The 72,089-nt window shown below is 44.0% G+C and overlaps 2 protein-coding genes across 3 annotated transcripts in view; one reads left to right on the top strand and one right to left on the bottom strand.

The window, feature by feature from the left end:
* Nucleotides 1–27,715: 27,715 nt before the first annotated feature.
* On the top strand, nucleotides 27,716–57,770 carry vwc2l (von Willebrand factor C domain containing 2 like; the record flags this gene model as incomplete). Its single annotated transcript, XM_080018713.1, has 3 exons — nucleotides 27,716–28,114; nucleotides 51,884–52,013; nucleotides 57,619–57,770. The coding sequence occupies 3 exons, from the start codon at nucleotides 27,716–27,718 to the stop codon at nucleotides 57,768–57,770; spliced, it is 681 nt and encodes a 226-aa protein (XP_079874839.1).
* Nucleotides 57,771–63,526: 5,756 nt separating this feature from the next.
* The window catches only part of bard1 (BRCA1 associated RING domain 1), a 36,986-nt gene continuing 28,423 nt past the window's right edge, over nucleotides 63,527–72,089 (bottom strand). For both annotated transcript variants that reach the window (XM_080019123.1, XM_080019124.1), the window contains exons 10-11: nucleotides 65,560–65,657; nucleotides 63,527–64,173 (exon numbers count right to left, since the gene is read on the bottom strand). In XM_080019123.1, coding sequence (XP_079875249.1) covers nucleotides 63,838–64,173; nucleotides 65,560–65,657 — 434 coding nt within the window. In that variant the 3' untranslated portion in view covers nucleotides 63,527–63,837. The remainder of the gene's footprint in view (nucleotides 64,174–65,559; nucleotides 65,658–72,089) is intronic.

Here is a 72,089-nt window from a genome sequence, read left to right as displayed (position 1 = left end):
TTGCAGCTACTTAACAACAAAGAGGAGACCCGCGTCGGCTCCTCCAAATGTCTCCCAGGATAATTTTTCGAGAAATGGGGACACTGCGTATAAGTAGGCATTGTGCTGCAAATGAAGAAAGCACCGATGTCAGTATCCTTAAGTCAGTATTTTGACAACGACACAGCGAGGGAATAAACTGGGAATTATCTTCAATTTAGTTGCGACCAACCAACCATGTGCTATTTGGGCTGATAGCATTAAAGGAGGTCAGTATTTTGTCTCCTTTCGCTCAAAAAGTTCTGTTTCGGAATACTCATTTAGCTGCCTTGAGATTAACCCCCAATATTGATAAGGCTCAGAAAATCGGAATTTAGGCTTTGGCGCGGTGACAGTTGCAGAAGTATAGATTATTTATTCAACTGCACATAATCCGTGACACCGAGATATAAAGTCTGCATTCTATCTGAGTGGTTCTTTCATTTCAGTGCAATTTAATTCAAATTAAAACTCTTATTTTAGTAGTTTTCCCACTCAAGGGTGAAAGGTTCACGTACCCCAGTTCCTTTCACACAGAACACATTTTTATTGTGTTTCAAAAAAATGCATACAAGAGACATACAAGTTTGCAGGCGACAATTTCCGGCTAAGGTAAACGAGAAATAGTATCAAATCTAACCTAACCTATTTCAGAACATTTTCCCGTACATGTTATTTTTAGCCACTTTTTATAAATATTTTTTTCAATTATTTGATTCATTTATTTTTACAAAAATAATTATATTTTTTTAATGTGTTAACATTTTGCGTTCCACATTGCTAGATTTCAGGTTTGATTATTTTGTCCAATATATTTTCATATTATATTACATTTAATTCTAAATGTTGAGAGCAATCCTGATATTTGACTTTAATTTTGATCTTCTTAAACTGTACCTATATCTGCGAGGCACATCTAGCACTTCGGAATCAAGCACATTGAAAAGCAGCCGTCCCTATCGTGTTTGTGGAAGTTTGGGCGTTCTCCGTGTGGGGACGAACAGCTGCGCTGACACCGAGCAGCCTGCCACATAATCCACAGCGTCACCACGAGGAAATGCGGTAAATGTTTATATGTTCAAACATGTAAACATGTGCAAAACAGGACCATGTGAGTTTTGTCTACGTGCAGAAAAGTCCCCAAAAGTCTAGAGTCTGTGTTTTCTGTGTTTGTATGCATGTATGCCTGTGTAGCTGTGTTTGGAAAGTGCTTTTATATAGTATATGAGGAATCAGGATATGAATATTAATGGCATCACAGATGTCCGACTGGCCGCGCCTCGCACACACATTTCGCTTTTAGTCGGATTTGCATTTCATTTGCACATCCATTTAAAAATGGCCGTTCCTGTCCCCTGATGAAACACCTGGCGTCACCCCGTGGAGGTTGCCTCCGAACAAACTCCCCCGTCCTTGCACATGCTGCAGTGATGTCAGCACCTGACTCTCCTATAACCCCCCACTCCAAACAGGACCACTTAGCCAAAAGACCTGCGAGAAGGTGTTTATATTTATTTCTCTGTAAGACAACAGTCTATGATGGAGGAGAGGAAAGTGTTGGAGAGCAGTGGGAAGGGGTCTGGGGTTGGGGTCTCATGGGGGTGAGGGAGAAGTTGCTGGAAGGGTTGGCATGTGGGAGGGATCCCATCTGTGGAGCCTATCTCCGCACGGCTGGGTAATTATCAAGCCAGCAAGTATCAAGCAGATGTTCACATCCATCTTATGGCATTAGCCTAATACGCCACATTAGCAAGAGGCATGTTAATGTCGTGGAAACAGAGACGAGCACTCACAACACCTGATGGACCGACAACAGCACGTGTTCAGACAAAATGGTTGGTGAAGTCAGTTCTCAAGGGTTTCCGCTGTTCAATCGAGTGATGCGGGTCTCGAAAAAGATTCGTTCCTCGCGAGCAAATCTTTTAAATTACTTGGGAGGCACTCAGGCAAAAGAGTCCGTAATTTGTTCGTGACTCGGTAACTGCAGCCAGGCTACACAGGCTGAACTGAGACTCCACTCCCGAATGAAAAGATTCGAGAACCGAGTCGCGAGTGACGAATACACCTCAAGCCTTGCAGAAAACCTTCTACTTGGAACAGAAAATAAATACCGAGAATAACAGGAATATGAAAAATGTGGAGGCATTTGGCTTTTGACTGATTTTCACCTTGAACTCTAGGAATAAATGATTCTTGTGAGAATACCACTCACAACTGATCTGAAGATTCTCTTTTGACTTTTTGACTGGTAATCTGGCATACATTTTTTCCCAGTGGGCCGACGCACCTTGGGAGCCGATAAAATAAAATAAACAAATAAATAATTCCAATGGCCCATAAAGCAGGGACAGCGGCCCATTGGTCATTTTTTATTGACCCTGGGCTGGCCCGATCACATCTCTTACGAGGCCCCAGCCCTCCCCCTCTGTCCTCTGTTTCTGGTGTCAGGGCTCAGAGCTTCGTAGCTCTGCAGCGCAATTAGAGAGCTTTTTAACGGGGAGACTTTGTCAGTCAACTTCCCGTTATTAGTTCAAACATATAAAAATGTTATCAACACACAAAACATTCGTTAAGGTTAATTTTATCCGCAGTACAGAGAGCCTTGTTATTTGACTCCCACTTCAGGAAAATAAAGGACGTCTCCTAAACATGTTAACAGAGCTGGGTGAGCGCCAACCCGACCTCTGTCAGATCAGATGGATGCTCTCTTTCTCTTCCCATCTCGGAGATTATGATATTGACGTTGAATTTCCTTGCCGAAGCGTGTGTCTCGCCAGACACGGCCCCGGAGAGATGATCCGCAACCCGGCTAATCTGATTTTGTCAATTTCAAAATGTATTTCTGACGTTTAGAAAATAAAACATGAAATACAGGTAAAGCGAGGGAACGGTGGCCATTCCAAAGACTGAAATGTTGGTGGTCATACAAAACAGGAATTCGCAAAAAGCTGTTCCTAAATCACTGGGGGGTTGATTTAATTAATGATTCACATTCGTCAGAAACAATCCTTCTTCATAATACTTCCATCAGGAACTTTTCATTTTAAAAGTCTTCTCAGGCACATTAAGACAGGTAATCTCATTGAGACAGGGGGCCTCATTCTCAAGAGAGACCTGGTGAAGACAACAGCAGCAATACAGTACAAAGTTACAGACAGGACATTCAATCCAGAGACAAAATAGAACAATATTCATAAAAGTGATAAGTGGAAAAGTCCAATTTTAAGTATTATGTACAAGGGCAAACCCCCAAGACGCTCTCTCCATATTTCTTAAAAGTGGTTTAAAATCCACCAGGGGGAATCATGCTGGACAGCTTCAGTTCCTGCTGTAGCGTGTTCCAGGTTGAGGGGACAGAGTAGAGGAAGGCCTTTTTACCAAATTCTGTATATACTGAGGGGATGGAGACAGAGATGAAGCCTTGGGAGCAAAGGCTATGGCAGCACTATTTACATGACATGTAAGTGGATAAATAGGTGGGCGGCAGTCCAAGGATGGATTTATAAACAAATTTATACCAGTGCAAAGTTCTGCGCATGGATAATGATGACCAGTTGACTAAAGAATCCCATGGTGTATAAGGGGTTTACAATCAGTTATGAATCTCAGAGATCCATGATAGACAGCATCCAACAGATGAACAGAGGGAACTGAGTCGTGCATATACAAAACATCCCCATAGTCCAGGAGTGGCAAGAAGGTGGCAGCAACAAGCCTTTTCCGAGAATTAAAGGAAAAACGAGATTTGTTCCTCTCAAAGAAGCCCGATTTTAATTTAAATTTCCTTAAAAGGTGATCAATATAAATTTAAAAGAAAGACTTTTATCAATTGTGATGCCTAAATATTTGTAGGTGGTGAGTCTCAATAGGTACAGACATTATGCAGGGAAAAACAGCTGACATTATATTAGAAGATAACATGGCCTCAGTTTTATCTGCATTGTACAATATAATTGATTCTACAATAGAATTACATACTTTATTCTATATATTATTGTGCTTTGCAGCTGCCATTGCCTTGAAATCAAGCCACATATCTGGTTTGGGCACGTGAAATTTCCAACACAGACACGATTTGTAATTTTCATTATAATACGAACAGACATAGATGTTGCTAATCTTAATAAACGGTAATAATGAGAAACAACATCAGTCATTGACTGTTTAGAAATGTAAGCTAAAAAAAAAAAAACAGGTAGATAGGGAGAAGACGACACCTGCCGAATTAAGGCAAAAGTCAGCTTTTTATATTCTATATAACTAAACTATATCGGGGAAAACCAGGGAAATACTGGCGTCTCTCTTTCAAGCATGTACAGTCGAGCCTCATTTATTCAAAGCTGACGGGTGTAACAGTGGTTTAATGCACTGAAATATTGGTCAATTGACCAAATCTTGAATGAAAAAACATGAAGACCGTTCTTGAATCAGTCCAAGTGGTTTATTTAATTGATTTTAGGAGTCATTTGAGGTGCTTTCACCAGAAACAGCACAATTATCTAGTAACCAATCGTTAACTTTGACGAAGTGAGTTTAAGATAAAGATAATTGTGCTATATATTACAATATGTCTCCCAATGAAAACAACTGGATTGTAGACAGGCCCGGCGCCAGGATGAAGTGACTGAGGGAGCAGTTAAAAATGGCGAGGGGACAAATCTTTTTATATAGTTGTGGAAGTCTCTACCCACAGTTAAGGTTTCAGGGAGGGAGACGGAGTCTTTCTGGACGTGGTGCGCCAACTTGGCTTGAGTTTTTTTTTTTATCTCTCTCTCTCTCTCTCTCTCTCTCGCTCTCTCTCTCTCTGTCTGTCTGTCTATCTCTCTCTCTCTCTCTCTCTCTCTCTCTCTCTCTCTCTGAGGAGTCTTAATGGAGGTTAATAATAGCCCTCTCGGGCGCAGGAGGAATGGCGTTCCTGTTGGGCTGCTCACGAGCCTGTGCGCCGCACTCCTCTGTAAGACAGACAGAACGTTAAGAAAACTCCTTGCCTTGAGTCGGACCAATCGAGGCAGCTTGGTGGCCGCGGGAAAAGGGAACTGTGCTGTCGTCCACAGCCGGTGCTTGACCACGCCCCTTTGTCCGCCACAATTGTAAAACAGTAGGTTATCATCAGTGGTGTAGTCTAGTTTAGAAAGAAGAAACAGTCTTTATTCATCACACAACACAATAACACATGCTTGCACACACACGGTGGCCGGTGAAATGGATTCTCTGCTTTTGACCCATCCTGGCTTGTCCTTCCTCCGGGGGCACAGCCAGGAGCAGTGGGCAGCATATGTAGACGCGCCTGGGGACCAGGTGATAAATGTCCATTGCTGGTCAGACAATGATGGGTGCATGTTTTTGGTGGGGGTCCTTACTGACGTGAGGTGGAGGAAACCCCATGTGAGCACGGGGAGAACATGCAAACTCCACACAGAAAGGCTCCTATTTGGGAAATAACCCGCCGGACGGTGCCAACAGCGCCCCAGGCGGGAATCGAACCCAGGACCTTCTTGCTGTGAGGCAGCAGTGCAATGCACCATGCCACCGTGCCACTATTGTAGAGGGTGGGGGGTCGGTGCTACTGCGGGCCGGTCAGTCTTAAATACATTTTAAATTTTAAATAATTGTCGGACAGTTGTTATTTTGATTTAAAGTGTTTAATGAAAATGTCTAATTGTCAGGAAATCCTTGGAGTGCTATTTTTTTTTTTCATATCAATTGTCAAGTGGATATAATACAAAAATATAAGCCCAGATAATACCCAAATTTAAGCAGGTGCCACTATGTGGTTTTCGTGGGAAAAAGAGAAGACAATAATTCCTTTCCCACCATTATGTTTTATAATCACAGCAGGAGAATAATGGAGCAACTATAGTAATGAGGCTGCTACCTTGGCCAGGTCTCCCTTGTAAAACAGATTTTTGATCTCAATCGGACTTCCTGGTTAAATAAAGGCAAAATAAAATAAAATAAAAATTAATCTCGGCAAATGTGTTTGTTGTTTTTGCTGTTTTTCTATACATTTACATTTACATTTAGTCATTTAGCAGACATATAGGCAGAAAATAGAACTGAGGGGGCAAAGCCCCTGTGCTTGATTGTAGACCACCCATTCCATAAAAAGGTTAGGAAGAAAGCTAAGCAATACTATGTACTGTACTTTATTTTCTTTTAGCTGCCATCGCGGAAGTAGTTAAAGGTCTTGGCAGCAAATCAAGACGAAGTATAAAAGCTTTTAAAGTGATGAAGTGATGAGATTTTTGCATAGGCCATTGTTTGTTGTTTTAGTCTATGGATGACACGTATTATGTAAAGTGAAATTTATATATTTATATATATATATATACATATTTAAAGTGAGAATGCCGCCCTCTCTTCTGTGGTGCACCCTCTGTTCTATGGTCCGCATGCTCGGCGTCCAGGGCTGACCAGGGGCCTGATGGGGGTGTAGAGCTGCCCGGCATGGTGGAGGCTTATGGCAGGCCGCTCTGCACCCGTGTGTGGTCGCTGTAGGTTGGGTGCTACCAGGTACGGGAGGTGGGCGTGCTGAGGCACGGTCGGGTCCGGGTTGGGGTCCGCGTGGTTGCTCCTTGGCCTGCTGCGCCCCTGCATCGATCTGATTGCGCTTGCCTATCTCTCCCAGTGCCAACACTCATACTTAGTACATACCCCGCCCAATAGGCCTAGGGCTTGTAGGATGGGTTGGGTGCGAGCTATGTGGGTTGGAGATGTGTGGCCTGTCATGCTCCTGCCCCAGTGCGCTGCGCGTCCGTCCCGAAATTTTAATCCCACTCATATTAGCTTAGAACGCCCACTGTTGTGGGACGGCTATCGGCCTTTGACCCGCCATCTCCTCGTGCTCCCTGGGACTGGGTTATGCTCCTCGGGGCAAGGCGTGGGGGGTGGCGTCCTCTACCTTTCCTCCCACGTTTACTGCCATAACTATGACAGGAAGAGGCCACGTGACCAATTTTAGTTCCATTTTTCCTGGATTAACTCTGTTTTTCAATACATGTTTTGTCTAAATATTGTTTGTTTCTATGTTTATTTGTTTCACCCATGGTGAATCTCCCCCTCTTGGAGTAGTGATTAGTTGTTTATAGACCCAAACATGATAAATAGTTCTCCAAAGAGGGGGTTAGTGGTGGCTCTCCATAACCAAAAACTATGCTCTTGTCATCCTACAGGTCATCCATAGGACCGAGTTATTGCAGCAGTTCTTGATGATTTAAGAATGAATAAGATTGAGAACTTGAACTCTACTTGCAGACAAACTCTGTCCTAGATGCAATGGCATACAAAGATTATGTGTTGTATGTCCAGCATGCTGACAGCACAGGTTAAAAAATTAAAATAAAAAAAAGTGAGAATGAAAAAATTGCCTGAAGTGGAGTTAAAGGAGCTGTTTAATGTTAAGCACTTTTAAATGTCTTTTAGTTGTGTAACAGAACATATTTGTAACCCAGAGCCATGACCGGTACAAATCACCCCTCCCCAAGGTTCAGCTCGCATGTGAACGGTGGATAAATTGCAAAATTTAACCATCATAGTGAAATACAGTTTTACAGCCGCCGTAACTTTATAAAGCACAGTAATAATTCCCGAAATCTCAATGCAGAGTTGCAGTGAAAAGAAGATCGACAACACAGATGTGTGCTATGTTTTACTCTTAGGGTATGTCGTGCTACATATGTTGCTGCTACTTTACGACATGTCGTGAATGATATAGAGGCGTGGATACTGTACCTCATTGGCCCCTGCTGTATGTCACCACTATGCGTCTGCGCATCCGCCATATTGGAGCGGTCAAGATCCACTTGCAAACAAATACGATGTGTTTTGAGAGACACAGACACCTCTACAATATCGACTGTAACTCGCTTAATTCAGAACCAATTTTTCAGGAAATTTTGTTTGTTATTAACGTGAGAAATTTAACTTGATACTTGTTACTTATTGGAATTAAATTCAGTGACTGGGGGCAGATCTAATCATATATTGTCATTAACTACCATGTTTAAAGGAAGATGGTATTGTGTGTGTGGAAATCAGAGACCAATACTTTAGGTTAATAAAGTGTTTAATCTTGTACAACAGGAGCAGTTTCAGTGTAACAACACAACAGAGTGCCACAGAGGAAGTGCTCAGTTCTCACTGGAGATCTGAGTTTTTTATTTAGTTTTCAAGGAGTGGCGAAGCTGACGAGTCGTTGAGATGTCGGTCAGCAGATGTCACGACGCCTCCGCATGGGTCCTGCTGATGAAACAGTTTTGCTGATGGGGCAATTTCGTTGAGACTGATCATCTGCTGAAGTTCCCTTATCTGATGGTCGAGACATGTTGCCTTCCTCCTCTTCACATTATGGCACAGAAAGTGAATAGTTCATGTCTTTTTTAAGACATGAACTCTATTTAGCCTTTATAAGAAAAGCAAAGTACACATACCTTGTATAAAAACTTATGTGAAAAGTACAGCAAAACATAGACATATACAATTCTTATAACATTCCCCCCTGTTTATGCTTATTCCAAGCAGAACATTTTATATTTTATATGGAGTGTGACAGCAAAAACCCTGCCGGGCAGTACAATTATACGGTTTCCTAAACTCACTATCCATTCAGACAGGGAAACTCTCTCACGGTCCCTCTGCCTAGGTAACCACCCACCAGTACTCCATATCCTAATGGGGTATACAAAAAACATTCATCAGTGTAAAATTTAAACAACTCTTTTAGAACATTAATAATAAAATTGTTAATCTCTGTGTAATAAGAGAGAAAAAGGTACAAAATAAAAAATCAAAAGGTGTCCAACACAGACTGGTCGTCCCATCGGATCCTACAGTTGGACCTTTCCCTGCCTAGGTAAGACTTTCCCTAGCGCGATAAACAAAATATAAAACATCAACCTTCTTCCCATACATGTACTGTATGTTCATAGTTGAGATAAACAATCTTTATTGGCTGCATACATAATGCCATCAGAGACTTATAACTTCCTTTGGATATTTTCTATAAACTCTTCATAATGCCTAAAACTTGTTATCTAATGAAACTTCTGTGTCATTGTAAGTAGTTCTGTTGGTGTGGTTTGTGTCAACTTTCGTTTTTCGCCATCAGACTCTGGTGTCGTCAAATAGTCCAGTGATGTTGAGATCGACTTCTGAAGCTTCAATCTTGAGCATATCCTAAACATCATTAAAATCCTCCTGATCGGGTTTGATCAGAAATTCATAATTTTCATTTGTACTGTCATTGTTGTCATCATTAGGAACTTGTGTGTACAGCATAGTTTTAGTCATGGCGTTCTCTATGAGTCTTTGAGACAACCCTCTAATGCATGGAATACAACAACAACCACACATAGCTATAATTGTAATCATTACTGTTAATGATATTAGGATTGATTGTAACATCCCACTCCATTTACCAAACACGCTCTCCAGCCATTTGGTGAATGGATTATCTATTCCTGTTTTCTATCATCTCCTTGGACAATGCTGTGAGTCCAACCAATGCTTTGGTCACGCTGCCGTCAGGAGCGGTGTTGTTTGTGATGAAAGTAAAACATACGTCACCAAACATCTTACAAACGCCAGCCCCCTTAACCAGCAACATATCCAATGCCATTCGATTTTGCCTCGATTTTGATTTTGTCATCAAACTAGTTTTATCCAATTGCTCTGCCAGGCCCCATATCCCATCAAAAGTTTAGTTAATGAATCTTTGTTGGTTGTAGTCTATGTAATTTACCAAATCAACATTTTTATTATTGGTTGGCCACCAGAAAAGCACAGATTCCAGTCCTGCCACTATCTGATCACGACCTTTGAACTCTGCAGGGACCCCTCGTGGTACTTCGATAGCTTCAATATGTACTCGATTATCAAACGTTCCTCCAGGGGAACTTCTCCTATGTCGTTTAAGATTGGTGATGGCTTGGTTTCCCACCCAAGTATCGACCATCCCTTCATCACCCGCAGATACTTTTAAGGTTGTGTTGCGGGAGGTCAGTGTTCCCATGTCCGGTCCTGATCCGCCTCTCTGCAGACAGGTAAAGTTACCATCATACGGCATGAACCATGGGGGTCTAACCTTAGGGGACATGGGGGAAACAGGTGAGCCACTGTAATACAATTTTCAGGGATGGCGGTAGAGGCATATAATTGGAATACACACTTAAAACCTTGTGGATCATTATAAGGATTTAAGGGGAATGGTACCGTCCCTAAGTTAGTTCTGGCTCTGGCAAAGGCCACGCAGTCCATCTTAAGGTTCCATTGAGGGGGTAGTGGACGTAGGTATACCTTGAAATTGTCAGGAATGGGGTACCTTGCAAACAGACTTCGTGCTCAGCACATGTCTCAACTGTTGGTTCCCATAGTGAATTACTGAACATAGGTCAAATTGGACACTAGCTGTTTGTCCTTCCGTAAAGTTCAAACAATCACAGGGTTTGAAATCCTTAGATACGGGCTTACAGCTCTTTTTTGGTCGGTGTACGTTTTAATCAGATTGGGGGTGTGCAGTTCTCTTTACTCGATAGCGCTCGGTCCTATCGACAGGGTCCTCTTGTGCTGCGGTGGTTCTGGCATCAGTCGGTTGTCCACTAGGCTCCTGTATCTCATACCATAATATGGGTACCGCTATTAGTAGTGATATTGACGTCAATATACAGATGGTTCCCCTAAACTCACATCCCATCCTTTTAAAAGGGTGCCACAGTTTTTCAGCCATGGTGTCTACTTATCGGAATCCATTGGCGTGATGCAGGTCTTTTTGCAGTGTCCAGGTTTTTCTCTCAGCGATGCGGATTGCAGTGGGGGGGGACAGCAGGACCTGGTATGTCCCTTCCCACCGGTGTGTAGACCAACTCTTCTTCTTCAGGACCTTGATAAACACCCAATCGCCTGGTTTCACCGGGTTCTCACCTTGCGTCACTGGTTCTGTCGGGGGAGACAGCCTTAATATCTTTGTTTTTCAACATTTCAATCATATAATCAACAATTGTTTCTGTCAATTTTGTATCATCTCCTTTAATTTCTATGAGAGGTATTCTATAGGGTCTTCCATATAACATTTCAAATGGTGATATGCCTAGGGTACTTGGTTAAATGTGTAGGCTAAGTGCTACTGCTGGTAAACACACAATCCATGTTTTCCCTGTTTCATCCATAGCTTTTTTTTAATTTAGCTTGATTGTTCCATTAGTCCTGTCTACCAGACCTGCCAATTGTGGATGGTAGCTACAATGATATTTTAATTGTATGCCAAATATTTCTGATAATTTTGATATGACTTGATTTCTAAAATGTGGACCATTGTCACAATATGTAGTTTCTGGAAACCTGAATCTGGGTGCTATTATGGTAGCCAGAGCCTTGGCCACCATGATAGCATCAAAAGTTACTGTTGGTATTATTTCTACTCATTTAGAAAACATGTATATTATCACTAAACAGTATATCCTACCTTCTGCTTTATTTAGTTCTATAAAATCGATGCATATTGTTTGAAACGGATAAGTAGCCAGTGGGAATGCACCTCTCTTTGGTCGTATTCTGCCCTGTGCATTTTGTTTGGAGTAAATTAGACATGATGCACAAAATTTTTAAGAGTAATTATGAAATCCGTATGTTGTTTAACGGAGCAGGCTACCACCTTAGATCAATCACTTACTCTTGAAGAACTCAGGAAAGCGCTCTTCTTTAGGCCCAACAATAAATTACCTGGATCAGATGGCTACCCAGTGGAATTTTATAAATACTTCTGGCCACTTATCTCCCGATTATTCATCAGAATGGTTGCAGAGGTCAAGTCAACCTCCACCATGCCTCCGCACATGAATACTGCTCTCATTTCGGTTTTGCACAAACCCAAAAAGGACCCAACCCTCACCTCCAGTTACAGACCCATAAGCCTTATTTATTGCGACCTTAAGATTATAAGTAAAACACTAACCACTAAACACTAAAAGTTATTCCATTTATAATTCACCCAGATCAAACAGGCTTTGTCAAAGGAAGACACTCACTCCAGCAATATGCGTCATTTTTTCAGTCCGATGAGCATATCTAAAAGGAACAACTTTAATACTATTATTGCCTCTTTGGATGCCGAAATAGCATTTGATAGAGTTAATTGGACATATCTCTTTTCAATCCTCAACAAATTTGGCTTTGGAGAGTCCCTCATTCAATGGATGTACCAGAATCCTCTACAACTCTCCATCTGCTTCTGTCATCACCAATGGTTACACTTCACAGCGTTTCACTCTACAACGCAGCACAAGACAAGGATGTCCGCTCTCCCCTTTACTATTTGCCATCATTATTGAACAATAATATTTTAGCCATTCAAACAGGAAACTCTGTTCACTCAATCAGTTTGAATGCAGACAATATCCTGTTGTACGTACGGAACCCAATAACCATCCCTACAGGAGGTGTTCAATCTTATATCTCAATTCTCAGCTATCTAGACTATTTAATAAATTGGACTAAAACCACAGTCTTACCACTCATTGGGGGGGACTGTAATGCTGCAACCCAGAAACTTCACTTAACCATCACAACGGGCAATATTAGATACCTTGGTATTGATATATCCCCCAATCTATCAGATTTGTTTACCCTTAACTTCACTCCATTGCTCAAATCCATTGAAGAAGACCTAATTCAATGGAACAACCTACCCCATCTCACTAATTGGTAGGATAGCAGCAGTGAAAATAAATATACTTCCAAAAATAAACAATATATTTTCAATGACCCCAGTGCAACAAACAGTTCATTGGTTTAATACTCTCGACTCAATAGTCAACAAATTTTATTGGAAATACAAGAAACCGAGAATTAAACTACTAGCAACACTACAGAAAAACAAAAACTGTGGAGGCCTAGCATCCCCAAACTTTGGATAATACTATCTAGCAAGCAATCTTAGTGTGGCACGGTGGCGGTGCATTGCACTGCTGCCTCACAGCAGGAAGGTCCTGGGTTCGATTCCCGCCTGGGGTGCTGTTGGCACCGTGCTCCGGCGGGTTATCTCCCAAATAGGAGCCTTTCTGTGTGGAGTTTGCATGTTCTCCCTGTGCTCACATGGGGTTTCCTCCACCTCACGTCAGTAAGGACCCCCCTCAAAAACATGCACACATCATCGTCTGACCAGCGATGGACACTTATCACCTGGTCCCCGGGCGCGTCCACCTATGCTGCCCACTGCTCCTGACTGTGGCCCCGGAGGAAGGACAAGCTAGGATGGGTTAAATGCAGAGGAACCATTTCACCGGCTGCCATCCAAAGCATGTGCATATATGTGTGTGCAAGCAGTTGTAGTGTGGTGTGTTGTGTGACAAATAAAGACTGTTTCTTTCTTCTTCTTTTCTTTCTTAAATTTATAATTAAATGGTTACAACCAGAGCAACAATTGGCCCATGGATGGCGAGACATTGAACAATCTGAGTGTCAGGAGTTATCATTATCTGATCTCCCATTCTTAACTGAATCTAAAAGGAAACATAGTTGCTTTAAAAACCCATTTATAGCAACAACTCAGCCTGGTGGAAATTCCTCAAACTCAGTGGTCACACTCCAAACAAATTCACGCCAATCTGGCACAACCCAGATTTCTTGGTTAAAAACAGACCAATAATCTTAGATCTTGGAAAAGACAAGGAATTACTCATCTGGAACACATTTTTGAAAACAATTTGCTTATATCCTTCCCAAACTTAACCCAAAGGTATAATATTGGTGGCCACGGCTTCCTTCAATTCCTTCAATTACAGCAGTCTCTAAAAGTTAAAATCAAATTGAGGGAAAAACATCCTACAACCACCCTTTTCCAGAATATACAAACTTTTATTTAAAACAGACGAAACCTTATCTTTACCTACAATGAAATGGGAAAGAGACCTTGCTGTTCCCACCGATATCAACCTGTGGAAGCCTATTTGCAACAACACCTTTTCAATGCCCCGCAACTCCAAAATGCAACTCATCCAATATAAGATTTTGCACAGAACCCTAGCACAGAACACAAAATGTTCAAAATGGGTTTTGTGGATGAAGACATGCTCTCACCGTTCCCTTGATATCAAAAATGACTACTTTCATGCCATCTGGCTCTGCCCACCTTTCCTAGCATTCTGGACCAACATCACCAAGAAGCTATCAACCCTTCTGGGTCACACCCATCCATTCTCCCCGTCTATATAACTTCTTGGTGACTCAGTCAACCCACCACTGAGACACCACCAACCCATTTTGATCGCCTTAACAATGGCCAAGAAAACAATATTACTCAATTGGAAAAAGAGAGATAATCTCACCACATCCCAATGGTTGCAGTTATTAATAGATTACATCTCAATGGGAAAACTATTGGCAATATCCCAAAACAATGTTGATTCATTTAATGACATATGAGCTACTTTTATCACTGACATAACTCCATCATTTAATACTTGAGTCTTCCTAAGTCGGTGCAATGTCGTTGTGCTTTGGGGCATGTGGGGGTCCTCCTGGTCTGCCGGGGCTCTGCAGTTAGGTGGATGCCTGGGAGGCTCTGGGGACATCCGTGGTGCGTGGGCCGGTGTTCTTGGGGAGTTGGGTAGTCTGGGTGGTGGCGCCCGCTCCTTTACCTAAGTTGAGCTGGCCCGTCTCCGGTGGTGGGGGTGGGAGACGTGCTCCCAGGGAGTACCTGCAGCTGGCGTCCGTGTGTAGGTTCCGGGCGTGGTAGCTGGTTCTGGGACTGGGATTGGGAGCAGGGGGTGTGGGTCGCTGGTTCGGGTCTCGGGTGCTGTGGTTGGCTGGTCGGCGCTGCGCTGGGGTTGCCCGCCCTGTGGGCGGGGTGGCTGGGCCTGCGTGTCCTTCTGCGTCCCGTGGGGGGGTGGCCCATCTTGCCGGGGCTGGTTAGGCGTTCCGTCTGGTCCTGTCAACCTGAGTCCTGAACCTGGCTGGATGTGCTAGGCACGGGGCTCACCATGTGGCCTCCTTCATGGGAGGTGGTCTCCTGTCATCACACCGGGCTGCCGAGGTACCTGACCTCTGACGCTCTCGGTGCGCGGGGTGCTCATCGCTGGGCGGTCGGGCTGTGGGTGGGGGTGTCATCTGCCGCCCTTGGTTCTGTAGTCCGCATGCTCGGCGGCTGGGGGCTGACCAAGAGCCTGATGGGGGGCGGAGCTGCCCGACAAGGTGGAGGCGCATGGCGGACGCTCTGCGCCCTTGGCATGTGTGTGTGTGTATGCATGTGTTGTAGTGTGGTGTTGCATGACAATTAAAGATTCTTCTTCTTCTTCTTCTTCTTAATCGCTGTAGGTTGGCTGCCACCAGGAACAGGAGGTGGGCGCACTGGGGGGCGGTTGCATCGGGGGGGGGGGGGGGTCTGGGTGGTTGCTCCCAGGCCTGCTGCGCCCATGGATTGATCCGGTCGCGACTCGCCTATCTCTCCCAGTGCCAAAACTCATACTCAGCACATACACCACACAATAGACCGAGGTCTTGAGGGATGAGCGGGGTGCATGCTATGTGGGTGAGGATGCCTGTCACGCTCCTGCCCAAGCGTGCTTCTCGTCCGTCCCAAAATTGTAATCCCACTCACATTAGCTTAGAACTCATACACTGTCACACCAATCCTACTCCGAACAACACTCCATCGGACCAGGGTCTGCGGGACAGGAGGGGTGCGAGTGATTCGGGTTCGACTTGCCTTAAGGTATTGAGCACTGGGGTTTTTTTCCGGGGTGGCCGGTCGCTGGTGGGTCGGTGTGGGGGTGTGGTTGGCCGGGGGGCCGTCGGGTAGGCCCCCCCTCCCGGCCTTGCTGGAGTCCTGACGGCTTGCGCCTGGTGGCTTGGGATGTGCTTCGACCTGGCGGGGCTGCGGAAAGCACTGCCGGGTGCCTTCCGGGGCCCCTGGGGGGACTGCTTGCCATTGTGGGTGTGGGATTGGGTGTGGGGGGCGCCCCAGGTGCTGGGGGTGGCGGAGGGCCTGTATACCTGGAAGCCTGCCGGCATCGCTGGGGGGGGTATGACATCGAGGTGCCCCGCGCAGGGCACACGCTGCTACGTGTATGGGCACTTGGCTCTCACGCCCGGCGGTCGTTTGATAGGCTGCGGTGTGGCGGGCCTCCCCCTCATGCGGGGCGTGGGTGGGCTTGGGGGTCCTGCCGGCTCGCCCATGGGGCGGGCGGCTCGGGCGGGGTATCGGTCTGTCGCCGTGGAGCAGTGATCCAGGCCCGCTGTCCATGTCTTGCGCCCATGGCCTGGGTTCTGTGTCGGCGGCTGCGTCTTGTGCTTCTCAGGCTGGGCGTGGGGGTTGGGGGTACCCGCAGGGCAGGGTACCCGGGGATTTCCTGTAGCTAAGGGGTGTCCACGGGGCTGTGGAGTCGGGGGGGCTTTGGGGGCCCTTCCTCTACACCAGTACCAATGGGGATAAGTCATGGAGACTCACTGGTGGACACACACACACACACACACACACACACACACACACACACACACACACACACACACACACACCTGCTTCAAGTGCACCCCAGCACCCTCCTGGTTGCATTCCTCTCGTTTCCTCCCTCATTTGCTGCAATAATTATGACAGGAAGAGGCCACAAGACCAGTTGTAGTTCCGGTTTTCCTGGACCTAATTCACTGTTTTTCAATACATGTTGTCATCCAGTGTTTCTGTTTTTGTGTAAATGTTGTTTGTTTCTATGTTTTTTTGTCTCACCGTGGTGATTCTCCCCCTCTTGAAGTAGTGATCAATTGTTTATAGACCCAAACATGATGAATAGTTCTCCAAAGAGGGGGATTGGTGGTGGCTCTCCATAACCAAAAACTGTGCTCTTGTCATTCTACAGGTCGTCCACAGGACAGAGTTATTGCAGCGGTTCTTGATGATTTAAGAATGAATAAAGAATTGCATTGCAGGTTGAGAACTTGAACTCTACTTGCAGACTAACTCTGTCCTGAATGCAATGGCATCCAAATACTCTGTGTTGTATGCCCAGCATGCTGACAGCACAGGTTAAAAAATAAAAATAAAAAATAAATTTAAAAAAAGAAATCCATATGTTGTGAACTGACATTGAACCATATTGGCCATTCTTATAACAATGTAGTATTGAATATTTGATATATTTTAAGATTTTATTTTAATATTGGGCATCTTAAATGTTGTTTTCATTTCAGACCATGGGCTAGAAGTTCCTTGCTTTAAGTGTTGTACAGAATGGAATGCAAAATCATAATTGCCTCCCTTTTTTTTTCTGATCCAAAAAATTATCTGATCCGTGATTTAAAGCCATGATACGATCCTAACTGTGATTTTTGTTATTTGTTGCACCCCTAATATTTTTGATCCGTAGGACCGATCATGACCTTTTCTGGTAGCATTTATGTGTGCAGCAAGTTATCAACAGGTTATCAGGTGATCAACAGGTTATCAACAACCAACTGACATTAAGTACCCCTTCCACTAAAGACTGGTATAGATTCTTATTTCAAGGTGACACTGAGATTAAGGTTTTATCCTGCAATGTCGTCCTTTAAGCATCATGACACCATGACCTCAAGCATATGTTGTGGCTGGAATGCGTATCCCGGGAATTTATTCCCCAGTGTGGGTTCAAATCAACCACTGTTTTATGGGCATCGGGAAAAGAGAGAGCTAAGTCATAAGACTATGCTCTCAATTTACCGGTCAATATAAGATAGAACAGAATACCCAAGGGGAAATTCAAGTGTAGTAGCCAGCCTTTTCTTATGTATGTTCTTTATAGCAACTTCACACACGTCAACACAAAGCTGTTCAGGGACCTCTTAACTTTATAGTGTACCTCAACCTTCGCACTGATGGCAGAGTCTCAAAGTAATGATTTAAGGTGACGTCTTGAAAGATCCAGCAAGCATTCTCATGCCCTCACTTACATCTGAGAGTTTTGGTTAATGACTGAAAGAATGAGATTGCGGGACCAAATGGCCAAGATGAGTTTTCTACATGGGGAGACTGGACTCACTTCTCTGTGATAGGGTGAGGAGCTCAGTGATTCAGAAAGACCTCAGAGTAAGAGCCCCTGCTCCTCCACATTGAGGAGCGGCAACTGGGTTGGTGTACCGGGTGCGTCTGACTTGGAGGAGACCCTGGGGCAGCTCTGTGATGATGCGCTCCTGGTTGGGCCTGGAGACGCCGGGATGTCTCCCATGAGGAGCTGGACGAGATGCTGGAGAAAAGGGCAGCTCTTCTTTTCCCTGGTGACCCTGTGACCTTGAGCTGCAAAAATGGCTTAGAAGGTGGTGGATGGTTTCATACTGTTGGTTTGGATCAATAAATTGCCACTTTCTTCTCAAAATCAGCATGTACTGTATGCATGCACTGAATTCCAAACCTCTACGAGTATTCACTTGCAGGCAGGGATGCAGTTATACTCGAGTATGAGCATCTTGAGTATCATCACTCTTAGGTACTTCCCCAGACCTAGTACCAATACGAATACAAAAATCTTCAGTTTCTGCTAGACCTGTGTCACTGCATTCCAAAATATAATGTAACAATGGGAACTCTATACATCTGTCATGTTAAATTAGTATCAGGTTGAAGTATCGGAGGATTTTTACAAATATAAGTACGAGCATATGCACACAGCATTGGACTGACCTGATATCGGATCGAGTTTATCTCTACTTGGAGCAAAATAGACACAAGCAGCAGAAGCAGAAAAGTTAGAACACCATCAGGCCAATGACTCTCATCTGTTGATGAGTGTCATGTTGTTTGCTAATGCTTACTCCACAAAATATTGGCAGCCAGAGGACCCACAGGGTGCTGTAATGAGAATACGAGTGGCAAATCACTTGCTGTGCTACAGTCCCAAGCCTAGTCCACTAACTGTGGTTAATGCCATATTGAACCATAGGCGAAACAAAACAAGCTAACGAACAAAATATATAACAATAACCACCATCTTGTTATTGGCCGCAGATACAGTAGTTAGCAATTCCACCCGGGAGATTTGTATGTTGGCCCACTACTTTCTGCTGTGTCCTAAAAGAGTTTTGACCCTTAACCCTGGCTTTGAGGGGATAATACTTAAATGAGATGCAACACATAGTGATCACAGCTTTCAGGTTTCATTTATTACATTTGATTCATTACAAAAGACCAGAGGAAAGTTGTATCGGGTTGGTTATTAGCGACTGATATATGGATGGATTGCAGACCTCAGCGATCAATCAAGTTTTGTCAATGCCGATTACTTTCAAACCAGAGAATTCAATCGCCAACACATGATCCAAAACACACAGCGGAATTACATTCATAAAAGAATGGTGTTAGCTCTCACAACAAACACAAACCTTGTTTTGAGAAAATTCCCCCGTTTTGCCTCAAATCCTGTCCACCCCACCCCACCCCAACCCAAAGCCCACCGCATTTGACCCTGTATAAATACGAAGGCTTCTCTTTGCCTGTTATGACTGCTGCTCCACTGCCAATTCTCCTTTTGGCTCGCGGGCTTTAATGAGGTCTGCAGGTTCCCCCTCAGTATGCAAAGTGCGATTTCCTTCAATCTGCTCGGTGCCCCTTATACCAAATCAAATCCTCTGTTCAGGCACGGGGCTCCCTGGATTATCACACTGCAATGGCTGTCCCATTACAGACCGCATGTCGAGGGAGGTGGAGATGAGGGGGTTGGATGGGGCGAAGGGTGAGTCGATAGGGTCAATCATCGCCTCGACAGCAGCCCCTGATCGTTGTTATCCAAGGACTTTACAGTAATGACCAATGGTTTGAAGTGGGGTTTAGAAACCCTGTTAGCCCACTCAATCGGCTCATGGGTATCAGCCGAACAGCAGGCTTTCTGCTCAGATCAAAGATCTCTGAGATCTCTAAGTCTAGTGAGTACATTTGCGAAATAATGGGTCTATGTTGTTGTCTTTTGAATTAGTGTGTTAAAGCGTATTTTTCAATTTACGTGACATTGTTGCAGAGAATAAATAACAGCCAATAGCCAATGAAACGTTTTCCCTGAAGTACAGGCAACGTCATATGATTGAATCGCTCATGTTGGTCTGCTGCATAATGTCGATGTAATTCGTGAATTCCTCATGGTCCGAATCAGTGTTCGAAAAAAATAGTCCAAGCCATTTACGAAAATACACTTTGTCTATCCGAGTGTGAGTCAGTAAATTATACGGTTTCTCAAAAAATAAAATAAAATAAATGTTTTGAGGTCCCCGAGGTTGTCTTGGTAACAAAGTCCGGGCCTGACAGAGTCCCTTCTCTGGTTCGCCACCTCAGGGAATGAGGATAATGCGAGATGATTAACCGGGAAAACATTACACTAATAAGTGGCAGCCTTCGCCGCTCTTTCTACTTTTGACGGCAATCACAATCATCAGGCGACGGATGGAAGTTAACATACCATTTCCTGATTAGTGCTCTGCAATGTGATGAGGTCCCCTTCATAAAGCCTTACAGCCTTGCGTAACGCCGCCATATCATTCAAGGCATTCAAGTCGACGCTTTGGAAGGGAAGTTCTCGCCACGGCATCCTTGTGTGAGTGAAGCCATCAAAGAGGAAAATCCGTAAATGTTAATAAATACAAAAAAAATATCCATAGACCATGGGGATTTCATGGGACACGTCAATAAAGTGCTGTAAAATCACATTACCCATGACACACTGTTCTTTGTTGTTGTTGTTTTTTCGCCAGAGGGCTTCTAAATCATATTCTCTATAACCTTGGCTACGTATTACTTATTACAAATTCTGGCGTGGATATAACATTTGATTCATATGCCAAATTATCCCTTCAGGTCTTCTCTCTTCTCCACTTCAACTTCATTTGCATGATTATAGCGCCGGAGTCATTAAGGGGCAGCGAACCACAGCGGCACAGCCTCGGCGCTCTCTTGCATGGTGAAGCATTGTCGTGCCTTCGGAGGACGCCGGTGAGAGAGAGCTAGAAAGAGAGAGATAGAGAAACAGAGAAGGGGAGTTAGAGGCTCTGCCGGGGCCCCCGCAGACGAGAGAGTAGAGCTCTCAGCCTAACTCAGTGGAAAATGCCAGTACCCACGGGGGAACAGTTGTAACACGGCTGAGACCGGGTTGGATATCACAGGGAAGGGGAGAGGGGGGGTCCGCTGTCCGCCAGCGAATCGAGACCGGAGCACTGATTTTTCCATCTCAATTTCCGTGCTGACTCATCCCCCCTTTCCCCCACACCACTACCACTACTGCCACACACCCCCAACCACCTACCACCTGCCACCATCACCACCGCCAACAACAACTACAACTGGTAGGCTTTAAAGGGGTTGTCATTCGGCGGGGGGGTGGTTCTATTTGTCTGAGTCAGTGCTGCATGTAATTCGGGGACGTGGGCTTATAGGACCCTTGGGGAAGGGGGAGAGTGGTGGTGGGAGTGAATGGGGTGAGGCGTGGGGTGTGCGTGGTGTAAGAGACTCACTTTCCTGAACTTTCAATTGATTTAGTCACTCAAGCACACCACGCAGTGCACACGGTTCACAGTAAAAAAATAAAAATAAAATCAGCTATGAAAATGCATCAATGTGAATGTGGGCCGCCGTCAAAAGCTTTTTATTGGAACTGTATTTACAGAAAGAGAAAGAGAAAGAGAAAGAGAAAAAGTTAAAGAGAGAGAAAGAGAAAATACAAGCTCTGGAGGCTCAGAGATGTTAGATTCCCTTTCACGCAGTATCAATACTGTGTGCGAGTATATACTGTGCGTAGACTAACCGCTGGACATTTCGCAGCCCAAATTATTTTTGTCACAGTATATAATTGCATTTCCAACATTAATTTAAAGACAACTAGAGTATGCGTCACAACTGAGAGAACAGAATGAAATAACTTATCAATCAATCACACTTGTAATCAAGGCATACCACTGGGTGGTATGCCTTGATTACAAGTGTGATTGCCAGTTCGTCTTTTGAGCAGTTTGTTGTCATTTACAGCGAAGCGGTTTGGAGTGGTTTTTTTTCTAAAGGGTGATGACCTCAAGGGCCTCTACATGCTGCATTAAATGTGTAATTCCCTGTGAAACCCTGGCTGAAAGCCGTGAGAATATTGAGCGTAAAATTTGAGCAGCAACACATTTTCCAAGGAGCGTTTTCCAAGGAAGGAACGAAAGTTCATGGCCAGCTCTCTCACACACGTCTTGATTCACCCCCGTCCCCTCTCTCTGCCCCCCCATCTCTCTTTCCTCGCTGTCCGTCTATATCTCTCACAGGCTTTTACAGGCTTCCTCTCTCTTTCCTTTCATAGAATCTTCCGTAATAAGGCGACGTGAATAGCTGTGACCGAATATAAAGGCAAGAGACCTGCTAGAGGTCTATAAACGTATCCCTAATGGCCAAACTGTTATAGACTTTTGTATAGTCTCCATCCCTGTAAATGCATCACTGGAAGTAAAGTAAGGGGGGTGGTTGGAGTGGAGTGGAGTGTTTGTGTGTGAGTGGGAGGGGAGCGCGGTGGAGGGATGGACAGCTGCCTCTCCATTAGCTAATTGAATTGAAAATCACTCCGGACTTTCATTCCTTCCATTCTGAGCGGCGACACAATAAAGATGCAAACACGGGTGGCCGAGGAGGCCGATTTAGAGTTCCAAAGGCGGCCGAGGACCACTAAAAAGATGAGCCCACCCAACGCTCCTGTAGGACACCAGATAATCTATCTATAAGAGATGGCTGGCCTGCCCCCTCACCCTACCCCCCAGTACATTTCTCGGTACCGGTGTTTGTTGTATATCATCTAGCTGATGGTTTTCGTGAGCCGGAGTGAAGGCCTAATGGACCATGGCGTGCTGCAGTAGCTCAGACAACTCACACACGGGGAACACACACACACACACACATCCACACACACACACACACACACACACACACAAACCATACACACACCTACACACACTGAGATCCAACATGGGCTCAAGTGCAATGTCAGATTTAATAATTGATAGATCCTTGTTCTATACTTGTTATGACCGGGTGCCTACCGCACAGTACCACACCAAAAATAAAAACCACTGTGAGGGAAACGGAAACAGCATGAACGGCTTCACAAAGCATCAAGGCACCTATGCTTTACAACCAGGTCAACAGCCTGGACAGAGCTTCGGAGACATCGGAGGAGGTTGTGATGCATAGTTAAGCAGGGACCATATATAGCGCACGGGCCGCGGCAAATACATGTCTGCCTCTGCTGTACTGCTGTCTCTGGTGCCGAGATCTTATTCAGAAGCCGTAGAGAAGTGTTGGGCCTTGTTAACATCTCCCTGGTCCGGGCACTGAGCGCATTAGTCCCGGCGGAAGAGTCTAGAACTGACAGTACCAAAAGAAAACAGGAGAAGAGACACAGATGTCAGATCAAAGTTTAATCCCAATGCCCCCCGCCTCCACCTCCGTCCTCCACCCACTCAGTGCTCTATCAAGGAGAAAAGTAAAAAATGGTGTCTTAATTTGCCCCCCTGTATTGCTGCTGAATGTTTCAGCTGACACAATAATTAGGCATAATTCCCATGTTGTCACAGGTTTGACTAACTCCCGCCTACAGTGGATATTGTTGTGAGTGCTGCAATGCCAGCGGCTGACATTTAGATTCTTGTCATCCTTTCGAGGTACCAAACCCAGTAACCCCGCCATTCGCTCTGAGAGGAGTGTGCTTAGATCTGCCAGTCCGTTAGGCCTTTGAGGTGTGAGTGGTCAGGAGCCAATTGTAGAATCTCAGCTGACTGGCGACCATGTGACTATGTAGTTAATGTGAGAAAAAATCGTTTTAAATGAAGGAAGCCAGATGTCATCAAGCCAAAGCTTATGGTCACACATGTTGATGAAATAATATAGTAGGTGTTGGCACGCAGCATGGTTTACTGTCAGTGGTGTAACTATTGACGGTGCAACCGGTGCAGCTGCGCCAGCGCCCAGTGGCTGCTAGGGGCCCATCCCATAGGCGCGCCAGCGATGAGGCAGCCTCGATCTGCGATAGATTGAATAAAGCGTCAAAATGACTAGTGTCTTAATACCGACGCAAAATAAGTATTAGCACTAGGTCAAGAACGAGGCTCTGCACTCAAGAACAGATGTACGCATGAAAACACATTAAAGTATGCATAAAAGAGGATGTGGTAATTCACACATACACACAAATACATGCCCAAGTATGCACATGCCAACATGCTGAACAGCGATCTTAAGACTTCTTCTTATTGCTGTAACACAACATGTACTTGCTTCGTAGCGTTTTCTCTTCTGTAAAGGTTTACTTCCTCACCTTCATCTGTGCCGCATGACTGTTCAAACTATTGATCTTTATCTGTAAGACTCCTAAGTTGTTTGGACAACCGTAAAGATCTTTTTAAAGCTATTGGGTTTTCATTCGGGCATTACATAGCACAATAAATATGCCAAATTTGCAGTCTAACATAAATTAAACATATTATTTTTATTGGGCTCTTAAAATTGAATAACAATTAGATGATATGGAAAAGTATGGGGCAGGTGTATGATTGGCCGGACCTAATTCCGCTATGTTGTGTAATTGTATGCTTCCAATACATGAGATACATTAGTTTGTCATTATTCCACCCTGTCATAAGGAGAGTATTCAAAAGGAGGAGAGCATCTAGATCATTTTAAATAATTAGACCCTAAAGTTCCCTTTGTTAAAATTGTGAACCCCCATCCCAGATTTGGTCACTTAACATAACCCTCTGTTAATATTTTGAAACCCCATCCCAGATTTTGCCACTTAACATGATTACAATTGCTTTTGGTACCACTCAATTGTTAATCATTTAGCTCAGGGCAGTGTCAAGGAGTCACCTTTACGGCAAATCATTTGTAAGATGAAGCCGTTCGTTTTCTACTCAGCTGCAGGATTATGTTTTGTAGGAGGCAAAAAAACAGACACTGGCACATACTCTTGTACCTCCCCCCACATCTGCCTCCCTCCCCCACACACAACTTTGTAATGTCAGAATCAGAATCAGAATCAGAAATACTTTAATAATCCCAGGGGGAAATTACTTAATAATCCCAGGGGGAAATTACTTATATATCTTCTATATGTTCGAAGCTACTGCTGAAGTTAGAAGTCTCTTCAGTTGGCACACACAAATACAGTGGAAACCACTTATAATGAACATGGTTACAGTGATCATCCGCTTATATAGAAAAAATAAATAAAAAATGAAAGCAGTGTGTTTTAATTTCAGATGTATTTCTTTTCCTCCATTTCATAATTGAAGGAAACAAAAAAAATCCCCATGCATCCCGCGTCAGGCTCCACAGAGCCATTGATACCATTAGATTGTAATCTGCATGAGATATAAAGAAAAAAAATTAAAAATATTGGTTGTAGTAATCATCCACTTATAGTGATCAATTTCACCTGGACATACGTGATCACAATAAGAGTTTTCCACTGTAGTACATATTATATAGCAGCCTACACTCAAATAAATAATTGGATTGGAGACACATTTTAGATACTATATATATTTTTTATTTGTTTTATATATATATATATATATATAGGGCCAAGCAAATTGATTTGAGTTGATCCGATTGATTGACTTTCTCCCAGTGACTATAGATTTGATCCAGTCTCTTAGGTGTGTCCTTCCACTGATGAGACGAGCGGGATCAGGGTGGGTTTGAGAGCTCCACACAGGAATACAAAAGGAGCCATTGGGTTGATCCAATGGATCCTTTTGGATTGGATCAAGATTAAAAAAAAAAAATGTAATTGCAAAATCTCTATTAGATTTTTTTTTAGAAGAGATGGAAAAAAAATATATACACTGTATATAGCTGTTGTTGATCCAATGACTCCAGTGTGATTTTTCTTCCCGTGTAGTCCCGGTGTGAGCTGCGTGCGGAGCGGGGCGCTGCGCAGCGCTCTCAGCACCGGTCGCTGTCCAAGGTGCTGAAAGTCGCTCCAACCCCGACTCGGTGAGGAAACCAGCCGGGGCCAGTGGAGTGCTCCGTCGGCCGCTTCACATCGTCAGTCCCCACCCCACCCCACGCTACCCACCACATCGGACTTAACTCTTGGATCGCGTTTCGCTGGTGTATATTTTTTGTATCTTTCTTCTTTTACTCTAAACCGGGCTGCTGAAACAGTGAACCTCCACCAGAAGACGGACGAGCTGTTCCCACCTGCACCAAGCGTTTGGTTGATTCGTCTGCGGTTTCAAACTTGTTTTTTCCTTTCTTTTTTTTTTTGTGTGGATATAGGCAAACGAGAAGAGTCGATTTGATTTCGATGTGTTTTTTTTGTGTGGGGGCTTTTTTTTTTTGACTCATCCGCATCCTTTGGAAATATCAAAATGACTGGGTGACAGAGCTCTGGGAACAGGACCGTGGATTTCCTTCGCATCTTTTTTTCTTCGTTTTTTTTACGATCCAATTGGGATGATGATGATGATGATGATAATAATGATGATGATGATCCGGACGCACTTTTACGCAGATCTGACTCAGCTCGGATCGGGGAAAGGGATCTCCAGACCGTCAACACCAACAGGCTGCTGTTCAATCTTCTCTTTTTGAATGGGGAGGGGGGATTATCACGACCACCTTTCTTTTGGACCTTATTACGACCGTTCACCCTGTGTGGATAAAGTGAAGATGCCCGCCGATAAGTGTCTGTGATCTGCTTAAATCGGACAAAAGAAAAGTGGGCTCCATTGGATTCATCGCGGTGAGTTTCCTTATAGTGACTGATTTAATCACTCTCAGCACACCGTAAAATTCATTCAATCCGACATGCATCCGATACTGAGACGACTCATCCACCCTCCAACCAACCCCCCACCACCCCGGCAGGGTTCATTGCATCTTGGATTAAAGCCCGTTGCGCATTGAAATGCACCTCGGAAAAGCTGCAGCGTTTAAAAAAAATACGCTGGTTTTAGTATGAACCTTTGCAGGTTTATCACGGAGAGAGTGTTTGAAATAGGCGGACACCTCGCCTACCTGTTGTTTCTTAGTCACCCGCGTACACACACACATACACACACACAAACACTCCACCCATTTTAATCTTTTTTTTTTCCTCCAGTATGGGCTGCTAATGGTGCTCGTGGTCATTTGCAGGTACATTTCAGTGGGACGGACGCGCGCCCGCGCGCGCGTCCACACACACGCACACGCACGCACACGCACGCACACACACACACACGCACACGTAGGTGGTTGACAGAGTCATGTGAACCTCGAAAACAAGATTAGTTGGGATTTTGTACACTGAAAATAATCATGAGAAGATCGGACGATGTATATCAAATATAAAAATAAATACAAAAATTAACTTTTCATGAGGACACTGAATTATGATAGAGTGGCAGCATGTTGTCATTAATTGTGAGATTATTAGGACACTAAATGTGTCCAGACGATCCTCATGCCCAATTAATGTTGGTGGGTATTCATGTGTTTTGTCCTTTTAAACCCTACACAAATACGTTTGTGCGGGGTGATTACACAGGCATCCTGAACATCCCCTCGAATGTTGGTCTGGAGATAAAGAATCAGCAGTATGATGTGGTCTTTCCTCCTGTATACACGCAGTCTCCAGGCTTCATGGAGCGCAGGACCGTGCGGTGGACCACGGGGCCCTAGAATGACACCCAGATGCTCTTGCTGAGTGAAGGCGACACAGGGAACGCCACGGGGCCGAAGCGAAGCATGGGCCCTCTTTTTCCGTTCGTCTGCGCGGTCCTGCTCGCCCTGAACGCCGCCGCCTCCCCGGCCTCCCCCGCCGCGGTCAACCGGGAGGAGGACTACCCCATGGACGAGGCGGAGCGGAGCGCCGGCGACAATGTGGTCTTCGACGACTACCGGGGCAAGGGCTGCGTGGACGACAGCGGCTTCGTGTACAAGCTGGGGGAGCGCTTCTTCCCGGGACACTCCAACTGCCCGTGCGTGTGCACGGAGGACGGGCCCGTGTGCGACCAGCCCGAGTGTCCCCGGATCCACCCCAAGTGCACCAAGGTGGAGCACAACGGCTGCTGCCCTGAGTGCAAGGAGGTGAAAAACTTTTGCGAGTACCGGGCGAAAACGTACAAGATCCTGGAAGAATTTAAGGTAAGGGGGCCTGGGGGTCTTCTAAACCTTGCTGGAATTGTGACTCTAAATGGAGATATCTTCTGTTGAAATATCATTTTTGAAGATCTTATTTAAGAGTAGTCGCCCACATGAAATACAATTATTCCTGTCTGGCTTTGCTTTGAATTTGAATTGGTATTGAAAAAGATGATTATAGGCTTGAAGGCAAGTGCTTCATTGGATTGTTGTATTGTTTTTGCGCATATCAGGCTAGAGTATTGGTTAGGGGGGGTTTGGTTGGTTATTTTCTTCAGAGCAGAAAAGTAGTCAGTCCAAGGTGTGCAAAAATGGCCGACTGAATGATATCATTCCCTCCTACTTGGTAGGATAGCATTGCTAAATGTGGCGTCTTCGTATATAATGTAACACTGGGCTCCAATTAGCTGAACTTTCTTTCCAGCGCAACTTCCAGAAAAGCCCTCCTTTTGTTCTGCCTGTCTTTCAGAGCAGCTTGCTGGCATTCATGAAAGGGCACGGCAGGACTGATGATTAGCAATGACACTATGAGCTTGACATCGACAGGCTGTGTTTTTAAACTGCTGCCGTCCATGTGGAGGCCTCCCTCATTCAAATTCATCACCCATGGACTGGGGCCGTGGATGATTGAAATATAGTCTGACGTGGCCTTAACCCAAGCGCCACGGCTTTTTGCTTAATCATAGCATGTTGTTTATGTTTGCATATATTCACAACACAACCAGTTTAGGATTAATAGCCTCGTGATAATTGAGTGTCAGTGAATTACAATAGAGAGTTGGATGCCAACGGCCAGGCCAAACACGCTGTTCTCTATCTTAAATAGCAGCTTTTGGAGACACGACTTCAAGTAGTACTTCACCTGTTGTGGATTAAATAATCATTTCATAAATGACAATTAATGATATTAAAGTACTGAATAGTGGGCTTGCAATAAGAAAGTACAAGATGATTGAGATGTTTTATGGGAAATAGCAGGAGAGATGTTTCCTTTGGCCCCTTACAGTCTGAGAGTTGCTTTCCCCTCCTTAATGAACTGCGTTGACAAAAGCCTGACGAGGAGGGGTAGAGCAGCAGGAAGGAGGTGTGAGGCAAGGGGGAAAATCTCGGGTTTACTTTCAAACTCCAACGGCCTCTTTTTTTCAGGAATACCCATTCACTATCTCTTAAAATAAAGAATTGTGCACTGAATTTCACATTATTGTCCCTCAGACAGAAGCTCCAAGTAAAAAAGGCACATTAGCCCTTGAAGCAAATTAATGTAATTTGATTTGAAATGATGTGGAAACTGCAATTGTCTGGGACCATCTCGCAGGGGGTTTGAGGGATTATTCAATGTGCTGAAAATTCTGTTTAAACTTTAAACAAACACTAACATGGAATTATCCCAACCAGGCTCTGACTTACACCGCTGGAGTAAGTCTCACTTGACACTTTTGAGGCATTATCATGAAAGGAAAACATACATGGTCTATTTTCGATAGTCCCAGTGCTGGAATTGGACACAGACACAGACATACAAATAAACATACCACCCTCCATCTCATAAGAGAGCACTTTGAATAAAGCTAGGGTGTTGTGCGTTTCAAATTCATTTCATGGAAGACTAAAATGTAGAACGAAGGTGTATTAACTTTTGGCAGCACAAACTGGTCTTCCTTCCTTCCTTCCTTCCTTCCTTCCTTCCTTCCTTTCCATCCTTTGCCTGTGATCTTTCATGAATGTAACCGATGAGCACAATTCATAATTGTGATCGGGTATTGAGGATTTTTGCTCTGGTAAAGGTTTGATTTGAACACACCTACTCTATTTTAAGGGTACTGCTTGGTGTCTCATTATTCCAGCGTCATCATTTAGTTTGTCATTTTGCATTCAGAAGTGACTAAAGCATCTGTAGGGAGTCAACAAAAGAAGTAAGCGATACTTTTAGAAAAAGGTACAGAGGCCAAAATACATATATATATATATATATATATATATACACAGTATATATATAAAGACAACGAAATACATTGCCGTGCAATATTTGGAATGTAAACTGTACTGTAAACTGTTTTAACTGTATAAAATGTGGTGAAATAAGTATGTAACCCTCAAATTCCTAGCGAGGAGAGCCATCACAAAAATGTAGCCAAATTCCAATACTAAATATAATTTTTCTTTTGGATAATTGTGTTTTATATGTAATTTGATGATATTTAAAAGAGAGGTGATGGGAAAGGAGTGACACGGCACCACTTCTGGTCTCGAGTTTACTTTTCGGCGCGAGCAAGATAGTGGCAACCAAAATAGCCGTATTTTGACTTGAAAAATATGATACCAAAGTGAATGGAGTCACTTTTATCTCCAGTCATCATTTCAAGCCAATTTCTACTGTGTAGAAAGGAATAAAAATGTCTTCTTTCAGGGTTGGAGTCATCAAAAGTCTGCTCTTTAACAGTTAAATATTTCCCTTTAAGAAATCCCAGGGTAAGCTATTTTTAAGATAATTGAAGACACATTTTCCAAAAAGCCAAGTGAATAATCATATCAGTATTTCTTACGGTGTAGCTTGGATATTCCACATCCAAACGTACTCCCAGCCAATTTTTTTCTCGGCTTCCATTTGTCTACATTGTAACCTGCCTCAGGATCGTACCAGTGACAAGGGTCTGCCTTTTTTCTTTGTCTTTCTTATTTTCCTTTGTATTTAAGGTTGTGTATTTCTTGTACGTGCGCAGCTGCCCGAACCCGCCAACGAAGTCATCTGACGGGACTATTCATCCGCGGTGGTAACTCGCTGTCTAGTTTTGATTCTTTTTCCTCATAATAACTTCAAGGCAAAAAACCCAAAGTATCCTCAGGAGGAGTGGATGCGAGCCCATAGAACCTGTGATAGATTGGCACATTGTGTCACCGAAACAAATTTAGAGTCGCGCCGTATTATAAACAGGGAGACACAACCGAGCTCCGGAAGAAGGAAGCAATATTCATGTTTAGAAAAAGGCACACTTTATTTGTCGCATTGCTTTGAGGGACTTGGAGAGTCATTAAGTTTGGAGCTTGAATTATTTGTTTGCTTTTGTTGTTGCTTATGACAACATGGATATCCAGGGGTACACATACGGGATGCAAGGACAATCCCTGTTCCTCGCGACACCTGCGTCTAAACTAGATATCCAGTTTGTGCACTGGCCACTGTAGTTTAGTGGCTCTAGGGCTCCGCCTTTGCGTTGCATTGTCATGCAGGCCCACGCACGGCTGCCTGGGCCTCGTCAGCATGTCACACCCAGGCCCTGATCAAGGCCCGATCAAGAAGTCCATCAATAGTGCACCTCAATCCCACAGCACATAACCTTGGTGTAGAAGCAGTGCAACGAGGAAAGGACATTTCATGGAAGCCCTACATAGAAAAAGGAAGAAAAAATGACTGGTATCTGTGCACCTGTCAATTAAAACCTGAATCCATGCAATTAAATTAAATTAAATTAAATTAAATTAAATTAAATTAAATTAAATTAAATTAAATTAAATTAAATTAAACTAAATTAAATTAAATCCTCCCCAAAAAATACAGCTCGTTCTGTCGTAGCACTGATGGTGTGAGGCCATTAGGATTTCTCTGAAGTCTTTCATTTTAGGACGCTAGTTGGTAATATGATATTTCATATCATATATGAAAGCCTCGGCGTCCAGCAGTGTTCAAGGAAATCAAAGGCAGCGTACATCCGGCATCCGCCCCCCAATTAAGAGACGCCGACAGGTTAACCTTTGGGTGCTGGGGCCTTGTTGGCATTTCGTTCCACCAGCGAATCCTCGTGCTTCTAGTTCTGCCATTTGCATTTTGCCAGGAGGTGAGGGAGAGTATCTGGCCTATTCTGCTGTCTCTATATGAAGGAAAAATTATTCAGTAGCACAGTAAAATAATTCACTCCATCCGGCGTCGCCATTCACTGATTATATCCTCACGCAGCAGTAAAAAAGCAGGGCATCGGTTTACACTTATGTGATGAGCATAGCCATTGTCGTGCTAGCGGCAATTGCTATTCCCCCGACAAAGCAGTTGTATCCGGCGCAAAGTCAGCCTCTCGTCTGTTGAATTTGATCCCGCGTTGCGTCATGCGTTGGCATCAGCGAGCTCCAAATCCACTCTTGAGTTGTATTAACCAGTGCCAACCAGTCCATTTAAGAAATGACCTTGTTGTTGCAGAAGCTGCAGTCTGTTTGTATAAGGCCAATACCTTTATCGCAGCAGTAGAGAGACTTCCAAGTGGGTTATTTTTGTCCTGCTGGGCTAGCTTATTTCTTGTTTTGTGGCCGACTTACCCTCGGTAAGCGTTTAACCTGCAGGGTTCCCCGTCGGCCCGAGGAAGAGACCACCGTGGTAGCCCCCCTGGTCCCCGCGCCGCCGCAATCAAGAAGCAGGAGATTTAGGGTGAGTTCAGATCCCAGGTCGTGCAGACCGGGGCTGGGATGTGAACTCCAATGTGAACAATTCCGTCCGTGCTCTCTGCCATCCCTTCGTCTGGTGAGATGGGATGTTAAAGAGGTGTGTGTGTGTGTGTGCGTGCGTGCGTGTGTGTGTGTGTGTGTGTGTGTGTGTGTGTGTGTGTGTGTGTGTGTGTGTGTGTGTGTGTGTGTGTGTGCGTGCGTGTGTGTGTGTGTGTGTGTGTGTGTGTGTCTCTGTGGGGGGTTGAGTTTCTGTGTGTTTTGTGTTTAAGAACAGGGTTTCCCAACCTTTTTTCCTCCACGGCACATTTTTTACAATGAAATAACCCCATGGCACAGAACTATCCTCTCCTAAAAACATCAGAAACATGGAGAACCGTGCTTATTATTATAGCCTACTAATACTGACGTAAGACTCGCGAACGATTCGTTCATTGCGAACAAATCTTTTAATTGACTCTGGAGCCGGGAGCCACTCTGACAAAAGAGTGAATCTTCAACTCACAAACAGAAAATAATTACCGAGGATTAAATTAAAGTCCAAGGCAGAACAGTCCCAACCCTTTGCATTCCACCGAAATAATGATTTACGTGAATCACATGATTCTTGTGAGAACCGACTCTTCTGACTCTTGTACTTAAGTTCCTCCCTCGCTTACACTAACCGAATCAAATGAAAAACTCTTTTCACTGAGTGACTCGTCAAAAACCAAAATCTCAAAAAAAGAGTCAAACCTTTCATCGCTACAAATAGTCCTCACTTTCAGAGTGAAGCTTGTTCCACGGGAGCAGGTATTCTGTCTGGAACTGAGGAATTAGATGGATTTGTGCAGCCTTGCAATTGGGATCTCGCAACACAAGAGTGCATTTCCGTTGTTAATTTTTTTTCATGTGGAATTATAAAAATGATCACGGCACACCTCTCAAGCTCTCTCAACACACTAGTGTGCCTTGGCACAGAGGTTGAAAAACCCTACTTTAGAAGACAGGAAATATGAGGTCGGCTGAGACACACTTTGCAGCCAAATTATTTCTCATTCGAAGGCAAAATGCAGACTCTGATTGCATTCCCAATAAGATAAAGATAAAAATCTACAAACTCAAAGACTTTGGGGAGACAAAGCGGAGGCACTCTCTTTCCTCCTGAAGCATTTATCACTTCACGCCCCCAGTCTCCCCACGAGGAGTCCACTTGAGTTGTATACGGCTGGAAACCAGAATTGTAATACGATTTTGGAAAGTGACTTGGAATTGTGTGCAAAATCCTGACAAGAGACACCGACCAAAGAAGAGCGGAGACTATGGAACAAGCTATGTAAATGTGCCCACAAACACATTCATTGAGCGCAACCTCCCCATCACGCAGTGCGGTGATTATTTACTCAGCTTTTCAGCAGGTACCCTGAGAAGAGGCGGCAGCTGCGAAAAGCAGTCTAAAATGATTGCTGCGATTTTCCTATCCAACATCCCTTCAGCAAAATAGAGTTTCAAATTTGACGATGATTAAGAGTAAACAATAAGTGCATAAGGAACTTTGGGACGAAATAAAATGACTGTCATCAAGTCTTAAGAGGTTTACAGGGCCTCGAGAGGGCGGCTGTCTCTTGCTCTGAGTTGTGAATGGAATTCTCACAAAAGTCATTTAAATATGTAATAAAAGGATCAACCGCTGATTCCTGACTGCCGAGTCATTTCGAGGATTTGTTCGCTGCGAACAAATCGTTTGCTAGTCCTGCCTCACCCCCTTTTTTGCTCTCACTTATACGAAAATTTAATTCATTTGAAGTTACATTACCAATAACAGTACATTTACTTGAGTAGAATGAGTACTCGACCCATCCTAACCACCATGTCATCTGATCCATATTTAGCACTCTGTATTTTCTAACCGCCGCTACCGTCATTTTGACTGTCGACAACCCACCGACAACCCACCTCTACCAAAAACCATCACTCTCAATAGTCATATTCATGAGTCTCCTGAGTAGTAATGAAAAGTTTGGCTCTTTTTGAAGAAAAGAGTTGTTTCAGCTCTGAGTTGTGACTGGAGTTCTCACACGAATTACATAATTCTGTCAAAAGCATTTATTTCGTAAGAATCTTCTTTTTCTTTTGGCTGCTCCCGTCACCCACAGCGGATCATCTGCCTCCAATACCTGCTGTTCTGCGCATCTTCTTTAGCAAGAATGCGATGTGTAAATCAGTCCCATTCAATATAAATGCCAAATTCCTTCACATTCATTTGATCCTTAGTACTTATTTTCTGTTCACAAGGAGAAGATTGCGGGAGACCGCGGGACACACGACTCACGGATCATGTTCGTGAGCGGTTCCTCAGTCGTTGCCCCCGCATGAGGCACATGCATAACTCTTGACTGGAGGTCTCATTCAGCCTGTGTGTCTGGCTGCAGTTACAGAGTCGCGAATGAACAACTCTTTTGCTGGAGTGACTCCCGACTCCTGAGTCATTTAAAAGATTGGTTCGCCACAAACGTATCGTTTGCGATTCTTGCATTACTGCTCCGGAGCACCAAACTGGGCTTTTTTTTTTGCCAGTAACGAGGGGGTAAAAGGGGGAGGCTCTTGCTCGCTCTAAACATCTGGCAGCATTTCACTTCATCATTTGTTCTCCAGCCTCCCCCCGTTTCCCTTTGTGCGTCTGGACTGAGGCATGGCTGATCCTCTTTACGGTAGACATCACGCAAAAAGATGAACTGAAAGCATTGGCCGCCACCGAACCCTTTATAAAGGAGCGCTGCGACATGTCATGCTACATAGAGCATTTATTTATTTATTGAATTTCAACCTTTGAGGGAGTTACTTATAACACTGTGTGGCGTTGATACAACCCCTGGATAATGCACTGGCGGGATTTTGTGAGAGGAGGCACACGCTGCTATTGGGGTCAGTCTAGTGGATTGGTGCTGAATCTAAGCTTTTGAAATGTTTCTGCATTTAAAGCCCTATTCACTCTGGACAAGTTTGACAAGGTCGTGATTTAATAATCGCAGAAGTCCGTCAATCGTCTCAATCCTTTGCCGATCTGCCACATCTGATTTAGTAAAGCAATTCATCCAACCGTATTTCAGTCAATGCGGGGTGTCCTATGATAATTCCAGTCATGTACAAAATCGGCATCTTTTGAAATTTTTTCGGGGGGGGGGGGGGCAGGGTGTAATTGCATTTTCCCAAGGAAATTCCTTACACATTTCAGTGACCTATTTCAACTATTACTGGGAGAAAGAAATGGCGGATGCTGCATAGAGTGTTTCTTTGTACTCCAAATTCCGTCTCCACCAGATACAGTGAGGCCTTCAGATTCTGACTGAGAAAAAAACGCCACCAAGGGAGCGAAGATGTCTCAGGGTTTCAGGATAGATAGCGTGCACGGAAGACTCATACATTATTCTATCTCTCCACAGATATTAGAGTTTTCCCTCGTCTGATCCTTTTGTGTTAATAGAAAGAAAAATACACAATGGAATACACTATTTCTTAATTACACATTCCAATTTTTTAATCACCACACAATGCTAAAATGAACAGGGGATATACAGTAGTTTGAACTTTGCTTGTGTAATAATGGAATAGTATTTTTTGCCTGATTTGAAATACTGGTTCTCGCCCTTTCAGCCTGACTTTAGAGATTGCATGGCGGTAGAATAGGGAATTGGGTTTGTCTCTGTGATGTGCCTCATTTGAGGCATCCTGACACATCAGATTGGGGTGGGACGAGAGTCTGCCACAGGAAAACATTTCACCGGTATGTACAGTGTGTATGTATGTATTTTCATTGGTATATAGTCTGCATTCTCTGGTTTTGTGCTTTGGAAGAGAGTTGTCCATGTTCATCAACAGAGTTGATTGGATTGTTACAGACCATATGAATAATATATGCAAATTGTTTTATAACATGGCTTTACCCTTTATCCTCCCAATTTACCGGCAGCTAATGGGTAACAGAATCCTCTCACCAAGAAAAACAAATAGCTAGAGTATTTTTTTAGGCATGCATCGTCCATCAAGGACAATTGTGGCATATCTCACTTTCTCCTGTTTTTTGTTTTTGTTTATCTTTTAACACAGTAGTGCCTCATCACAGTGCATAATTTCCAAATATAGATTCCATTGAATTCTTGTTGCAGTTTTTCTAGTATGCGGTTTGGCAGTCAGTCAAATATTAATCAAAACCTGTGTAACTGCATCCATACCATCCATTTAGCTAATTGTACTGCCTGGGGTCTCTACAGCCACTTCATGTCTGTGCAGTGCTTTTACCAATAATTAGCTACTGCAAAATTGGCATGTAATTGACCATAGTTATTGTTATGCAGCGGCATCGACAGCAAAACAAAGACAAATAAGGAATTAAAAAGAAACATGCTCTCCAAGCTTTTAATCTCACATTGAAATGTTTTAATTGTAAAAATATTCAGAAGTTAGGGGTGTGATAATTTAACTTTGACGCTGTTGAAAAGTATTAATCGCTTATGGAGATTAAGCGCCTACCTTGTACACAACTCCTTCTCAATGTCGCATAATCTGACATGTCAATGGACTATTGTCCCCTGATGGAGGACAAACAAATGTACGTTTAGCTAACCGGTTTGTCTATTCACGCCAACAACCGCTTCCTGTTTGAAACGACATTCTGACGATATGTCATCAGCGCGCAGTTTGAAATTTCTCAAAGGTATCCCTTACTCTGTGTCAAAGGATGTGCTGGCCACCAGGGGGCTTTGTATTGGTGCTCCATCACAGAGCTCTTCCATCGACGAATAAATTCTGACGGAGCCAATGGACCGAGCTCACATCAATTATGAACAAGGCATAATGCATAATTTGAGACGTCTGTTTGCAAAACATCGTAGTTCTCAAAATTATTAATTTCTTGAATTTCTTCAACTATTTCAGTCCAAGACACAGTCGTTAGAAATGGTATGAATTTTGAATTTAACATGGATACATTTGGCACCTTCATATTCGCTGCAATATTTCACCAGCTACACAAGAATGCATGAGAGAAACCACAAGTCTCATTAAAAAAAAACAACATTTTTTTATATGGTTCACCGCTAATTGAAACTGTGGGTAATAAGATAGACAGTGTGTGAGTGTATATACCGTACAACTCTTAGATTGTACATGAAAGGATAGAAAATAAAACTTCAAGCAGGCTTCTACTTGTTGTGAGTCAACAGATTAATAATTCTGAATGCCTGTGCATGTCTGCTCGAGGAGGGAAGGATGGAGGTATATAGCATAGTGATAAACTACAGTGGTATTTTGGAGAGATTGTGTTGACTTGTCACGAGGGGAAAGTAACGCCTGCAGCTGTCAAATGAATTTGTTGCTGTTCCTTTGTAGTGGACTCCATTAAAATAACATATTTATCATTCCAAAGGGGGTTGACGGTATAGATGTTTGACCAAGTGAACCTTTTGAGACCAGATTAGTGATGAAAAGTTTGCATTTTTTGGCGATTCGGCTCTTTACAAGTGACTCGGTAAAAAGATTTGTTCACTTTTCCAACTTAGTTCGTTTCATTCAGTTGGTATTCGGTATGCAAATTTAAAGGAATTTACTCCATTGATAGTTGTTAACCTTAACAAACAATCGTCGATTGACTGATAAGATAAAATTTAATGACGTCATCGGGGCATGGCGCCATGGAGCGTGGGGACCAACGCGACATCGCAAACCTCCGAGATTTTGTGAGGTGGTGCGAGGAATGTTTCTCCTCATTACCTTTCATTTCAAAATGGAGATGTTTGAGGCAAAACTCCCTGAGCTGGTTGACGCATACAGGAATATTTATATCGGAATTTTTTCCCATCCTCCGCGATGCAATGAGCCGGATGTTTCGTAGCAGATCAATTATGGTGCGGATGTGGACAACGAGAGGCTAATAAAATCACAAAACCTTATTAAAAGTCTTATATATAATAACAGACACAAAATAATTGAGTTTAATGTATTTTATTGGAGTCATCACCATAGCAACCTGTTTTGTTTTACCGTCCTACCTCTCCCTTGCTCCCGGATATTTTTTTCCTCCACCCGTGCTGTTCAGAAAGCGCCATTATCCCGTTCCCATCTATCGTGTTCCACCCGAACGCAGCATTCGTTGTCGAGCAACAATAAACATATCGTTTCCTCCTCCGCATCAATTGTTGTTTGTTGTTCTTCCGGAAGCCTCCATCTATTTCTGCTACTACTTCTAACTGTACTGGGCAATTGATGAGTACTACTACTTCCTGACTGGGTATTTTTTTTATTCCTCTAAACGCCTTGCGCCCCACAAAGACTCCTCCGTTGATACAATTACAGCAAGACCACAGATTACAAAATCGTAATCGATTCACTTGTTATTAGCAATTGATCGATTGTCGATTGAGTATTAACATCCCTAGTTGGTAAAACGAAAGTTGGAAGAGACGTCTGGCTGCGGTTACCTGCGGTTTGTGTCATTTAAAAGATTTGTTCGCTATGAACAAATCATTGGCAAGTCTTGCATCACTAGGGCAGTCGGGTTACCGTCAGAGGAGACAGAAGAGCCATAACTGTTATGTATATAACTGTACTGATAACCCCCAAATCCAGTGATTACGCAGCGTGGGCAGTTTAAATGCCCCTGCCGGAGAGAAACCGGTCTCTCAGCCCCCGTGCAGCCCGCCCTGCTCACCTCCGCAGACTGAGCCTGTCAGGCTGACAAACCCTAGACCCTTCTCCATATGCATGAGTCAACATATTGCCGTTTAATTGGCACGATACTGTACGGGAAAGGAGGCTAAGGAAGAGGGCAAGTCCACTGCAAAGAGGGTGTTAAACACAGCAAAACTGAAAGCATTTTGTAGACGTATGCAGATATGAAAGGTCTATGCTATTTTGTTCAAGAGGCTGTCTGATCTTGGTTTGGTGATCCAAGTTCTTTGCGTGTGTGTGTGTGTGTGTGTGTGTGTGTGTGTGTGTGTGTGTGTGTGTGTGTGTGTGTGTGTGTGTGTGTGTGTGTGTGTGTGTGTGTGTGTGTGTGTGCGTATGTGTGTGTGTGTTCAGCTGTGTGAAGACATTGGTCAGGAGGCTGTGTTTGTTAAAGTTTCCTCAGCTTAGAGTTATTTTACAGTTTGTGACTTTCAGTTCACTGAGAGCTATGAGTTTAATGTGAAATTCTGACTTATTTTCATCTTAGAGGGATACTCCAGAATTTCTGACAGGTGATATTGTGGACTGATAAACTTGGTTTTCGTATTAATCCAACCATCACTTGGTATGAGATGACATTTTCCTGTAATTCCTGCACCTGCTAGAATGGAATGGAACTGAAGCAGACCAGGCTTGACTCCAAAAACAGCACTTGTAACATAAATCCACAGTGTGCCCAAATCACATTACATTACATTACATTTAGTCATTTAGCAGACGCTTTTATCCAAAGCGACTTACAAGGGAGAATAACATTCAAGCTACATTGTGACAGAGATTAGTGTAACAACAACATTAGTGTAACAATAAATACTGCTAGGTAGTGCTTCTTAAAGACAGAGAGGGAGGTCCCTGCTCTGGTCATTTTTGGCAGCTCGTTCCACCAACGTGGAACTACAAATGAGAATAGCCTGGATTGCCGTGGCTGTACGGCCGGCAGAGCCAGGCGACGCTCATTTGACGAGCGCAGCATCCGGGGGGTAACATGCGCTCTTACAAGAGCATTTAAGTAGGCGGGAGCGTTCCCAGCAATCACTCTGTAGGCCAGCATCAGAGACTTGAACTTGATGCGAGCGGCTACAGGTAACCAGTGGAGCTCCATGAGCAGCGGAGTGACATGTGCCCTCTTTGGCTGGTTGAACACCAGTCGCGCCGCCGCATTCTGTATCATCTGAAGTGGCTTCACCGCACAGGTCGGCAAGCCTGTTAAGAGGGCGTTGCAGTAGTCGAGACATCACCAAACTTTGTACCAGCAGTTGAGTGGCATATTGGGTCAGGTATGGCCTGACTTTTCGGATGTTGAGTAGTGCGAAGCGGCAGGACCGGGAGACGGCGGCAACATGGTCCGAGAATGTCAGTTGGTCATCAATAATGACACCAAGATTCCTTGCAGCCTTGGTAGGAACAAGAGATAGAGTCGATTTTAATATTAATGTTGTGATAAATACCTTGTTTGGCCGGGAAGACCAGCAGTTCCGTTTTCGCCAGATTTAGTTGGAGATGATAATCCTTCATCCACGTGGATATGTCAGCGAGACAATCCGAGATCTGCGTCGAGACAGTAGGGTCGTCGGGCGCGAAGGACAGATAGAGTTGAGTATCATCCGCATAGCAGTGATATGAAAAGCCATGTGAGCGGATGATCGGGCCCAGTGAGGTGGTGTATATGACAAAGAGGAGGGGTCCTAGCACCCAGCCTTGGGGCACCCCTGTGGTGAGGTTGTGAGGCACAGACAGCTGGCCTCGCCATGTCACACTGAACGAGCGCCCAGTAAGGTAAGATTCGAACCAGGAAAGTGCACTGCCCGTTATGCCCATACTTGAGAGTGTGGACAGGAGTATGCAATGATTGACAGTGTCAAAAGCAGCTGATAAGTCTAGCAGAATGAGAACCGAGGATTTGGCAGCAGCTCTAGCAGTTTTTAAGGCCTCTGTCACAGACAACAGGGCTGTTTCGGTGGAGTGACCACTTTTGAAGCCAGATTGAAGTGTATCAAGAAGGTTGTTTCTTGCCACAAAAGACACCATTTATGGAAGCATATTCAAGTTGTTATTTCATAAGTTCAATGTGGGAAATTGCTACTATAACGCGCAGCAACAAATGTAATTCAAGTGACTTTTTCCCGCATCCACTATTTACGAAATAACAACTTGAATTTTCTCTGATGGACCGCTGCGCTTATGTGTGATTCTGGTACCCTATGGATCATGTTTAAGTACTTTTGTAAGCTGTAAATGTGGCTCAGTCCACTTCCACTATAATTAGATCATCGTAGGAGAATCTTTTATATCCAGTGAAAATTCTGATTAACGTGAAAATGATATAATTGAATTTGATTGACAACATAAGAGGAAAATAAATATTAAACAACTCTAGTACCACTTTAATCATAAGTATATTCTATGTCCTTAGGCTTGTGTTTTTGTTCGGTTTTTGAAACGCTGGATTTCCCTCCCTCATGCTATCCTGCTTTCCACATTTAATTTTTCCACATTCTCCACGAGCGTTTCTCGGTGACCTGACCTATTCCATATCTGGTGTGAGGATTCATCAATAGGATTGATGCATCAATACTTGTCACGGCACGCCTGCTGGATACTGTTGCCGCGATGAAAAAGACGCGCCGAAACGCTAAGTGTTTCCTGTTCCCATGGGATTTTCGGGTGAAAGGGAGTAAAATAAATGAACGAGGATTTACAAGGGGCATACATTTTGACAGGTTTCACGGGGGAAAATTCACACAGCCCTCTCTGGCACGGATGTAAAACGCGAGACATGTAAGACGCGAGACATTTTAGTTATTCATGATACTTTTTTTGTCATTGTTTGTATATACAAACAAATTGAAATGAAGTCCTGACATTTCACAGTTTGTCAGGGTTTGCAAAATGAAATGGTACAAATAATATGCTACATTTGACCAGTGGCTACTTTTTTTAAATCATATGGTGAACTATAGTGGAAGTAGAATTACCGTCTTCTAAAACATGAAACTTCTTCCCACAGTTTTATGTGGCGTGTCCTGATGGATTCAGCTCCCTCACTGAGCGCCTTCTTTTTTTCATATATATATATATATATATATATATATATGTATAAATGCATTTATTCATTTAAGGTAAATGAAATACAATGAACATTAAGGACAATTTTCTTTTTTCTTTCCCCACCTCTGGTCCCACATAAAAGTTATACAAAAACAAAACTAAAATTAATTAATTAAAATCCTTCCTTCTTAACATAGTGGTTAAGTCAATAATAAAACAAAACAACATGCAAAATGACAACACTGTACATGATTTGAAATGTATTGCCGGATTGTGCATCAGTGGTGAGTGTTTCCTTTGTTCTGTAGTGTGTGTAGATTCATGTAGTTGAGCATAGGGCCCAAAACAGGAAAATTATGTGGGCAGTCATCATTTTACAGATGACCCCTTCAGGTCGTATTTAATTTTCTCCATGTTTAAGAACATCATGAGGTCTTTGAGTCATATAGACGCTTTGGGGGCAAATGGTGACCTCCACTCCAACAATATTCTTCTACGTGCTAATAAGGATGCAAAGGCAATCCTGTCATTTGTTATCCTCCTATTTATTTGATGACCTGGTGATACTCCAAAAAAGGCCATTTTGCACACGGTGTCAGCACCAGTGAGGTGTTTGAAAATAGCTGTCCCGTAACCTTGTAGACGAGGACAAGACCAAACCACGTGTGTCATGTTTGCTGGTGACATGTGACATCCATTACAAGTGTCTGAGGCACTGGAATATATTCTGGAGAGTTTGGAGTCGGCAAGACAGATGCGATGGACGACCTTAAATTGCATCAGATTAAGCCTGGATCAAGACGTACAGTACTGTCATTCACTTGGATGAATGCACCATCGCAGTCATCATCATCTATAACTTTGCGAAGTTCATCTTCCAAGTATTTTTCTATTTTATCGGGATTAAGGTGTACATTTCTGAGATGAGGCCTTTCTGATTCGTGGGAATGTCCAAAATAGCGTCAATAACAGAGATAGGAGGATTATTGGGGAAGGAGGTGTTAGTTAGTATAACAAAGTTACCGACCTGGAAGTCTCGGAATAGATACGATTTTGGGAGGTTACATTTTTCACACAGTTCACTGAAGCTACAGAAGACATTTTCAATGTAAATGGCCGTCCGCCTGACAAGGCCTGACCTCTGCCATAGCGGCCACACCAGTGCCAGGTGGGAGAAAGAGATGGTTACTGTGAATGGGGCTGTGGTTAGACAATCCCTGGAGACTTGGCATGAGTTCACAGTCTCCCTGAACCCTTCTACTCCAGGTGTTTATTCCCAAGGCAGCGTTTTTATCCCAAACTGCGGGCTGTTATCTTAGCTTATTTCACCACTGATGCCCCAACTCCAACTTGGTGTTTATATAGTGTCAGGGGGAGGGGCCATGCCACGTATGGCCGCTCTACATCGTCCAACCCTGATTTAGCCCCGCCCAAATAATCCGGACCACAAAAATGGTAGAAACAGTTTAAGGGTCTAACTCCACAATTCAGTACTACATCGTTCAGTCTTTTAACATTTTTTCAGCAATTATTTTCAAACATGTATAATGTGTTTAGAAACAAATCCCTGAATTCACTTCACAGGGACTTCAATGACGGATGGGATTATTGTGAGTTCACCTGAGGGGGTCCTTATTTGTTTCATTTGCTGGGATGCCAATTGGCTCTTTATTTTGGTGTGACAGAAGATGTCCCGCCTTCTTGCCATGCTCATAAAGAAATCCACCCGATGGTCACAGTAACTTATCAGTCTCTTGCATTGAGGGTAAATTGTAGGTAATCTGAAGATTTTGCCTTGCTTTATCGAATTCAGGGGATGAAGACACTGACAACTTGCTATCCAGTTTTGTTATACTTTCCAAAAGCTGTTCAAGTTATGTTTTTTTCAATTTGTTTGGCCTTGGAGAATAAGACATAATCTTTCCTTGGACTACCACCTTTAATGTCTCCCAAACTAGAGATGGGGATATGAGGTCAGAGTTCTAAGTTGTAAGGATATCATCAGTCACTTGGGAAATTGTTTCACATAATCTATCATCACTTAACAGTGTGCAATTCAATGTCCAGGGGGGCGTGTTTTTTGTAAGTCTGAACGAGAGGTCAAGTATCAACGGAGTGTGATCAGATATCACTATAGTTGAGTACTCCGTGGTATTGACAGCAGAGAGATTATAATTTTCAATAAAGACGTAATCCATTCTCGAAAATGTTTGATGGACCTGAGAGTAAAATGAAAACTGTTTTTCATTAGGATAAAGAAAGCACCATGGGTCTATACTTCCCATTTGGTTCATAAATGATGAAATTGCTTTAGCCACTTTAGAAGTGGAATCCCGTTTTGGACAAGACTTGTCTGACAAGGGGTTGATTGCACAGTTACGGTCACCACCGAAAATTAAATGGTGGGAGTTTAGATGAGGTACAAATTTGATTACCTTTCCATGAATGCTTCATCATCACAATTGGGTGCACAGATATTGACAAGAACAACAGCGACATTATTGAGAGAACCTTCAGCTCCCACATGAAACAGTTTTTTTTATATTAATATATCTGTACTCCCTGCTTTACTACTAAAATTTAAGTGAAATGTTTGGCCAACCCCTGACCCTTTAAGCTATGATGATCCTTGGTGGTGAGATGAGTATCTTGTTAGAAGGCAATTTCGGTTTTAAGATGTTTAAAGTGGTAAAAATATTCTCCCTCTCTTGACTGGGCTATTGATCCCTTTAACATTCCAAGAGGCACATCTCAGACAAGCTCCTCAATTCTTTGTTACATAGGTTAGGTACTTAGGTTATGTAGTAACTTGAGCCCCTTTCACACATAGTTCCTGGTAAATTACAGGGATAACCTTTCTGGCACCGTTACTGGGTTTCAAAATAAGGAAAATATCCACCTTGCGCCTTTTCACGCATGCCATGATAATGTTGAAATAGATGGGGCAAGGGACAGTCCAGCAGAAGTCACCAGGTAACTTCTGCTGGACTGACCCTTGCCCCATCACCCCCTGGAATAGAAAGTGACGGACGGAGCAGCAGCGAACACAGGTCATTCACTTGCATGCACAAAGAGGATGTAAGTGCACGTAGCATGCAAATAAAATAAAAATTATAAAGTATGCCTTTGAAATAAATCCTGAAATAAATAAACAAGGCAATATACAGTATATATTGATATAGAAATAAGTAAATATACGCCTGACGGACAGGGCAGAGGTGCGCATGGCACAATAACCCAATGTTATTAAATCAGTGTGATCATTTTCAACCTGTCCTCCACACTCTGCTTTCGGGGAAGGAACATTCTCCACCCTTTCTACATCTCCCTATACACTCACTCCCCTCTCCCGCTCCATGCTGCGGTACAGATACAATACAGAATACATAATACAGATACAGAAGCACATGTCTATGTGAGTGGCATTTTTAAAAAGTAAAAGAATAAAATTTAAGAATATAAAGATGTCTCTGTAGAGACTGGGGCTTCAAATTCCCAAGGACCACTGTTCGGAATTGCCATTTTTCCAAATGTTTTTTTTTCTTCCTGAAAACAAATATTTTTTTAAATATTTGTATGAAATAAATAATCATAAAAACCCACTATTTGTGCTTTGCTGATACTGTATTCGGATTCCGCTCTACCCCTACTTTACTTGTTCCGGCATTGTTACTGCTTACATTCACAACGCAGCCGTAACACAGCCGTACCCGCATTTTCCCGGATATGTTACTAGGTCTTGAGGTGTGAAATTGCTGGAAAAAATGTCCCGGAATAACGATGACTGCTCCCATTCACACATGACCCTATGCAGGAATGGATCCGGAACATTGCTGGGAAAGACTGCATGTGTGAAAGGGGCTATAGTCTATTGTTAGAGGAAGGAGGGGGGCTGGGGGGCAAAGACAAAAACAAACCTGTAGGACCAAACATCCAAATCCCCCAAAACAAAAACTCTCAGAACAGAGAACAAATGAACACACCTAAACATTCCTAAACTTGTTATAAGAACTAGAACTAGCAGCAGGACCCCATAAACCGTGTTACTTTCAACATTTCTGAGCAGACAGGACTCCTGTATCTGTAAATATGTCTGTAATGTAAAGTAAACAGTGCAACTTAATAGAGGGAATTAACAGAGGGCAACAGCTCACCCACAGCAACACCCGGATTACAAAAGAAGTAGCCTAAGACAGCCTAGGCTATACCAAACAGACAAATAAAAATGTCACAATAGTAACTTCAAAGAAAAGGAAAATGCAATGCAACCGCTGACTGTCAAATATATCCATATCTCACATTGGTTCCACACCAGGTTTATTTATTTGCATGCAAACTTGGAGAGCCGTTGAGGACCATTGTTTTTCAGGCAAACCTTCTCCAGAAATGTTGTGTATGAATGTCCATTGGCTTTAACGCACATTATGGCCAGATGAGGCCGGTCACCCTTATACAAGCTCAGCACCAACTAGCTGGTCGTAGAAGTCCTTTTTGTGGAGAGTGAAAGTAGTAGCTGTTATTTCGGAACGAAACCTGGAGACGGGCAGGATGTAGCAGATGGAATTGTATTCCTTTCAGGTAAAAGAGTTTTTTTAACGGAATTGAACGCAGCTAGTTTTTTGGCCAAGCGAGCCCTGATGTCCAGGTATACTCTCAACTCGGAGCTGGGGTCCCCGGGACACTACATCTCCATTAGCAAGTCCATTAACGTATGGGGGATTTATTTTGTGTGTGTGTCTGATTGTTATTATTTCGAGGGCTATACACAACTCTGAATTTTCAGTCTAATCGGATTCAGCTGTTCAATGCGAATATGAACGGGCCACGGCCAGAGGCGGAAATTACGGGGAGGGCCGGATGCCCCACTTCCTGGGGCAAAAACAGACAGTTGTCCCCCTAAAATATATTACTGTAAACATAACCATATAATTTTAAAATAGACCTATTATGCTCCTTTTCACTGAGTTAATATAGGTCTCTGACGTACTCAAAACATACAATACATCAAAAATAACACTCATTATGCATTCGAGCCATTCTAACATGTGTCCAATCCACCCTGTCTGAAAATGGGCTGTTTTCAGTGGGAGGAGCCACAGAGGCCCCTACTTCTGTGAGCCAATGGAGTTGGAGCATGGCTTCCGGGTTTTGTTTTATTTACTCTGCAAACTTTCACTTAATTCACCTTAGTACACCAAAATCTGTTTCTGAACAAATTTGAGGCGAAAAATAAGCAATCCAGTTGCTGAACAACTGGATCACTTAAATTATATCTACAGGGCCTCTGTGAGGGTGCGTACTGGCGCTGTGCCAGGGAATGAGGAAGAGGAGGCATGCGGAGGCAAAACAGCGCCGGTTGGCATGTTTATTAATTGTTCTTTTTAAAATCAAACGGTAGCTCGTGGGCCAAAAGAAGAACTCAGGGGCTCGCAGGCCAATATATACATAGTCTGTGCGAAATCACAGCTTCCGCGGTGTGTCCAGCAGCTTGCCTTTCGGGCAGAACTCGCCCTGGGCGTCTTGTCTCTCAGGCACGCCGATCCTTACTGCGGGGACAATCAAACCATCATTCTTTCCTGTTTTGGGATCAATCAACGGAGGGACTCCGCTGATTCGCCTGATCCGCAGAAGCCGAGCAGCACCGGGATGGGAGCCTGCGCCGCCTGTCCGCAGCGGCGGCTTGGCCACTCCCCCTTGGTCCACCACAGCCTCATTTAAAAGTTTTCTTGACTTTCAGTGTCCGGGGCAGTGCGAGGCTTTGGGCTCTTCATTCTGTTATGGAAACATCGGAAAATAATATAGGATAAATACGTACATCTATGGTTTGATTTTGAGAAAGGTGGAGCAGATCATGCGCCGCTGCCTAAAGTACAGTCCTAACGTAGACACACACACACACACACACACACAGCAGAATACATTTTAAATACTTACATTTCCATCTTCTGCAGTTTTGTCATGGACAGTTGGTATTAATTCCTCTTTCTTTTAAAAGATTTGTGCTGGTCTCTGCAGCCAACAGAGCTCTTCCCATGCTTAGCTCTTAGCTTCAACGCTAGCGGTCGGATTGTGCTCCAGGGGTGGGTGGCGTTACTCAGTTGGAGGGTGTTGGAAGAATTCTCCTGCGTGGTCGGTGAGGTTAATCTGCCCGCTACAGAAAAACAAAACTGAGAATATTAAAGATATTTATTCTGCAGAATAAAGAGAAAGTGCGGTCATGCTTCAAAGCCGTATTCTGATCAGTCCACTTCCGCTTCTGACGAAGAGGCCTGTAGACCAATGAAAGGTTGTGTGCCATTGGTAGGGTGTAATTTACAAGATTATGGCCCCTCAATCATATCCCCGGGTGTGACCCTCATACAGTGATTTATCAGTCAAACTCTGGTCACAGATACAATCTTACTATGGCATAAAACAAACACACAATGCTCTTTCAAGCCCCCCTGGGGATATCCTTATCTCCACACAAGGTTGAGTGAGGATGGAATGTGATCTGGCTTTTCAATACCACAATCGACATTTGTTAGAAAGCTCAGCCTCTTCATATAAACTCTGAGAGACTCATTAAAGCCCAGAGACAATGTGTTTTTAAAGCTACATAACATACGAAAGGCTATTGACCGATATAAAACATGTAAAACATTCATTCAAAGAATTGATTATGTGCATTGCTCTCTCACGAGGGCGGTTCAAATTCTAACGTGTCTCGATGTTCCATATTACTGAGACACAATGCTGAACAGCCTGTTTGAGGACAGAACAACGTCACAACAAACTGACTGAGTTGTCTTGTTTCATAGATTGTGTGTTAGTAGGCAGTGCAAATGTATGTGCACAAGCACTGAGAAAGTGAGTTTTGCATAATAGGTCCCGTTTAAATAATTGCTGACTACCGTTAGTGCACACGGCGCGCCAGCGATGAGTCACCTGTGATCGGTGTGCCAGAACAGTGTGATTTTATTTTAGAAGTAGGTTATTATATTTTACTGTGTTTCCTTATGGAATGTAACAAGGGCTGTGCCTCTGATGGGCACACGTTCTCAGTCCCTCTCTTACCCCACCCGTCGTTGTTAAACCCGCAAGAAAAAGAGCCGATAAGAAAACATTGATACCGTCACAGGCCCAATACGGACCAATGAACTCCCTTGGAAAATGGCATCACCATTCCTAGAACGTCCCGTGGAGTTGTTAGAGACCGACAAAACCCTTTGGCTTTCCCTGAGAAGTATCAAAATGAAAGATACACTGATTAAAGCACTAAAGCCTTGTACTTTTTGACTTTACAAGATTTGCAAGTAAGCTTACTTACCAGTTTGAATTATTTTTTAAATATCTTTATTTGTCTTTATTTGCTCCCAAGACCGTTACCTCTGCAGCTGAAAGAATAAGGCTGGAAATGTCACACCGTAAGAACACATCTGAGCCACACTAATAAATTAAATTGAAACAAATTAATTTAATGGAATACACAATTGTTTTTATAGTCAGATCTACTCGTGTCTTGTAATCCGTGTATCTTTCCATCATTTCATTTCTGATTTACAATCCAAAATTACAAAACCAATAATGGGCTGTTTTTTGTTGTTTTGATTTTGTTCTGAAATAAAAATAGAACACTATCATTACACCGCAGGCTTTCGTGAGACCCTGATTTGCGTGTGCGTGGGGGTCAGTGCGGGGCAGTCAGTGCCGCAGTCCCCGTCCACGGTTGCGCTGGAGGTGGAGGGAGGTGGATGGGGTAGCACTCTTTCATATACATTATATACATTATATACATACATACACACACACACATATATATATATATATATATATACAGTATATAAGTGCAGAAGTGGATCGGTCTAAAATGTGCTGATAGTTTGTTCGATTTTGTAAAGTATATGGAAAGTTTAACTGGAGCCCTCCCGCTCACTGCCTCATCAAACCTGAAGTCCCCCGAGAGCTTTCTAATGATAATCCCAGCAGAGATTTGGCATGACAGCCGGCTGACCTTTTTTCGCTAGTTGTGAACAGTGTGTGTTTACCACCGCATGTAATTATTTCACAGTTTATTTCACGGTCAAGACACTGGCGGGATGCAGCCAAATTAGATGCACAACAACCACAGCGGCTCAGATAACATCAGCTTGTCTGCAGAAGCTGGAGAGAGAAATGTCCTGTTGTTGTCATGAAATTAGTGGACTTATTATTTTTACATTTCAAAGCAATGTAAAAATAATAAGTCCCCCTCACACATGTTTCTGTAAGACATGCAAGTGTTGGTGTTTTTTTTACAATTAGGCTTTATCATAAAAACGACAGGTGGTTAATGGATGGAATGTGTCTTTCCACCAAAATATGATGTCCCTGTGCTTAATGTTAAATGGAAGACCTTTCTTTAGGGTATTAATTGTTATACCTAAGTATTGGTTATGTACACTTTTTTTCCAATGTTCATTACTTAACACTATTGTCAACACTTGCTATGTTTCTCTGATTTCAGCTGCTTTTGCAAATTTAACCATGAGACCTTCTTCAATGTATCTGTATGTAATTTCTCATGTGATATATATCAGTAACATAAAATAATCAACCTTTTCTAATAGCTAATGTCGGCACACGGGCAAAAAGGAACTGGACAGAAACAAATGACAGTTTAAAGCAGGGGTCTTAAACTACAGACCCGCGTCCACATTTGATATATTGTTAAATCTGGCCCACAAATTAATTGTAATATTTCTTTTAAATAATGTTTAATCCGTGCAATTTTGGTCTTTTATATTTTCAGATAATAAAACAGAATAAAATAGAATATAACAAAGATTTTCTTATTTTCTTATATTTATATGATCTATTTTGATTAAATTTTATTTTTGATTTAATGTTTTATTTAATTTTGATTGATTGATTTAATTATGTATTGAATTTTTTTTTTTGGCAATTTACTAGTGCTCTGTGTAAAAATAAAAAAAAAGGTTAGTTCGTTTTCCCTTAATGTCCACTTTGGCCCCGCAACAAGGACACCCTGGCCAGCGAAACCCAGGTAGTTTGGGTTTGACCCCTGGTTTAAAGGCATCGTGTGCTGGAGTTTGCCTAATTTTGATGCATAGGATGGCGGTTTTCAAATCTGTATTTTACTACACAGGCATTCTGTGCAGCTGTCTGTTGTGCACAAAACTACACCTTCATCTCCTCTAGTTCCACAGACTGTTTTGAGAGCAAAATAAATGAGTGGTTTCTTTTGTTCTTTTTATTCTTTAGCTGTTGATGAGACTGTTGACTGTTTGGTGATGAGATGAGAGCATCTTTGTGGATAGTGGTGTTATCAACTGAGGGTGTAGGTAAGAACCCCAAGTTCAATGAAGCCAGGTGGTGCCAAACAACAACTCAGCGAGTAGAGTGAAAAAAATATATATTTGGAAATTCCCTTGGGCAGGGAGGAGGCGGAGTTAAACAACACTGAAAAGCCGCACGGTTTATCTTCTAATTGGCTGCTACCGGCGTCTGTCTGCGCACCGACTACTGGCTGCAGTGAGCCTGGGTGAAACAAGTTGAGTCATTGAACCCACATTCTCCCACCACAACCCCCACCCTGAATCTCTTTCCCCGCAGCCTTCGCCTTGTGAATGGTGCCGCTGTGAACCAAATAACGAGGTACACTGTGTGGTGTCCGACTGCGCCGTCCCCGAGTGCGTCAACCCCGTGTACGAGCCGGAGCAGTGCTGTCCCATCTGTAAGAACGGTAAGTACAGTCGACCTTTCTCGTCCTGAGACTTTGACGTGCAGATAAAATGACATTTCCAAACCGGAATGAAGGCGTGTTTGTATGTAGCTCGCGCCCCTTCCAGGGCTGGCGCCGTCAAAGGAGTACGCGGATTTTAATTGATGTTTTATGAATTAAAATCATTACCTCGCGTTCGCCGGTCACTAATGAGTGGTACTTGCGTTAATTATAAATGGCATGCTAAGGAGAGTAAACATTGGCCCATTGATTAAGGGCATGATGGGAGGGACTAATGGGCCCCCGGAGAGCATTTTATCCGGCAGTGCCCTGACGCCCTTGTCACACACAACCAATCCCCAAATTAGAATTATAGGATTCCAATGGCTCATTGGGTATTTATATGGGGAGGTGGGAGGTTTTCCCCTAGCCATGCCCGATCTTGAGAGACAGATGGAGGTTGACGGGACTGAAGCACTGACCTATAAAAACATATACATTATATACACCAGAAGCCCATTGAATCCCTATTTTTAGCAGGCTGAAGTAAGTCTTGTACATAGCTGTAAATGGCTGTTCCCACAGTACGCTGTGGTTACGTCATTTACATTGATGACATCAATTGCAATGTTTTTCTCGGTTTTTGAGCAAGTTATGTCCCGTTTGTTTTCAAAGTAGCAATCCTCTTTGCCAATAACGTTCCAAAGATGTTACCATCAGTTTGCAGGACATGAAGGTATAACAATGGATCAACCAGCTCTATATAAATTTACTGGGCCAACAAACCTGTGGAAGCATTTCATGTTATCCTGAAGATTTGCCATTGGTTGTCTGAGGAGAGAGTGCAACGGTACAGTCATGTGAGGCAAGTAAAAGCACATCTGGTTGGCTCCAACCAGACTCTGCAGCCCCGGGGCTGAAGTCCTGTAACATCAAAAGCACAGTCTACAAGAATGCCGCAGTGCATAACGGAAAAGCCTAAAATTAGAATCCCAATCAGGGCCTCGTATGCGGCGCTGCTAAATGATAAGATAATAAAGATAATACAGTCTTGTTGTTGGCCTTGATAAAGAATTCTGCCTTCTCATTATAAAGGGCCACAGTGAATTCTATAAGTTGCTTTTGACGACTGACTTTGAATACAGATGACTATTTTTTTTTTGGTTCATAGCACTGATTGACCTATATTCTCAAACTTGCAGACAGAAGTTTAGGAATCAGTGCAGTTGGGAAAGATGGTACTCATCCGTGCCACCGCAAGTACCCACACATTCTTTCACACCCCCCCCCCCAATATTTCCTCCAACCCAACTTAAAGAAATGCACTACACACACACACACACACACACACGCACACGCGCACGCATGCACACACGCACGCACACACACACACACACACACACACACACACACACACACACACAAGGCAGAGAGCCCATGGCAGTTGGAAGGAGAGTGCTAATCCAGGCCGACAGGGCACAGTGACACCCTTGCAGTGGTGGCCTTTCAGGGGGAGGCCTGTTGTCTCCAGGGCTCCCCGAGGGTGTCTGGCCTGATTCTGGCAGCCTGATGAAGCTTTCCGGGGGCGGATGGCTGATGGGTGGGGATAGGGTAGGTAGCTGTGGGGGGGAGTAATGCTCGCCGCTTAGCTCTCACACTTGGCCGGAAGGATATTCTTCCCAGTTTGGGAGGAGGAAGCCAGCCACTCATGTTCTGCTGTTGGGAAACCACAGCCTAGAGGAAGAGGCGATCCACCATTTCAATGTATTAATTTACTTTTTTTAGTTCTTTATAGACTCTGGCTGGCTTCATGGATGACGAAGGCTCTTGCGTGCATCGGTGGACAAACAAAATGAGGTGTCCTGACAATAAATCGAGGGACGTCAGGGGCCGGGCTCGGATTTAACCCACATTTGAAGCGGTTTGGTTCCTGCGAAGAATACTTGATGATAATGTACAGCCGGTCTCGTTTTCCCGAACAATGAGGCTGAATCATTTCTAGCCCCGTCAGGACTCGTGCATCTCAGGACTTGACGGACCGGCACGCCCAGACATAGACCCGACAAGCGTATGTTCATCAGACAGCTTATTTAGGTTGACACTTTGACAGCTTTTTAGGGACATGGAACGGCGAGGCGGATGCCAGGTAAATTTGTACATGTACATTCCCTGCCTCGAGGTGAGAACCAATCACATTTGAGCCAAATGGGCTGTAATTAGAATCTCCATATGCACTCAATCTTAAGGGTCCAGAGACAGAGTAACTATAAACTTTTGAGTTTTGTCATATGACCTTGCCCAACTTCCCTTTTTTTTCCTCTGTGTTAGCTGTTTAAGATCCACCAGAGCATTGGGCAGCATGTTCTTTATACATCACTAGGTATAGGACAAACGGTGTCCTTGCGGCTCTAGGGCGCCAAGATCTCTCTGGCTGTAAACAATCACATTTGGCAGCCGTGCCAGTCGCCCTCGTCCCCTAACAATTTCCACCAGGTTTGTCCTGTAACCTCCGCCAGCTGTCCAGAGCCAGATCAATTGAGAGTTAAGAGCTGGCAAGTGCTCCCAATGTCTCCTCCAAGTCCAGATCGAAGGGCTTTTATAGTATGTCCGAATATACCGTGGGACGCGTCGGTGACAAGGCCGGGGATAGGACCTAGCTGAAGGTTCCTTTTATGGATAGATTTTTAAATGCCTGCTGTGACTCGATTTAACTCATCAACAGAGTTGTATTAGAAGGAAAGAGAAAATAAGAGATAGATTAAAGGAGAGTGTGAATTCCTTTTCCCTTTGCCGATCTGAAGGAAGGACTTTGTGAGACCTTCAGAGTTCACTTTAATGATGGCCCTCTGGGGCGGCAGAAATTGTGGCTGAGTGGTGTTTTGCTGAATGAACAAAAATCTCAGACTTGAGTCAACATTCCAAAGCGAGAGGGGCAGGGCAGAGCTGCCTATAATTAAGGAATGCATAAGCCTGCAGAGAGGTCATCTGAATGCAAGGAATAGAAAATAAAAAAATAGAAGTCAAATACCATACTCTGGCTTTGACTAATATAGCACATTTGCATTCCAACTGGCCCTTGTTTCTAAATAGACCTGCAGGAGTTTTTTTTTAAGGTCACTCAAGTGCATGATATCATATTCATATTGTTAGAGTTGCTTTGGAATAAACCGCAGTCAAAGGTACAAACGGAATATTAGATCAATTTGGAGATTTCCATCACTCAGACGAAGCCTTGCGTCTGGCAGGTACCGTATTACAGATCTGCAAGAGGGATGCACCGATGTGAAAATAACTGTTTCAAAAGCCCTTTTAGCCTGCTATACAACTACCTTCACAATGAGAAGAATGTTTCAGTGCTTACATAGCACAACAAAAAACATTTTTGGGAAACATAAATTAAATATAATTAAATGTAAACATAAGAGCAATAAAGTTAAAATAATCAAATCAATAGTCAAAGTTAAAATATTTAACCTTTTTGCCGTCCTCCGCGACGGAATTACAGCCGGATGTTACGTAGCCGCTTTACAGAGGCGGAGAAAGTGAGGAGCCGACTCTCCTGCGCATGTCTGCTGTAGGCTTCAGCCGATATTCGATAATATCGAATCGTATCGCAATATCTGCCAGCACATGCGATATTGTAACTCTATCAAAATATCGCCTCCCTATCCGTCCGACCACGGGGAGCGACGGACTGAGCAGCAGAGTGCACGAACAAAGCTATTTCACCTTCGCACACAAACGATGTAAGGCAATATCCACGATACTGATGTATGGCTAATAAATTGGTGATTCCCTAATCTGCACTTTTAAGAGAGCATGACAAAGTCAGCATCACACCAACCGAGCCACTGACTGCTCCGTTCAAAGGGGACCTATTATGCTCCTTTTTACATATATTAATATAGGTCTCTAAGGTTCCCAAAACAAGTTTTTGAATTTTTTTTGCTATAATTACCACTCAGATTATGCATTTTAGCCATTGTGACATGCCTCTAAAGCCGGATTGTTCTTAAACGGGCTGTTTCATTGTGTGTATTGCATTAATTGTGAACCAGCAGCCAAAACCTAGTTCTGAGCCAATGGGGTTTGAGCTTTACTCCGGGCTCTGTTTTATTTACTCTGTTAACTTTCACTGATTTCACCTTATCAGTACACTAAAATCTGCTTCAATCCAGTTGCTGCATCTTCACTCATATTAAATCTACAAGGCCTCATTTAAAAGTTAGTGACAACTTTGGTTGCCCTGCTCCAGGCTTGTGGGGGACACGGACACAAACGCATCATGACGCATCGGGACGGATTTTTTGTTTCATGTAAACAATAATAAATAAATAATAATACAAACACACAATTTTTATTGGTTTTGTTTGGAGAAATGCGGATGGAGCAGGTAACCATATCAAGAGATCCGTCACAAGCTGACGTCCTTTGAGTGTTCAGAGAGGTCTGAAGCCTGAGCGTTTTATTCACAGCGATTACTTTGTTATTAGTTTACCTCATTATTTGACACTTTGGTCACATCTAATATGAACATCTGCCATTGTAACATTATATATATGACAGATGCAAAGCATCATGGGTCCTCTGTAAAGAATTAAAATTGCAGAGAACCTGCTTGGCCCTCCCGTCTCAAGAGGGAAAATGTGCCGATCCAAACTCGTCAGGCAAATAATACCCAATACCAAATAAGTCCCGGAATTACACAGCATTGACTATTTAAGTGTTGCTGGGTTTCCGAAAACGTGAATCGATTTGTGTCCAAGCCTCGTGTAAGCGCTATGTAAGTACTTAATCAGAAAAATAAAATAAAATCCCATCTGAAAAAATAAACATATCATTAAATCGTACTCGTGGGAATAAAGGAATCCACGAAAAATAGATCTTAACAATGCTTTGTGAAAAAAGCTCCAACCTGTTTGCCACTGTCCTGATTGTTGTGCAGGTCAAATGTGCACGTGGAGCTGCACGTGGCCATGCAAGGACTTTCTAAAAAGGAGTCTGTGGCCTCTCTCTCTCTCTCTCTCTCTCTCTCTCTCTCTCAATCTCTCTCTTTCTCTCGCTCTCTCTCTCTCTCTCTCTCTCTCTCTCTCAATCTCTCTCTTTCTCTCTCTCTCTCTCTCTCTCTCTCTCTCTCTCTCTCTCAATCTCTCTCTTTCTCTCGCTCTCTCTCTCTCTCTCTCTCTCTCTCAATCTCTCTCTCTCTCTCTCTTTCTCTCTCTCTCTCTCTCTCTGCCAAGCCAGCGCCTGGCAGCCGCCATTCGTAGGGCATTAGGATGCAAAGCGCTCGGCGGCGAGGGAGAAGGGAAGACTAACAAAAGCGCTTTAGTGTTTGCAAAAAAAAGAAAACAAGCCCATCGGTGCGTGCCCGTGAAAAGATCTGTACGTCTTGCTCCGACTCCTTCGCGAGCTCCCTGCGACTCTCCGCAGCCCCTTGAGCCATCCCCTCACGCAAAAAAAGAAAAAACACAGGGTGAAGCTCCAGGGAGAACCACACTCTCACTCAATTTCCAACCGCCCCCTCTCTCACGTTCCTCGGTTGTTGTCTTTTAGCTTCTCTCTCACTCCCCTCTCATCCTTCCTTCCCCCCACCCCCTCCACCACCCCTTCTCCCGTGATGCGGCAGGTCCAAATTGCTTTGCCGGAACGACGATCATCCCAGCCGGGATCGAAGTGAAGGTGGACGACTGCACCATATGCCGCTGCCACAATGGGGACTGGTGGAAGCCGGCGCAGTGCTTGCGGCGGGAGTGTCTCAACGGCCAGTCGTTGTCATAGAGACCACCCGTGCCAGGGGGGGAGGGGCGACCGGACCGAGGGACACAACCGGGGGCCGGAGAGGGGGACCCCCCCCCCCCCCCCCCCCCACGATTATCGCGCTATTTCTGCGGGATCGGACAAGGACGGGAGCACAAATACCTTAGGTCGCCTGGAAACCGCCAAATGAGAAGAGCACCCCGGCGGCGACGGGAGGGACGCTCCATATGAAATCGAATCGCGGGGGGGGGCCCGTTGGGAAAGAAGGGAGAACTTTTGTCTCTTTTTTTCCGCCCGCCTCTCGATATGTTTTCGGGTTTGTTTTTTCCCTCCCCCCCCGGACTGGCTTTTGCTGATCTCACACACACAAAAAAGCAGCTTCTATATTTCGTGGACTCTTTATCCTGACCATTGGCACTGTTGAATTGCTCCGCTGTTGAGTTCAGTATCTGTGTCATCTGCTTTGTTGTAGCTGTCTGTCACAATCACACTGGCGGGAAAAAAAAAAAGAGGAATCAGACAGCGGGAGGAACAAACAGGAAGCACACGGCTTATTTTCTTTCTTTCCTCCGTTCTAGGTGATTGGCAGTGATGAGAACGCTCGCAGAGCCTCGTTCACGTTTCACGACTTCACACGGGGAGCTTGTTTACAGTGATCACATCACACACAGACAAACTGTTGTGTCCTAAACGACATGTTTTTCATTTATTTTTCTTAACTGCTATGACAGAAACCCACCGCCCCTTGCGTCAACAATCCCTCCCCCCACACAATGCCATGTCAGTATTCTGAAAGGCTATCAAACTGTGAAATCCTGACTCTATCCTCACGGTTTTTTTTTTCTATTTTTTCTTATTCATTTTTTATTTCCTTTTCTTTTTCCTAAAAGCCCTGTGTTAGTGTAACAGCGAAAAACAGACACAACAGAGATCGTAGCACCAGTAGAATTCTGGTGAAGAACGAGGTGGAGCTGGCAACGAGGAGTCGAAGAAAGCACGTTTCCGTCAACATAAAACACAATAAACCCAGTTGGTGTAAAATTGAGTCAAAACACTATTCTTTTTTTTTTTTTTGGCTCAATCATCCGTGTTCTTTGTATCCCTAGCAACACGTACCCCGCCCCCCGAGATTTAAAACAGGCTGAACTTGTCATCGACGCAATTATAAGAGACGAGATCTGCCGGCTTTCATTTAGCGCTCCGCACGCGAACCAGGGGGCGACAGGGAAGTCCGTGTGGCTGACTTCCCCCGAGCATACGCTGTGCCCACATTCACCCGAGCACCCTGATACTACAGATTACACAACGGAGCTTCTGCTGCCATTTCCCCCTCCCATCAGCTACGACTACAACTTACGACGCCATTTCACTGTCATGGAATTGCATGCGTGGAATTGTATGCCGGGCACTGCTTTGAGCAAATCAGATTCTGCTGGGTTCCGCTATGCATGTGTCCCATTATGCATGTGTTCCACTATGTGTGTGTTCCACTATGTGTGTGTGTTCCACTAAGTGTGTGTGTTCCACTATGTGTGTGTTCCACTATGTGTGTGTGTTCCACTATGCGTGTGTTCAGCTATGTGTGTGTGTTCCACTATGTGTGTGTTCCACTATGTGTGTGTTCCACTATGGCGACGCCACATGCTTCAACTCATCTCTCTAAACCCTGAATCTGAATACACCAGGCTCATGGTGCCACCTCTGGAAGGCACATGAACGCGTTACTATAATTAATTAATGATGTTTCAAGTCACGGTTATGTTAAATATGAGTGTCATTCATGACTTGTCCATTGTTTGTCAGTTGGGGGGGGTTAAGATATTGCAAGCGCACGGCAACGTGACACAAAGGGAAAGGAAATCTGGTCAGCTTCAATTAGACAAGTGCTTTACGCCGCCCCAGGAGAGAAAGGCCGGTGTGTGATCTCGACAAATACCAAGAGCTGGGCGGGCCTTCCAATCATCTCATGCCATTCATCAGCAGTATTTTATCTTTTTCCAGAAATTCCCATTCCCATTAACCTATTGGACCCAATTCCCGGGCGGTGATGGACGGGCTCCTTAGTAACGGCCCCCGACGCCACGTAATGAGACAGAAATGAACATGCGATGAGGACCCCTGACTAGATAGGTGGGGGAAAAAAAGAATATGTTACCTTAAAAGCCACTTTCTTTAAGTATCTCCGGTCTTTAAAGTGGCTGACCAGTGGCGACATCCCAAGGTCCAAAGAATGTGGGCGGAGTCCCATTTCAGGTGCAAAGTTAAGCGGTTTAGGTCATTTCCATCATTAAGCTGCGGTGATTTAGCTGTCTTTCACCGCCCGGACAGACCTTATATATCTGGCCAGGGACCACATTGGTTTCTACAGACTCGTGGAACAAAAAGAGACGCCTGTGTTTATCAATCACTGTCTCAGCACTCGGGCGACTTCTATGATTAACAAGGGGTTCGACATTAATCTTAATTACTTCGTACGTCAAAGCGTTTCAGGTTTTTTTTGAGCACATGCGTGCCAGGTGGGCAGTCAGCGATACCGAGAGGGAGAGACAGCAGAAGAAGAAAAAGTGTCCAAGGCGTTGCTACAACCACTGTGGCCGTCGCCGCTGTCACAGGAGAGATCGGCTTTCGAAATCTCAAACCGAGACGCTTGAGAACTTTCTCCAGCGCTCGGTGACTAAAATGGAGTTTGTTTCTGTCCGCACACCTTTGGAGCCAAGAGATAAGCCAAGGAGGAGACCGGTTTGTGGTTCCGCGGAGATCGCCGTGATAAACAGAGGTATGGTACCGCTTTGTATAAAGAAAAAATTGTAGGGGGGTTGAAAAGCGGGAGCGAGTTATCTCCGAGGCGGATCTTCCACATGAATTAACGTCACCCCTTCGCACTTGACAGCCTTGGCTTTTCCGCTGAAACAAAAAGAAAATTGTCCTACCATTGCGAAGACGCCGATTGCCACAGCAGCCACACTGGCGGATCGGGGTCCACGTCACAAAGCGTTAAGTTCCCTTACATTCCGAGCCGCCGCGTACGCGTAGAGTCCAGCGAGAGCCCGTGGCTGGACCAGCGGCATCGTGCGCACGGACGGCCCGCAGTCTTTGGCCTTTGCCGCGTCCTACCAACGCGTCCGAGGCCGACATTTCCCACGATCTTTGCGTGTCCTTTTCCTTGCAGACTGCAAACAATCGACCTCAAAGGCAGACCACACGCTTCTCTCCTCCTCGATATGACATAGTTTGGAGCCGAGTCGTGCTTTGTGAGACACCAATAAGCAAAGGTTAAGTTCACGCGGACACAAAAAAAAGATTGAGCGGGAGTGCGGTCCGGGTATGCGATGTCTGATATACAAATTGACCTTTAAGTGACCTTTTTTTTTGTTTGAGGAGTACAAGGAGAAGCAGGCTTTCAGGGACAGGTCACCCTCCCCCCCTTCTGTCTTTGTTCCTTTTTTTCCCCTCTGCCGAGATATTGAGTCTTATGTTTTGTCTCTGAATGTCTTCTCTTTCTTTTTTTATTGAAACCCATCGGCGCCATCTGTCCTAATAACCATTCCTCCCACAGGCTTGTATATTGGGCGTTTTGGAAAAGGTGTTCCGTTACTCTCTTTCCTTGAGACACCAACTTAATTGTAGTTACTGCTAGAAGCCACACGAACGATTGCTTTCCTTCTTTTTCCTTTTAACTACAAAACTGTTATATTCAGTGTGCCTGAAAACCAACAGAACGTACTATGTGGAACACAGAGAGCGAAACACTGTTATTATAAAATCAGTTGAATCTATTTATACTTTGGGCACCTTGGGTCTGTTGCTGAGAAAATGTGGGTTGCTACCATTTTGTGTAAACTTAGAACTTTATATTTAAAAGCCAGAAAGTTTGGAGCTGGGTATGCTAAAACAAATCTGGATGTACACACACACACAAGAAACTAAGGGTTTGTCAGGAGCAGAAACACGTTTTTAAAATTGTCCATGTCAAATAACCCTTTGTGCTCCTTATGTTGTGCATATGTAAATATCTCCGAACGTACCGTGTGAATTATGAAACCCGAGGTGTGGGGGAAAAAGCAAGAAGAAAATGTGTATTATTTATGGAGACAAACACTATTTTGTTAAATAGAATTGAAAAGAAAGTGTTATTCAGCAAAAAAAGACAAAGTGTGATTTCTTTCTTTATTCTGGACAGATTTTTCTCTTTTGTATAATGTATCCTGCAAAACTGCTGCTCTCAAGGTCACTTAATGAAGTCTGCAGGGAAAAAAAAACAACTACAAAAAACATCCAAAAACAACAAAAAAAAAATACACATCCATGACAAATGCTGCACACAGGAGCGGTTCCTCTCCGTTGACATGCCCGGCATCTCATTCCCTGCATCTAAATGTGCACATTGTAGATCAGAGGGGGATGGGATGAGGTGGATCTCTCTGGATTCACCTCATGCATCAAGCAAAAGGCAAAAATGTAAATGAAAACGCACATTGAACTATCTATCTAATCAGTCTATACAATCATCCATTGATACAGTATTATAAAGGATCTCTCGTAAAGGATATATTGTGCATATACAGTATATACTGTATCTATACACTGTGTGTGGTGGGTGCGTATGTATATGTATATATATATTATACACACACACATCTATATATCTATATATCTATATATCTATATCTATATATATATAGATATAGATATAGATCAAACCATCTATAGCGATAAATATACAATATATCAATCTATAAAATGTATCTATGTATTCTATCTCTCTATATACTATCTACAGTAAAGACATTTATACAGAAGATAGCAATTTATATATAGATTATTCTATATTCTCTATTAAAATTTCTGGATAGATGGATAGATATAGACAAATACATATATAGATCTATGGAGAAAGAGTATATGCGACCGCAGTGTGTATTTAAAAAAATATAACAGTAGAGAGAGCAGTGCCCGGGGTTTGTGTCCTGCCCAGTGAGTCAGAGGCCATTACTCACAGGTTCATTTCCCCATTCCATTTCATTACCAGTCAGTTGGGGCTTCTGCCCTGTCCGCACCACTAATTGCCTGCCCCCACCCCCGCCGTCCCCGCCCCCCATCCCCCACGGACGGGAAAGAGGGAAGCAATTTAATGCTGCACGCAGCAATCAATAGCAATTAGGCGCATCCCTGACTAATTCCACTAAAAACGGCATCTTGGGAGAAGGCCAGTGGAAGACCTGGCGGAGTGGACCGCCACAAACAAACACACAGAAAAACAAAAACAAAAGGGCAAAAAAGAAAGTTTGTCTACCTTTCCAGATGAAGTGCCAACAGAACAACAGTAACGGCGCCATTAATGAGTTGCCCCCCTCTCGCCACTCCACAATTCACCCTGCTCCATGATCAATACCTTTTCGGGGACCTGGTCCTTTGGGAATGTTTGATTAGATAATTAACCCTTTGGAGCCCGCTATACCACAGGCTCCCCGGTAGCAATTGGACTCCGGAGTCAACTGTTGTCTCAGAAACATTGATCCAAATGCAGCACTGTACTTTAAACTTGAAATTATTCATTCAACAAAAGTCGACGGCAAACGAAAGCAAGTACCATTTATTCAATACGTTGTCATGGTTTCTTTTGTTTTTCTCCCCACAATCGCCAATCACCATGAAGAACATTACACTCATGTCAACATTCAGAGCAGCTCCACATTATGAGATCACACAAAGCCGACACAGGTAAGTGATGTTGGTATTGTTTATTGTTCTGGCTCTTTAACTTACAAATCCTTTGGCGTGCTTACACTGCATGCTGTCTGGGAGCCATCACCATTTTTATTTATTTATTCCATATCGCACTGTGTTGATAAAATGCTCTTTTTGCTGCAGCAGTTAGTCACAGGATTTGCTACGTGCTTGCATCTGGAAAGCTTAGCCGGCACTGAAGACTCTCCTCTTTATCTCAGTCGATTTCCCATTCGGCGTCACACACGAGGCAGACATTTTTTTTTTTTTTTTTTTTTTTTTTTTTAAAAGCACTTGACAGAGCAAAACAAGAGAAGAAAAAAAAAAAAAAAAAAAAAAAGCAAAGGGAGCAAAGCCGGGGTTAGCGCTCGGGAACGGGGAGGAGGCGGAACGCGGCGATGCAGTCGACGAGCCAGGTGGAGGGGGCCGACCACACCTTGCCCCGCCGGACGCCGGGGGGCCTGTGGGGCCCCCGCGGGTCGTACAGGATGTACTGGGTGCACAGCGCCTGGTCGGAGCCCGGCGGGGCGTGGTAGGCGGCGGCGCTCAGCGTCTGCGTCACGTCGCTGTCGGGCTTGGGCTGCCGGCTCAGGAGCCGCCCGCCGCCCTGCCGGAGCAGCTGGACCAGCTCGTCTCTCGGAGGGGCGCGGAAGGAGCCCAGCAGGAAGAAGAAGCAGCCGTCGAACAGCGGGGGGAGCTGGCATCGATAAAAACAAATAAATAAAAAATTCAAACAAATGTCATAAAGGTGGTGGTGGAGGATGGGGGGCACAAGGAAGGGGTTTTATTCTTTTTTTTTTTTTTTTTCTCCCAAGGAGTAGGCCCTTACAAATTACAAATTAGCGCTCGCGTGGTGCATCAGAGGGCTGAAGTACAAAAGTTAAACTGAGGAGGCAGAGGAGACTGCCAGCGCTTATCTGTTATTGTCCTGCTTCTTTTTTTTAAGGGATGGTAATCATTCGGCAGAAGCTGGGAGATAAAAGCTTGAAAGTCTTAACAGAGGAAAGGAAAAGGAACAGTGACCGATAAAAAAAATGAAACTATTTTGTTACGAATGAAAAATGGCATTTACTAAAAAAAATATGACAAAAATTCACTTTTCACTAACAATTTATGGTTGTCCATAATCATATTTTAGCATTATAAAAACAAAAAAACCCAAAAAAAAAACAACATACCATCAGTAAACAGAACTGGTCTGAGAAGCGAGCATTATTTGACCTAGCAACGAACTTTCAAATTCCTCATGTAAATATCCCGATTGGTTGGATTTCTTAAGCACCACCGCTTACAACTCAACAATTTAAACTGGAGTTTTGTGCTCGTGGGTAAAGTCGGAGAGGCGTCGCAAGAGAGAACACCAGTTCAGCTGACAAGGGCCGTGTCCTACAATCCACCCAGCAGAACCACTCCCACTTTGAGTTTATTTATTTATTTTTATATTTAAGACGAGTAGGCTGGAGGAAGACGCTGTAAAATGCGTATTTATCACCTGCCCTTTTGCCTGTCTGTCTGTGTGTGTGTGTGTGTGTGTGTGTGTGTGCGTGCACGCACTTGGGATGTTTGGTAATGACCTTGCTGAATAGACAGCTCCGAGCGCGACGGAGCTCTTCCCTAGTGCAATGCCGCCGCAGCAGTTAGCGTTGCTATTTCAAGAACCAACAGTGAAGTGGAGCCACTGGAGGACTTCCTCCTGCCGGCATCAATGGATTCAGTCGTTTCTTTGCAAATTGGTTCCCTCAAGAGGTTTCACTCCCTCTCCGTCTCCTTTTTTTTTTTTTTTTTCCCATGTTCATTGACTCCACTTTTGTTTCATCTCCCCGAACTTGCGTGTGTTGCTTTTTCGCCTCCAGTATATATTAATACTCATCGCCAAGCCTCAAGGAGTTGTCGCCCCTTAAATTAATCGGCAAACAGCATCTATGAACACGTTTGCCGAGCAGCATTCCAACAGGTAAGTACAAAAGCAGTGCAAAAAGGAAGGTTTTCTCGAGGACCCCAGAGGAGAGGGCTTTTTCTTTTTTTGCTTCTGATTTAGGGCAAATACGTCCACAGGTGCGTCTTTTCCTTTTGAGTCACCTACCAGGCTGCGTCTGTTGATGCGGCTGCGCCGAGGGGCTTCGCCCGCCTCATAGTCGGTCTCGGGCGCCCACTCGCCCGCCTCCAGGCACGCCTCCACCCCTGCCGCAAAGAGAGGTAAAATGGGCGGGGAGGGGGTTAATAAGATTTGCGCTGGGAAAACGAAGTTGGCCGTGCGTGACGGGCACAGCTGAAGATGCAAGACGACAGTGCTCGCGTCAGATTTATCTGCTTCAGTAGGACGAATTAAAGCGCCGCATCGCTTTGAGTGTTGACAGAAACGGAGAGAGATAGACAGAGGGAGAGAGCGGGCGAGCGAGAGCGCGAGAGAGAGAGAGATGCCCACGGCATAATGAAGCTAATGATTCAACTCAGAACTATCACAAGCTCTGCCTGAGTTCAACTTCTCTTGTGGATCTGCACGACTGTGATCAGAGCTGTGTGACAGCCAGTTTTTTGGGTTCCCCCCATTTCACTTTTAATACATTTTTGTTTGGCAGAGTTTTGTTTTAGGTTTGTTTCCAGGGACAGACACAGAGAGACGAGAAACTTTCGGTATCAAACTTTTGGAGAAAATAAATAAATAACAATAATAATAAAGAGAAGCAAGGGGAAACATTGAAAAAGAAGGACAGAAATAAAATGTTTTTGAACTCTCTCACACACACACACACACACACACACACACACACACACACACACACACACACACACACACACACACACACACACACACACACACACACACACACACACACACACACACACACACACACACACAGCAGCACTGCCTTTTTAAATAAATGCTTCTATTATAGACCATGAAAAAAAAAAAAAAATCATTCCCACCATTCTCCTTGTAAGTGAATTTCCTTTAAGTCGTCAACATTTGAAATGACTTTGGTTTGCACTGCACCATACACCTCAAAATGAAGATGACTTTGACTCTTTCGATCATTAAACTTGTAAAATACGTTTCAGAGTTTTCATTGAAGTGACTAAATAAATATTTTTGAGTTCTTCCAGCATGTGTCTCTTTGTGGCAGAGCCTTGGGATCAAGTAAATAACATGCAGCAAGCATGGCACTGGCACAAAATAACCCTCGACATCAGGACCCCCATGCGAAGGAGTCTTTTATCCCACCGATAGGGGGTTTCCTACCACTTCTTAGCTTTTATGAAGAAAAATAGTCCACAACACTGTACTAACTGACTAAAAATTCTTCTAATCTTCATTGTCGCATCACGCCATGTTGCCACTATGCCACCTGCCGTGTTCATGGTCTGAGCGATTTCTGAAGCCAAACATAAGCCCTCATCTCAAGCGTCGGGGAGGTAAATGTTGATGGCTACGACTATGGCCCCCTTGTTTTTGCCGTCAAAACAGTCGATCTTACACAGAATATGGTCGACGGCTACAGCCATCTTACGGATTTGGCTCGTATGAAGTCTGGCCCTCATTAACATTGATCAAACCTAAGGCGATACTCCAGAGGCGAGACTTCCAAGTTAAGAATGGAAAGGTCCAACACAGTATTTTTGATCTAACCATCTGGATTTGCCCATGAGCAGGGCCCAGAGCTGCAGCTCATGAGGACTTTCTGAGCCTGGAGTTTTCCCACCTCTGGCTTCTGCGGCTGCTCATTGAAGCACAGCGAGGCTACAGCGATTACGCTTTTTCAGTAAAGTAGATCTATCTATCAATCGACAAGGCACCTGGAGGTACAGCAATGTGAGGATTCAGATTATGAAGATCATAATGAAGACGTCCCATGAACATTCCATATGTAGCTCGGGTGCTTAAAGCGTATTTCGATTTGGTGTGACTCCACAATCATCTTTCAGGACAAATTTTATTGAAACCCTCCCTTGAAAATTGAGTCTAGCTGACAAACAAAGTTCTGAACTACACACACTTTAGCCCATTTTTATATACAGTGCATCTGTAAAGTTTTCACACCCCTACACTTTCCCCACATTTTGTTTTGTTACAACCTTATTCCGAAATGGATTAAATTAATTGTTTTCCTCATCAATCTACTTTCAATACCCCATAATGACAAAGCAAAAAAGTTTTTATTTTTGCAAATGTATTAAAAATAAAAAACTGAAATACCACATGTACATATGTATTCACACCCTTTACTCAGTACTTTGTTGAAACACCTTTGGCAGAGACTACAGCCTCCAGTCTTCTCTGGAATGATGCTACAAGCTCAGCACACCTGTATTCGAGGTATTTCTCAGATTCTTCTCCGCAGATCCTCTCAAGCTCTGTCAGGTTAGATGGGGAGCGTCGCTGCACAGCTATTTTCAAGTCTTTCCAGAGATGTTCAATCGGGATCAAGTCTGGGCTCTGGCTGGGCCACTCAAGGACACTCACAGACTTGAAGCCGCTCCTTCGTTGTCTTGGCTGTGTGCTTGGGGTCGTTGTCCTGTTGGAAGGTAAACCTTCGCCCCAGTCTGATTTCCTGAGCGCTCTGGAGCAGGTTTTCATCAAGGATCTCTCCGTACTTTGCTCCGTTCATCTTTCCATCGATCCTGACTAGTCTCCTAGTTCCTGCTGCTGTAAAACACCCCCAAAGCATGATGCTGCCACCACCATGCTTCACCGTCGGGACGGTATTAGCCAGGTGATGAGAGGTGCCTGGTTTCCTCCAGACGCGACACTTGGCATTCAGGCCAAAGAGTTCAATCTTGGTTTCATCAGACCAGAGAATCTTCTTTTTCATGGTCTGAGAATCCTTTAGGGGCCTTCTGGCAAACACCAAGCGGGCTGACATGTGCCTTTACTGAGTAGAGGCTTTCGTTTGGCCACTCTCCCATAAAGGCCTGATTGGTGGAGTGCTGCTAAGATGGTTGTCCTTCTGGAAGGTTCTCCCATCTCCACAGAGGAAGGCTGGAGCTCTGTCAGAGTGACCATCGGGTTCTTGGTCACCTCCCTGACCAAGGCCCTTCTCCCCCTATTGCTCAGTTTGACTGGGCGGCCAGCACTAGGAAGAGTGCTGGTGGTTCCAAACTTCTTCCATTTACGAATGATGGAGACCACTGTGCTCTTCGGGACCTTCAATGCTGCAGAAATTTATTTTGTACCCTTCCCCAGATCTGTGCCTCAATACAATCCTGTCTCGGAGGTCTACAGACAATTCCTTTGACTTCATGGCTTGGTTTCTGCTCTGACCTGCACTGTCAACGGTGGGACCTTATAGAGAGGCGTGGCTTTCCAAATCATGTCCAATCAGTTGACTGTACTACAGGTGGACTCCAATCCAGTTGTAGAAACATCTCAAGGATGATCAGTGGAAACAGGTTGCTCCTGAGCTCCGTTTTGAGTGTTATAGCAAAGGGTGTGAATACAAACAGTATGTACATGCGATATTTCAGTTTTTGATTTTTAATACATTTTCAAAGATTTCTAAAAAACCCTTTTTCGCTTTGTCATCATGGGGTACTGTGTGTATATTGATGAGAAAAAAATAATAATTGAATCCCTTTTGGAATAAGGTTGTAATATAACAAAATGTGGGGAATGTGAAGGGGTGTAAATACTTTCCGGAAGCACTGTATATATAAATGTTGGCTGATCATTTCCTCAATTATGGTTTCAACCTAAACATTTCGGTGTCACTCTGAACCTCACTCGTCCTTCCGGACCCCTTCGGGATACTGTATATGCAAAACTAAATCAAATTAATTGTATCCATCGCAGCACATTGTAGCTTTGTATTGATACGCCGCTCAATGCTGCCTCATGTCTCAGCTGAAAATAAAAAAGATGGGAAAAAGGTAATACACGTTCCAACATTACAGATAATACCAAAATAAAAACACCCCCTCGGGCAGAACAAAGACCCGCTCGCTAAAGCGCACGGGTCATCGCTCCTCCGCAAAGCGCTGCCGTATACTTTCACCTCCCTGTCGCAGTTTAATTTCCCCGGCAGTCGCGGCGAGATACTGTGACACTAACTGATTGGGTTACAAAGGGGTGCGTGTGCCCTGTCACAACACAGCTATCTTGATCACTGCCCCAGTCATAAAAAGCAAGTAAATTAAGCACATTACATGCACACAGTCACACTCACTCACTCACACTCACACTCACACACACACACACACACACACACACAGTCCCCCTAAGATCGGTGGGCTGCAATTACATTTACTCATCTTCCTTAATTACAGCTTTCATTCGCTGGGACCCAGTTGGACTTGAACAGGGGAGAGGGGAGATACTGGGGTTAATTGTCCTGGACCGTAGTGCTGCTTCGTTAGCCAAGTCCTGAGCAGTCATTAGCAAATTTTCTAAAGGGGGGGGGGGGGGGGGGGGTAAAGGGGCCTGAAACTTCTGCCCGATTTGACTAGTCAGGTAATGAATGAGTGAGCGCGTGTGTGCGTGGATGAATCGGTGCATGAATGAGTGTGTGTGTGTGTGTGTGTGTGTGTGTGTGTGTGTGTGCTAACTGAGTCACCGCCACCCAACCACCCGGCTATTTATTCTCTGGCGCTCTCGGTGCGTGGGGCATTCATCGCTGGGGCACGTGTGGCTGGTCGGGTGCCTCTTGGTGCAAGCTATGTGGATAGGGATGTGGCTGCAATCTTGCCCGTCACGTTCCTGTCCCATCCTGCAATTTTAATACCACTGTGTGTACAGCTTTTGTGGCGACACATACACGCCCACACAAATCTTACTCCAAACAACCCAGCACCAGACCAAGCCCTGCACATCAGGTGGGGTGCGAGTGAGTCGCTTCCGACGTGCTTGGAGGACTCGCCGCTGGGTACTTTCCAGGGCCCTTTGGAGGCTGCGCACCGTGGTGGGGCCCACATATCTGGCTGACTGCTGACATCAGGGTGTCCTGCGCCCAGCGCACTCTGCTACATGGCTGGCTGCTCGGGGCTTGTGGTCGGGTGGGGCATCTGGCCGGTTGCTGTATAGCGGGCCTCGCCCTTGCGCTGGCTCTGGACATGTGGTCTGTGCCTGGAGCCAGTGGCCCGGGTTCTGGGCCTGCGGTTGTGTCTTCTGTGGGGGGGTCTTCTGTGGCTGCAGGGCAGTGTTCTCAGGGGTTTCCTGTGGTCCTGGACAGTGTATATGGCTGCGGGACTCAGGGATGGCTTCGGGGCCTTTTCCGGTGCTAATTCGCACTCATACACCAGAACTAATTGGGACAAGACCGTGTACTCACCTGCGGACATACTGTTTATCTCTCACACACGCACACACACACAGACACTTTGAACACCCTCCTGATGACAGTCCTCTCCTTTTGTCCCTCATTTACTGCCATAGCTATCACAGGAAGTGGCCACGTGCCAAATTGCTGTTCCAAATTTCCTGGTCTGAATGAATTCTGTTTTGGCGATGCATGTCGTCTAATGTTTCTATGTTTATAATTTCCCATGTACATGTTTTTTGTTTCTAAGTTTATTTGTCTCATATATATATATATATATATATATATATATATATATATATATAAAAATTTAGAGGGAGACAGAAGTCACAAGTATTAAGTCGCCGCGGAGACGATAGAAAGGGAAGGGGGGCAAATGTGTTTGAGACAAGCAATTTCTCCAGAACCCTCAACCAGACGCACACACACGCACACACACACAGTGACACACGCGCACACACTCACACACACCTTGGAGCTTCAAACACAGTTAATTGGCTGCGAGAGAAAGGCACAGGGGCGGCACATGGACGAATTGGTAACAACCCGTACACAACACACACACACACACTTGCATGCGTAGCAAAGAGTTGTCAGCGATGGATACACCAGTCAAGGGCAGACCGAGGCGCCAGACATTCCGTTAACAGTAAGTCTCTTTCTACTTCTCCAGAAGCCGACTGCCTCTGAACATCTGCTTGTTGTTGCGAGAGAGAGAGAGAGAGAGAGAGAGAGAGAGAGAGAGAGAGAGAGAGAGAGAGAGAGAGAGAGAGAGAGAGACAGAGAGAGTTCAAGGCTGAGGAAGGCGACATCATTTTCTAATCACCAATGGAGGCCTGGATCAAAAAGGAGCGGAGACTTTCACTGGGTTGGTTCAACACTGTTTTTTTGTTTGTTTTGTTGGGGTCTTTTTTCGAGTCCGTACATCCCATTCCAAGATACTGTTATTTACTTATTTATTTAAACCTCCCGCCCTCTTTATTTTGGCTGTGCCAAGCGAAGGCGGCTGTATGTGCGGCGGGGTAGTAGACATTAGGCACAACACTTTATCGGGAATTTCCCCTTGTCTTATCTTGAAGTTGCCTGAAAGTCTCAATTTTCCAAAGAGGTTTCAAGTGACAATGAAACTAAAGTGATATTATATAGTAAGAAGAATAAAACCAACAATAATAATAATAAAAATAGTGAAAATAATAATAATAATAATAATAATAATCTTGATCTTTAAAATGTAAGGAAAGCACTTGCCAAGAGGAAAATTAAGGATGAATTGCATAATTTTCATATGCTCTATAACTAGCAAATGCCTAAGGGTGTTATTTTGAAAAAGGGCAAATTATATACAGTATATAACCATACTAAG

Source organism: Zeus faber, assembly GCF_960531495.2.
Source record: "Zeus faber genome assembly, chromosome: 18".
Taxonomy (NCBI): domain Eukaryota; kingdom Metazoa; phylum Chordata; class Actinopteri; order Zeiformes; family Zeidae; genus Zeus; species Zeus faber.
Note: the sequence above shows the minus strand (reverse complement) of the source record. Positions and strands in the feature narration are given on the sequence as shown.